The sequence below is a fragment of the Manis javanica genome, chromosome 16, assembly GCF_040802235.1.
Source record: "Manis javanica isolate MJ-LG chromosome 16, MJ_LKY, whole genome shotgun sequence".
In the NCBI taxonomy this organism is placed as follows: Eukaryota; Metazoa; Chordata; class Mammalia; order Pholidota; family Manidae; genus Manis; species Manis javanica.
In genome coordinates, this window is record NC_133171.1 from 7,571,842 (window position 1) to 7,643,930 (window position 72,089).

The 72,089-nt window shown below is 43.2% G+C and overlaps 2 long non-coding RNA genes across 3 annotated transcripts; one reads left to right on the top strand and one right to left on the bottom strand.

Moving 5' to 3' along the window:
• Positions 1–17,206: 17,206 nt before the first annotated feature.
• Positions 17,207–52,282, top strand: LOC140846699 (uncharacterized). 2 transcript variants are annotated; one of them, XR_012126088.1, is made up of 4 exons: positions 17,207–18,567; positions 34,963–35,067; positions 43,533–43,615; positions 44,402–52,282. It is a non-coding gene; the product is annotated as an uncharacterized lncRNA (long non-coding RNA). The 2 variants fall into 2 exon arrangements; XR_012126087.1 differs by lacking the exon at positions 44,402–52,282 and having other exon boundaries at positions 17,212–18,567; positions 43,533–44,112.
• Positions 19,983–26,775, bottom strand: LOC140846700 (uncharacterized). Its single transcript, XR_012126089.1, has 2 exons — positions 26,684–26,775; positions 19,983–25,856 (listed from the first exon to the last, which is right to left on the bottom strand). It is a non-coding gene; the product is annotated as an uncharacterized lncRNA (long non-coding RNA).
• Positions 52,283–72,089: the final 19,807 nt, after the last annotated feature.

Below are 72,089 nucleotides of genomic sequence, written 5' to 3' on the forward strand. Positions count from 1 at the left end.
GGCATTCAGGCTGGGGTGAGGCTGCAGCATCGAGTATGGGTCCAAGAAGTTCACATATAAAATAAGATTATAATGGCATAGGAGCCTAGCAGCAGGGAGTTTGGTGGGGGCTGCAGGGAGGTGGGCTGGAAAGATTAGGGGAGTGCAATTGACTGCAAGGTCAAGGTCAAGGTGAAACCTTGAGAAGCAATCACAAGGCCCTTGAGTTTGTTTCACAAGGCTAATTACATCATATCGAGGCTCTGAGGCAGGAAGGACAGCAGCAGTGTTGTGTTGGAACGTGTCTACTCTTCCATCCAACGAACTATCACTGAGCATTTGCCATTAGCCAGGCTCTGGTATATGCTGAGGTTTCAAGAGAAGCTAAAAGCAACAGAATTTAGTCAATTATTTAGGTATTCATTGTCTTTTGTGACTTAAGAATCTCTCTCCTCCCTATATATCTTTGTGTATCCCTTCCTCATTAGCAGAGGGGACCTTCTGCGTAGAATGCTTCTCATGCATCATCTCATGCTAATCTCTCACCCACCATCTGAGGTAGGAATCATTATTTTTGCTTTACAGCTGAGAAAACTGAGGCTCAAAGAGGTAACAAGACTTACCTAGGGTCCTGCTGTTTGTTGCATTTTTCATCCCCCTTATGCCTGCCTTTTTTTTTTTTCAACTGTGGGTAAAATTGTTACATTTCCAGAATATCTCTAGCGGCTTTAGTCATTTGCATATCCTCAGGGGTGGAGAGAAGTTCACCTCCCTGTCAGTGGGTAATTACCTGGGCAACCGAGGGCGTGTCTGAACCTGAGAGGTTAAGGGGAGGGGCTGGCGGAGCACGGGAGAGACAGACGGCCCTGGACTGCAGTTTGTAAGCAATAAACGGGTTATAAACTTTATTTCTCCCTTTGACTGATTTCGGTTTTTAGAGGTATTTTGCCCTGGGATTTCCTCTCCCAGGACTTACACCAACATTTTACAATACTTTATTTTTATTTCTAATCAAGCAATATAGACAAATATATTTTAAAACTCTACTAGTTCTAAGCTATATCACGAAAAATACTGTTTTCTTGTACGCCTTCTTCCAACTCTTGCTGCTTCCCAGGAAACTACTTTCCAGTGTTGGCTACCAATTCTAAATAACAGGCTGAAGACACTGTTTTTTGATGTGTTAGTTTCAGGCATTATTTATTGTCTTATGGCCACGAAGTTTTAGCTGTCTGTGCTGGACGACCGTCCGTCTGTCTCTTCCAGATGTTTTCTTTTACCTGGGGATTCCCCAGGTGGACTGACCTCGGTGGATGAAGTAGACAGGCTCCTTCTCCTCTGGCTTTGGGTCTGTTTAACGGAGGCACCAGCAGGAGATTGGGTTGAAGGACATGTGAGGGGAATGGAGCATTTATTCTCCTGACTAAGTCTTCTCCTCTTTTAGCAAATAGCCTTATCCATACACTTTGCTCTCTGGGCCTCTGATAAGTGCGCCACCCCTTGCCCTTGAGCATTCAGGCCTAGAGGTGGCAATGACTCCCTGCTATTGTTAGCTCTGGGTCCTTCCCTATCTTTGTTTCCCTAAACCCTGTCCACACTTTTGTAAATAGTTGTGGTATTACAATTTGATGCCATTTACCCCTACCCCACCCCTATAAAATATATTGTCTACATCATTAGTTATTATAATGTTTGCATTATTTAACTATATGAATATTGCTGACTTCATAGCCAAATGGTGAATTATAAATTATGATTACATTTTCTTTACTGAACAATTTTTTTTTACTGCATTTAGCTGTCTACTTTAAAAAATGCCTTAGCTTTCTCTATATCTGCTTTTCTTTCTACATGCTTCACCAGATCTGTTAAAAGCCTTTAATGTTTTCCAAAGGCTCAAACACTATCAGTTCTTTGTATCTTTTTCTCAGAGGGGAGAGTATGATGAGTAAATCAGCCTCCATAATAAACAGAACTTGATGCCATGCATTTTGAAATTAAAATCGTAACTAACAAACTGACAAAGTGATGAAAACAGGACTTTAATTCCCAGATCTCTTCATTGATCTTAAAGGTTTTATTCCCCTTGGCAAATATTGTGACCACTTGTAGATCCTAACTATTTTACTAAACAAATATTATGGCCTCTTTCAGATGTATCTTATCATCTCATGCCTTTCAAAAGCTCATTTTAACTTCTAACATGTAGTTACAGAGTCTGCCTTCTCCTGGAGCTGAGGATCACAGGGTTCATCTTTGCTGCCCAGTCATCTTAAGACTAGCTAACCTCAAGGCAATTCTTAGATGTGCTTTTCCATAAAAGAAAGTAAGGGAATTTTATTTGTAAAAGAATTGGTATATAACAGGCCCCAGCACATTCTTCTTGCAATGTAGTTCTTATAAAGATAAGATCTGTATTTTAAAATTCTGAAACTGTGGTTCTACCTTTTACAACCTATTCCTAGAGACCCTTTCCTGGAGCCCTCTGTTGGCTGGCCAGATGCTGGGACTTCCCTTTAGCATCGTCTGGTGCGTCCCTTTGCCCCCCTCACTGTGCTGGATTCCCAGTTTCCTGGAGTTTGTATCTTCCCATTTCTCAATTTACGCCCTTATTTTGTTGGAGCATATCCTTCAGCAGCTTCATAAGAAAGAATACATGGAAGGTAAATTTTCTTGTGTTCTTACATGTCTTAAAATGTATTTATCACACTTGTAACTTAATTTGTAGTTGGATAAATATAAAATTTCAGGTTACAAATTTTTTTCCTTTGGATTCAAGATGGTGGTATAGAAAGATCCTGAAGTCCCCTGGACACAACAAACCCCAAACTACATATAGAACAATACCCTCTGAAGAAGGGCTGAAAACTACCTGAACTGCAAGAGATAAAAGGGCCACACTCAGATGGGGTATCACAGAAAACCCTATCCTAAGTGCAGTGACATACAACCAGAAGGGAACTCACAAATGTGAACCTTCTCCCTGAGGAATGAGGAGTTTGTGCCCTACATCAGATACTCCAACACCTGGGACTTGCCCCAGAGAGATGACCTCCCACTCCAAACATCTGGTTTTAAGAATAAATGAGGCTTGTGTCTAGGAGAACCATGAGGCTCTAGGGAATGGAGATTCTACTCTTCAAGGGCTCATGGGCAGGCTTACTCGACCCAGCACCCAGTGTTAAAGCAACATTTTGAAAAGTGCCTAGACCATACATGAAGGAGATTCATTTGCTAGTTTAAAGTGTCTTCCAGAGGGAAAGGAGTCTGTGGGGACTCTCTCCAGGGACAGAAGCCCAGGAGGGCATCATTTTTACATTCTCCCTCTACTTGCTAGTGCCAGCATTGACAGGTGACATTTTTGCACTTCTCCTGTAAACTTCTAGTGTTGGTGGGCCCTCCTGGGGCCCTGCCAGAGCTGCTGGGTGTGCACAGTCCATATGAGGAACACCCCTTGTGCACCTGGCTCTGGTGTCCAGAGGGGATGGTGTTTTATGGCCCCAAACATCTGAAACAATTAAAGAAATAGTTCAGGGCACTGCATTAACAGCAGACTGAAACACAATCCCAACTTTCCAGTGAAAAGGTCTATTTACTTGTCCTGAAGCTTCAGCCTGAGGGTAGGCTTCAGGTTTACCACACATTTAGAAGTTCCAGAAGTGATCTTGCAGAATGTAGGGTAGGGGACGCCACCTTTGCAGTCTCCCTTGGCCTTAAACAGCTAGCCAGTACTTACCAGAAAGGAGCTCATATGCTGGTCTGGAATCCTAATCTATGCAACTTTCACCAAGTGGACACCTCCAAATTGCCTGATCTGGTGGCAGCAGAGATTAGGATTGCAGTCCAACAGGGCCACACATATTTGCATACTTAGAAACTGCTGCCTGGACTAGCTTCCAGTCAGCTTGAAACTAGGGGCTGAATGAGATACCTCTCTCTGGAACACTCACAGTACTTGGCATTCCCTCTACAAATGGGAACTATTAAGAACAAATAAGAATGAATCAGGCTGCTTAAACAATCACAAAGGTTCAAGAGACAACCAAGAGCTGGGGCAAGTTTCAAAGATAAGATTCAATTCCTATAAAGGCCACTCCTTCAAGACTGTATTAGCTATTTTGCCTAACACATAGAAACAAACAGAGAGTCAAGAAAAATGAGGAAAGAGAGGAATATGTTCCAAATGGAAGGACAAGATTAAAGTCCAGAAAAAAAGCCTTAATAAAATAAAGATAAGTCATTTACCTGATAGAGTTCAAAGTAATAGTCATAAAGATGCTCATTGAACTTGGAAGATGGGTGAACACAGGGAAAATTTCAACAAAGAGAAAGGAAATTTAAGAAAGAAGTCACAGAGCTGAAGAATACATTAATTGAACTGAAACATACACTATAGGGTTCCAACAACAGAAGAGACGAAGCAAAAGAAAGAATCAGTGGTCTCAAAGACAGGGCAGTAGAATTCACCCAAATAGAGTGGCAAAAAGCAAAAAGAATGTAAAAAGTGAAGACAGCCTAAGGGACCCCTAGGACAACATAAGTGGAATAACATTGACATTACAGGGGTCTCAGAAGGAGAAAAGAGAGAAAGGGGCAAAAACATATTTAAAGAAATAATGGCTGAAAACTTCCCTAATCTGGGGAAGGAAGATTCCTTCCCCAGGTCCAGGAATCCCTGAGACTTCTAAACAAGATGAATCCAAAGAGACCCACAGTGATACACAGTATAATTAAAATGTCAGAGTTAAAGATAAAGAGAGAATTTTTAAAGTAGCAAGACAAAAACAACTTGTTATATAAAGGGAATCCCCATAAAGCTATCAGCAGATTTCTCAACAGAAACTTTATAGGCTAGAGGGGAGAGACATGATGATAGATTCAAAGTGCTGAAAGGAAAAAATCTTCCAACCAACAATACTCTACCTGGCAAGGTTATCATTCAAAACTGAAGGAGAGACAAAGAGTTTCCTAGATAAGTAAAAGCTAAAGGAGTTCATCACTACTAAGTTGTCTTACAAGGAATGTTAAAAGGACTTCTTTAAGCTGAAAAGAAAGGGGAGTGATTAGTAAAAAGGAACATATAAGAGTAAAAATCTCACTGGCAAAGGTAAATATATAGTAAAGGTAGTGTGCTAATCACTTATAAGGCTAGTATGGAGGTTAAAAGACTAAAGTAATAAAAATAACTACAATGAGAATAATTAGTGAAAGGATACATGAAATAGATGTAAAGTGTGATATCAAAAACAAAATATGGGAGGGGAATAAAATACAGGTTTAGAATGAATTCAAACCTAATGTGCTAACAACTTAAAATAGACTACTAAGTGCATACAATGTTATATGTGAGCCTCATGGTAACCAAGTGCAAAAACCAATAGTAGATACACAAAATAGAATGATAAAGAAATCTAAGCATAACTCTACTAAAAGTCATCAAAACAAAAGTGAAGAAAGGAACAGAGGAAAAACAGCCAGAAAACAGCTAACAAAATGGCAATTATTTCATATGTATCAATAATTACTTTATTGTAAATGGACTAAATTTTCTAATCAAAAGACATAGAGTGGCTAAATGTATTTAAAGAAAAAAAAAAGATCCATTTATGTGCTGCTTACAAGAGATTCACTTCAGATGTAAAGCTGCACACAGACTGAAGGTTACGGGATGAAAAAAGATGTTTCATGCAAATGGAAACCAGAAAATCAAACAAACAAAACAAAACAAAAACAGGTAGCTATTCTTAGACAAAATAGATGTTAAAATGAGGGCTGCAATAAAAGACAAAGATGAATATTACATAATAATAAGGGAGGCAATCCAACAAGAAGATGTAATATTTGTAAATATTTATGAACCCAACACAGGAGCACCTAAATATGTAAAACAAATATTAACAAATCTAAAGAGAGAAAGTGACAACAATACAATAATAGTAGGGATTTGATACCTCACTTACATCAATGAAAGAATCATCCAGAGAGAAAATCAATAAGGAAACATCAGCCTTAAGTTTCACTTTAGGCCAGATAAGACTTAAAAGATATATGCTGAACATTTCACCCAAAAGCAGCAGAACACATATTTTTCTCAACTGCACTTGGAACATTTTCCAGGATAGAACAGGTTAGGCCACACAAGAAGTAAGTTTAAGAAGACTGAAATCATATTAAAAGTCTTTTTCAACTATAATGGTATGAAACTAGAAATCAAGAAGAAAACTGGAAAAATCCTCAATATGATTAAACAAATGCTACTGAACAACTAATGGGTCAATGAAGAAATCACGTGAGAAATAAAAAAAAATATTGAGACTGAATCACGAAGAAATAGAAAACCTGAATAGACTGATTACTAGGAAAGAGAATGAATCAAAATCTAAAACCTCCGAACAACAACAAAAAGATAAGGACCAGATGGCTTCACCAGTGAATTCTACTGAACATCCAAATATTTAATACCTATTCTTTTCAGATTCTTCCAAAATATGGGAGGAGGGAATACATCTAAACTCATTTTATGAGACGAGCATTTCACTGATTCCAAAACTAGACAAAGAAACCACACACACAAAAAAAAGGAGGAAGGAATGGAGGGAGGGAGGGAAGGAGGAAGGAAAGAAGGAAAGAAAGAAGAAAATACTACAGGCCAATATTCCTGATGAACATAGATGCAAAAATCCTCAACAAAATACTAAAAAACCAAATTCAATAATATGTTAAAAGGATTATACACCATGATCAAGTGGGATTTATTCCAGGGATGCAAGGATGGTTCAACATCTGTAAGTCAATGTGACATACCACATTAAAAAATGAAGGATAAAAATTATATGAATGTCTCAATAGATGAAGTTTATAATTAAATTAAAACAAAATTAAATATCTGTTTATGAGAAAAACTCTTAATAAAGTGGTCACAGATGAAATGTATACCCCAAAATAATAAAGGCCACATATGACAAGCCCATAGCTAACTGCATACTCAATGGTGAAAAACTGAAAGCCTTTCTGTTAAGATCAGGAACAAGAAAAGGATGACCACTCTTTCCATTTTTATTCAACATAGACTGGAAGTCCTAGATAGAGCAATTAGGCAGGAAAGAGAAATGAAAGACAAAATTTGGAAAAGAAGAAATGAAACTGTTATTATCTGAAGTTGACATAATGGTTGTATATAGAAAAACCTTAAAATTCTACCAATAAAACTGTTAGAATAAACAAATTCAATAAAGTTGCAGTGTACAAAATTAATATGCAGAAATCTGTTGTGTTGCCATAAATTAATAATGAACTATCAGAAAGGTGAATCAAGAAAACTGCTCCATTTAAAATCACATAAAAAGAATAAAACACCTGGGAGTAAATTTAATCAAAGAGGTGAAAGACCTGTATATCAAAAACTGTAAGGCATAGATGAAGGAAACTGAAGAAGCCATATAAATGGAAAGATATTCTGTGCTCATAGATTGGAGGAATTAATATTGTTATAATGACTGTACTACTGTGCAATATAGAGATTCAGTGCAATCCACTTAAAAATTCCACAGACTTTTTTCATAGAAATAGAAGAAATAATTCTAAAATTTGTAGGTAACCCCAAATATTCCATATAGCCAAAACAATCTTGAGAAAGAAGAACAAAGTTGGAGGTATCATATTCCCTGATTTCAAGCTACACTACAGAGCTATAGTAATCAAAACAGTGTGATATTGGCATTAAAAATAGACACATTGATCAATGAAACAGAATAGAGAGACCAGAAATATACACCCACACATATATGGTCAACTAATCTGTGATAAAAGAGGCAAGGATGTAAAATGTGGAAAGGACAGTCTTTTCAGTAAATGGTATTTGAGAAACTGGACAGCTACATGCAAAAGAATGAGACCAGACCACCTTACACCATACACAAAAGTTAACAGAAAATGGATTTAAGACTTGATTATAAGACTTGAAACCATAAACATTTTTGAAGTAAACATAGGCAGTAAATGATTTAATATTGGTCTTATCAATGATCTTTTGGACCTGACTTCAGAGGCAAGGGCAACAAAAGCAAAAATAAACAATTGGGAGGAGGACTGGCCATTTCTCATACCCTTTTACCCCTCATACCCTGTGCCTGCTGCTTTCTGGCAGCTTACCACTAAATCTTTGCCATTTTTCTGTCTGCTTTCCATCGTCCAAAAAAATGTTAAAACCTTTCATCTGCTGAGGTCTCTCTTCTGATGTCTTTTAACTCTTTCCCTATCATTTTCATGGTGCCCTTGGAGGCCAGAGATTTAAAGTCCCATAGGTTACACTTTGGACCATCAAGTAGTCCTGTTTTCTGAGAGATTACCTCAGTATCTGCTTTGAGGTTATTTTCCTCCAGTAGTAATAACAATATGATCTCCAGCCTTCTGTTGACCACAGCTGGTAACAATGACTTTCCTTGACCTCACTTTAGTCAGGCTCCTTTGAGCCTTCTTCTTAACTAGGTCTTGACCTTGGACTGCCCAACCAAGTCTTAGCAAGAATCCTGAGAAGTCAATTTAATAAGAAGCCTCAACCCTTGAGGTTTGATTAAGTTCCTCATCCCCCAACCCTTAATGCATATGTCCTTGGCCTGCCTTCTGCAAGAATCCTGTTAGGTCAGGTTAGCAAGAATCCCCCTATCCTTGATGCGACTTTGAGTGACTTTCCATCCAGTGATCCCTCACTCTGCTCCTTGGCTATAAATCCCCACTCATTCTTGTTGTATTCAGAGTTGACCTCCATCTTTCTTCTCTATTGCAATACTCTTGAATAAAGTTTTCCTTACCATTTTAACAAGTGCTATAGTAACTGTGTTTCTTTAATACTGACTATTGGGAAACAGTGCTCAATCAGTGATGGAGCCTCAGTCCTTTCTATCAACTGAATTTAATTTGGATTCCAAAGAAATCATGTGATAATTTTATTTTTTTGTTCTTCTGCATGTTTAAAATGGAAAGTAAGTCACTCTAAAAAACTAACTGCAGGGGAAACTTTCATCAAAGAGATGACTGGAAAGAGAAAACTGGCCTTTGCCTCGTGAACACTGCTTGACCTATGCAGTCCAGGAGCATGGTTTTTCAAATTGCAAGCCCCAAACCATTAGCATAATGGAATCATTTATTAAATCACAATCAACATTTAAAAAAATGAGATTAACTAGAGTTAGAGAATACCATTGTGCATTGCCTGTATGTGAGAGAAGTGTGGACACATGAAACTTTTGTTTTAGTTAATGTGTTTGTGTGCCACGTGAAGGTATAAATATATTTCTTACTCTGGAAACTAGTGAGATCTGAGAGCCACTGGCCTAGGAAGTGGACTTGGACCTTTTGCTTTGTTTTTCTAAGAAAAGCTCTACTAGTCAGACTGACACTATCGTCTCTATTTTAGAGGGGATGGATTTGGTTAGGTAAGTTCTCAGCCACTGAGTGCTAATACATCAATTTCTCAGTCTCTGTTTTACCATAAACCCTTTCAGCATTCTCCTTTGCTTAAAGCATTTTCTTAACTTAGTCTTGTTTAAGAAAGCCAGGCTACAAGAAAGGAACTTTGTGAAGCTGATGAGTAGGTGATGAGGAGGCATACGCATCAGTAAGAAGGACCAAAGAACAGATAAAACCAGCACCCAAACTGACCCCACATTTCTGTTGGGGGTAAGACTAAGCCTTCTTGGGTAATTTATATTTTAAGTTATTAGCTGTTGGGAACCCAAAGAAGGAATAGCTGATTCAGTGTTTTTTTATTAGCTCTTCATGGGTGGTAGGAATTGCGCCGCAAAGAATTAGTGGCAAGATTTAAAGCTTAGAGTCACAATAAAAATAAGATTAATTCTATAGGCAACTCTACAGAAGAGTGATAAGAATTCAGTAGCCATGGGAAGCTCTGTGATGGACATGTCTGCCCATTTCTGCTGTGCCTTGGGTAGTTCTGATTTAACCTGGTTCATCCTTCAGCCCCTTCACAGTTTTGTTCTGTGTAGAAAGAGAGTTCTACCACTGAACCTGCTGGAGCTTCAGGATGTGAACATGGACATGAGAGACCTGCTGGAGCTTCAGGATGTGAACATGGACATGAGAGACAGGGCAACCAAAGCTCAGGTGAGCCCATTCTGGAAAGCCAGCAAAGCTAGGAGAACTTCTGGGAAACCTGAGACAGGGCTTTATGTTTGGTGAAGAAATGAGGATCCGCACCCAACTTGGTTCTCTACGAACTGTCCAAAGTATTGATTTCGTTGTTGAATAAAAGAGTTTATTTTGGGGGAATTTGCTTAACTTTGTCCTTCCGTTTAATGCTAACTGGTCATTTGTTAACTTACAGAGATAAACTCAGGTATTGAAGCACATCTGCTTCATCCATTGTTAAAAAAGCACATAACACCTGCAAATATAACCTAAAATACTTTGCGTAAACAAACACACACCTGAACAAACAAATAAAAAAATCCATGGAACAAATTTAAGTGCAAATGGGAACCAGTGGACTTATTTTTAGTAAAAGAATATTAAGCTATTGGCTTCTAACTAGCCATCAAGTGCCTCAGTCCTTTCTATCAACTAAATTTAATTTGGATTCCAAAGAAATCATGTGATAATTTTATTTTTTTGTTCTTCTGCGTGTTTAAAATGGAAAGTAAGTCACTCTAAAAAACTAACTGCGGGGGAAACTTTCATCAATTAGAAAAAGGCAGTCTTGCTCCGTTTGTGTAAACGTCTACATTCTGTTTTTTTACATTGTTATTTAATTATTTATTTTTTAGTATTTGTTTTGCAGCCAAAGCTTCCTGGAGGAGGAAATTCCTTTCCTACAGAGCTTTCCAGGAGAAGCAGAGGAAGACCTAACCAATCAGAGATTAGCTAGGATTGCTCAGGAGGCATGTGGTGATGGTCATAATAGCAATAACAATAGCATGCAGTGATCATGTGCTCAGACCCAGCGCCAAACACTTCATCTGGATTGTTTAATTTAACCTACACAAAAACCACGTGAGATGGGTGCTTAATTGCTCCCATTTTACGGTTGAAACTGAGGTCCAGTGCATTCAAACCCCTCACCTAGGTTAGCACCAGCACTGAATCCTGGCAGCCTGACCTGGGGCTCGGCTCCGACCCCCCGTGCCATGTTGCGTCCTCCTGGAAGTTCTCACTGACCAGCTAGAAACTGGCACTCGGCAGTTTCTATATGCCAAAGGTGTAAGCAGAAAAAATGCAGATAGTCTTTCTTTTAATCTCCGAAATAAGCAGAAAAATTAGAAGCAGAAAAAAATTGATGCAGCAGTGATTGTTCAATAATTCGAGCGGAAACACGTATGAGGTTGTATTTCTTTAAATCTTGCTTTAAATGACTTGCAGTTTCTCTCCTTTAATAGACTTCCTCTGCTTTTATATCATTTATGCTAATATTTATAATTCTTGTAGTGGTTGTACAGTGGACCCACTTGCCCTCTTTCTTCTGTCAGAATATTTTGCTAGGCTGACTTGCACAGCCCTACACAGGCCCGTGCTCCTCCTGATGACAAGGAGGGTGTGAGGGGTAATAGTGACTGACAGCCATCGAGCAGCAGCCCACATCGCTGCCTTCGGTCTGGCCCCACTCCCAGGCTGTTCTCCTCCTAATCATGTTTATTATATGTCTGTCGTGGCAGCACCTTCATTTGATGCTCCTGTGTTTGGTGGCCCCTGTTGTATGCAGAGGCAGAGAAAGGAAATGACCTTCTTTATGGCGAGAGTGTCTCAGGGCAAGCTGGAAGGAGATCCATTTGTCAGACTGCTTGGTGTCATGGACTCTAAACCTCCCGAGAATGAAAGGGCAGTCAGAATGAAGAAGCATGTCTATTTCAGTAGCCGAGATAGGACAACTATGTCCCATTGTTCATTAGTCACATGCCATGTATGATAAGAGAGGATGCAGGTTTGTCTATTAATGAAAGGGGTGAGTAAAAGAGAACATGGCTGAAGGGACAGGAATACAGCCTTCAAGCAGAATTTCCCATCCCAATGTAAGAGAAGAATTTGTAGACCTAAACTTTTTAAAAGAGAGAATGTTGCCATTTTCCTTCATTATCAGAAATAATATTATTAGGTATGTCTGTTAGAAAAAACTGCACAATTTTAACATGCTCAGAAACATTGGGCTGCTATTTTCCCCCTGACTTTTATTTTTAAAGTAAGAATTTGCTTCTGACACCCAAAGTCTACCACTGATGACAGGGATACTGAGATTGTGTAATTGGCAATACATTTCTTACATGACGATTTTCTGGCCAGCTCCCCTGGGAATAGTCAGAATGTTACGTTTAATTGGGTTTTTCGGAGCCACTGCAAAGTTGGTCTCTGGCAAATTTTCAGTCACTTCTGAAGGAGGGCAATGTAAGGTTTGTGCAAAATTAATTTGTGAGTAACAGATAGGATACAAGACATGATGCAAAAGATGGTAGGGACCCAGAAGGCTGGAAGGCAGGGGTGGGGTGAAATTACTGAGAAGAGACACTATAGCCCTTTATAAAAAAGCATCTGAAGAATTTGTCTATTCATCATTTATCCAGCATCTGCTGTCTGGAGCAGTGATTCCAAATTCCCAACCCATTAGGAGCTGGAGCACCCCGTTGCTGTTTGCTGGAAAATGTAATTCCTTTCTCTCCCTCTATTCAAAAAATCATGCATATGTTAAAATAAAACTAAAGTGAATTTAAATTTGCAGAGTTTTAAAATACATTTTTTTAAACTATAGGGTTTAAAAAAAATTTCCCCTTGAATTAATTATAGGCCTCTCCAGGGAACCATGAAACCATAACTTGTCTAGAGCAGCATGCATTTAGACTTTTATAATTACCTGGTGACTAAGCTCTGGCTGACTTCCCAGGAGTCAGTTCTTACCATGGGGAATAATTTTCCATTCCTGAGGGAGTCCCCCTGGAGACACCTTCTCTGATGCCTCAAGTCAGATTCCGCAAGCGATCTGCACTGCCGCCTCCCTCACAGACATTTGCCTATTTCCTACTGCATCTCATGCTCTACTGTGGATTATAGAATTTCTATATGACTTACCTCTCCTATTAGATTTTAAACTCTTTGTCAAAGGCTTTATGCTTCCTCAGATTTATTGAAGTAAACTTTAATTTCTGTTTTGGGGGTTAATGTTCTTGCTTGTCATAACTAGAATTAGAATATCCCAGAATCAGAACACAGGTTTCAATATTGAAAAAAGACATTTTGAGAGAACGTGAAGTGATTTAAATATATGAGTGGATATGAAATATATTCTGTGATGCAGCCATTCACCAAAACTCTTCATAGACAGAGACATGATCTCCTAAAATCTGAAAGAAAGCTGTATAGACAATGTGTACATTCAACAGGTCAGCAAAGTGGCTGCTTATTTCCTTCAAAGAAACCTTTTATGGACAGTGCAGAAAGTACTCCTTAGAAAGAAGTGAAGATTTGGAACTCAGAGTTCTGGATAAATGGCTACTGTTGTGTTCTGTAACCCAGCCCTGTCTGAAGAGGTCCAGGGTAAGCTGAGCTGTCAGTACTTCTTTCCAGTTGTATGGAAATCTGTGTTCCAAAATCCTGATTTGGGAGTGTGGCTGCATGCTTCCTCCTGACTTATTAGCTCTTCCATGGCTGAGGTGGAGGATGAAGTTAAGAACAAAATGTAGATGCCTAGACTCACTGAAATGCATTCACTTCTTCCTAAAGTGACAGCATCTTCCATAGGGCTGTCTTTGCTCATTGCTTCAGGCTGTTATGTCCTTGAAGGACTTATGACTCTGGAAACCATCTAATGTATATTGGGAAAGGCCTTGACCAAGATCTTTTGGAATTGTTACATTTCCAGCTTTCTACTCTCCATTTACCTTGTTCTCTATTTCTTCCTCAATTGTCCTTTCTCTACTGATCATCTTTGAGGAATTTTGTACTTGATATTCTGTTAGTGTAATAACTGTTATTATCTAGGACCATAAATAGATGCCACACTGTTGGGTGGAGGGTTTTAGGGGGACAGGATATTCACACGTGCCAGTACATCACTCCAGAGTTACCTGCTAATTGTGTGCAGGGAAGGCACCTTAGTGTGGAGAGATCTGATGGCTACCACTTCACTCAAGTGATGAATCTTGACTGAGTACTTACAGTGAGGCAACCTCATGAACTATACACCACCACCTACAATGTGTTCTTGCCCAAAATGGTTGAACTAGAATCTGGTGAACCTCTAGAGCTATCCTTCAGGTGACAGGAAATATAGGAAGGGATGAGGGACAAGTTAAACAGAGGTATGACAAGATACTCAGCCAAAACAATATGGGAAACTTTACAAACCTGTCCAGGACTCTTGAAAAAAAAAAATCAATATCATGAATAAAAAGTAGGGGGACTGTTCTAAATTAAAGAGACATAACAGTAAAATGTGATGTGTTTACCTTGATCAGATCTGGTTCAAAACAACCACAAAATCAAAGAAGAATTTGATGATGAAGAACAGGAAAAACCCCAGCTAAGAGGCGTTTTGGGTACAACTGGAGAAATTAGAATATGGACTGGGCATTAGGTGATAATAGGGAATTATTGTAAATTTTCTTAGATGTGATGCCTACATTGTGGGTTTTTAGATGAACCTCTTTATTCTTAGGAGATAACAACACATTGATGCACTTTGGGATGAAAGATGTCTCGCCTGTGGTTTTCAACCCTGGGCAAGTTCACTATGGATTCAGTGGGACTGAGAAAGGACAATGGGGCGTTCTTGGGGTAAAAGGGTTTGTTATCTGGCTTGTTCTCCCAGCAATAGGTGGAGCACTAGAATTACGTGGACATCCAAAGGTCTGCAGGTCTATAATACTCTTTCATCTCTGTCTCTGCTCAGAGCATTGGTTAGAACTCTTTATATAGTGACCCAGTCAATAACAGCTTATTGCCTACGGGTGTGGGAGCAGTGGCCTAGCAGCAGGCCAGTGACATCATCAAGTACTTTAGGGTCAGGTGAGGATCCTGGCCATAGCAACTTCAGTTTTCCCCACAAAGATCATGATGCCTGAACAATTAAAAGGGTTCAAGGGAACCTGTTGATGTGACAGAATCCTCAGAGTTGTTGCATCTAGGTATGAGTAGTTACTGGACCATCCTTCTAACTTTTATGGTTGTTTAAATTTTTTTAAAAGTTGAGGAAAATAAAAAGAAAATGCTGGGCTGCTTGATGGGGCTGGGGGAGATGTTGTTCTAACCTGCATAAATTAAGGCTAGCCCTGAAAAAAAAGAATGGATTAATTACGTTTAGAACCTGGGGCAGTGGGAAGAGGGAAGGGATTTCCCCCAGGGGCCACCTTCTGCTTCCTGAGTTCATTGTTCTTTCTCCTCTCTGGTGTTTACTGGCTCTTTCCATTCCCTTCTCCTCACTCAGAGCAGTCATCCTGAACTAGCTGTCAGGCATTTGACTCGTTTCATGTCCTGGACTCTTTGCCTAGCTGGGGTCACTTGGCCCACTTGGTTGTGAGCATCACATTCTCCCAGCATTCTTTTCATTTTTGGTTCACCCCAGACCATGTCCTTCACCTGATTCGTGGGAGCCATGGTTCTCTTTCTTCCCAGTCACCTCTTCTTACTCTTTTGGAAAGTATCTTCACAGACATTTGCATTTTGATTAAACCTACCTGAGAGGGTTTTCTGTCTGCAAGAGAAGAGGCACTGGGTGGGTCATGAACAATGGCAGGCGTGTGTGTGTTTGGTGATGATGGCCGCTGTGATTGAGAAGGTCCATTTATCACCTTGTGTCCTACTTTGTATCAAAGGATCTTTGCATCTAAATTAAATGTCTGTTGAGGGAATGAATCTGTGTTAGGTATCAATTGCTCCGTCTTGCAGTTGGGGTCCACGAACCATTTTACCCATAGCTACAGTCCTGGATGCCCAATACTATTCTAGCAGGACTGTGATTTGAGTTTAGTAGCAAAATGACTGGACCCTGGGATCAAAGTAATCTAGTCTCACCCATTAGTTTATTGTATGACGTTTAGGATTGCAGAATTATTTAGTTCCAAGAATGAAGTAACAAACACATAACTGGCAACTCCAATGTGTAAGAGACAGAACCTCACCAATGTACTTGATTCCCGCCCCGTCCGAGAGAAACCAACCTGCAGGCAGCTGGGCAGACCCTGAGGAATCTTGTGGAACAGGTCAAGGGGTTGCCTCTGTCTTCTGTGAAGGGGGAGCAAGCAAAAGTAAGGGGAAGTCAGCCAGCCCAAAGCATTACATCATGAGATTTGGTGTCTGGTTCACTTTGTTTTCATTCTCTGTTGTGATAGTGTGGCATTTATCTCATGTGAGTGACTCTAGCTCTTCTGTTCTTATCCCAGTAGCCTTTTTAATGCTCACCTTGGGCAACTTCTAACTTGCTCTGTTTTGGGGGTTTAGAAATATGTGATTGGAATTCAGGGATAAGGTGGCAGAGTGAACCACACATTTATAATTCCTTCCCCACATTTACTAAATGAAAATAGAACATTGACCTATCAGAACGAATCAAAGAGAGAAAGAGAGAGAGAGAGAAAGCTAAAAACAGGTCACATAAAAAAAACAATAAAATGCTTTTCAATACTATCATTGGAAGCTAGGGGACAAGGAAACAATACCTTTAAATATCTGAAGGAAAACTAATTCCATCCAAGAATTCTATGCTTGAATGTGTGAGAGAATAATAAAGATCTTTTCTAGACATGGAAAGCTCAAAACATTTACCCCTTAGTGTTACTCAAGAAGCTACTGGAGGATTAGTGTCTCCAAAACAAGAAAAGAGACATAAAATGTTGGAAAAAGGGGAACAAATACATGAAAAAGGTGGAAGTGACTTTCATGATGATGGTGAAAGAGATCATGGGAAGATAGCCATACACTAAGCATAGATGACAATCAATCTTAATTTGTGGTCAGAAACCTCCAGAAGAGTTCAAGGTGAGATTAACATAATACCTGGGTAATCTGAAAGTACTCAGAGCTTTAGCTAGTTGGTTGAGAGTCTGGGAATGAATTAGTGATAGGTACCTCTGAAACTAAGCAAAAGAGGGTGGTTATTAACTTCAGGAAAAACAGTTGTGTAGGAAAGGAAATGTCATCACAGAATACGGCTCAGCTGTGAATGGAATTGTCACCTGGCCCTAATCTCTTCCTGCCATCCCACCCAACCCTTACCCCTGCCACTGGTATTTTGATGACCTGCCTGGCCTCTGTAGGCACTGCCTCATAGGTATCAAAATATTATTTTTCCTCTTCAACTTTTAAAAGCACTCTTTTTTTTTCTATCCTCCCACCCCATTCGTGTCCTATTACTTCTTAAGATGGATATTATGTAATCTGTTAGAAATAACATAGCAGAGGTTAATCACGGCACTGAGAAACAACCAATTATGAGTCCAGATTCCACTGTGTTCTGTGACCTTGGACAATCCATTTCTCTGTACCTAGTTTCCCGGTTAGTAATATGGGTTATAGAATTGTTATTACAAGGGAAAAACCTGATAATTCACATGGAACTGAATGTCCACCACATTATTAAAAGTAATCACTTAAAGAGTGTCTGAAAGCAGATGTAGATGTTTACAAAATGCTTTTCATCTGCATGAGACAAAGCAATCCTTATGATCTCTCTTGGCATATTGCTGTTCGGTGCTGTGATTTGATATAGTCTAATTGTTTAAATGAAATTTATTATTGGGGAAAAGAGAATACTGAAGGATAAGATTTTGAACCTAGAAGTGCATGGGTTCATTAATTAATTATTTTCTACTAACTTATTGAGAGCCTATAAGTGTCTATGGTTCACACACTTTGATGGGCTCCAATAAGATAAAATTTTTTTTTTCCCCCTAAGAGGAACTCAGGGTTTAATGAAAAATGATTCTTTATAAAGAGACACACAGGCTGATTGTGGCAGGAGGAACTGAGAACAGAGGAAGACTTATGAACAGCGCGTTTCTGTAAGTTCTAGAATGTGCTCCTGGAAACTGTCAAAATTTGTTTCCAGAAGTTCTTCCTCAGAATAGGATCTACAGTTTTCTATTCATAAAGGAGTAGAAGAATGCTGTATGTGGTGCTGTACTTCCTTCACAGAATTTTAGAGTTGGAATATTTAGAACTATAACAGGGAAAGTGCTAGGCAAACAGCAGGTACTCAACAAATTCGTAGAATAAGTAAGTAGAAACAGGAGTTGGGAGTTCATTACATTTCCAAATAAGGAGGGAGAGCCCCTGAGAGGCCAGGTGACCAGTATGTACCAGGAAGGAGAGAAAAATCCTTCATATTTACCTTGGAAAGAGGGGCTAAAACAGTCATCCATTGTCTCTCCTATAGAGCTGGCTGGTGGGGAGAAACACTGAGTATTACTTAAGTATTTAACCTGAGACATGTGAATCCTTTCATTCATTAGCAAATATATATGGAGTGCCTACAGTGTGGCAGGCACGGTTTTTCCCCGGTAAAGCAGATAAAGAATCCTGCTCCCCTGTAGCTTCAGTCCAGCGGGAGTCATGGTGGAGGCAGCCAGGACAGTCAGTAAACAATGGATGCAAGAAGTAAGTATATTCCAGTACATTCTACAGTATGGTAGGAGGTGATGGGCACCATGGGAAAAAGGAAAAACAGCTGGCACAGTGGGTGCTCTGCCCAGGCCCCTCTTCAGAGCCAAGGCATACCCATCCCCCACTGCTGAGTTGTTTTTTTTTTTGGCTGCTAATGGCCCAGAGTTGTATTCCTCATCAGGAATTGCCTTCAGCCTCTGGGAACAGCTCGCCCAGGGTTATGTCTTTCCCAGAGTGCAGCTCAGGAGAAATGTCTGGCTGACCTGGGGATGCAAAGGCTCAGCCCCTTCCTGCATTTGAGACCCTCTGAGGGCCTCAGCTTAGAGCTCCCTAAAGGCTGGCTGACGTACTGGGGGCCAGTTTCCCTCTGCTCAGTCCCACCTTCCCACTTGCTTACCGGTGTGTGTTCCCTGAGCACTCTCCAGGAACCTGCTGCGTGCCACTCTCAGAGTCCTATTCCGGGAAACACAGTCTAAGACGGCAGGGCCAGAGGACAGGAGTGGGAGGTGGAAGGGTTGCAATCTTAAACAGCATAGTCGCTGCAAATGTCGCTGGGAAGGTCCCATTAGAGCAAAGCTTTAAGTCGTGAGAACATTTTTCAATTAATGCAAATGTTAATTGAAAATACAGTTAGACTTCTTTGTGTTCCCCCTGGGGAAGGACTTGAGGCCTCCAGGGAGAGAAGGCACAGGGCAATGGCACCTAAGGGGGTGAGAGGACCCCAGCAACCTGGTAAGAGGCCTGGATCTAGTGAGAGGCAGTCAGCAATGGCCTGTAGGAACAAGAGGTCTGACAGCCAGTGTGGGGTTCTCCTGCACTCTTGGGCATTGGAGGTATGAATCCTCCCTGAGATCTTAAATATTGGTAGGGTGCTGTTCTTTGTGAAGTTAATAAGGTGGTCATTGGCGTGTATCTATTTGACTAGTAAACAAAGAGCATTTGGTTTACAAAAAAAAAAGTATATTTAGAAATGTTACAGATTTAGAGACTTCTGTACATTTCCAGCAGTGGTAAAGTGTAAAATACAAGTATTTTAAAGTAATGCCAATGACAAGGAATAAGACTTTTAAGTGGACTTTTAGATTGTACATTGAAAAATACTGTAGAACTTTCCAACCTTTCATTTCACTGTTCACGGTTATTCTGATGAAAGCTCTTTATTAACGAAAATTTTAGTGCATGTGAGTTGAATTTTACTCTGTATATCTCAAACAAAACGCCTTTCATCACACCTGCTAGTTGGGCAATGCCCTCCTTGGGGGAGGAGGAAGCTCTGTCCTGAGTGGTGCCAAAGACGTCAGCACAGGCCTGGGGCAGAGCTGAGCTCCTTGTGCCTGCACTCACAGGGACAGAAGTTTGAGGAAGAGGATTATTGGTTTAAGGAACAAAATGCACTGATGCTGTTCAGATTCCAACTCAACTGTGATTTTATTTGGCTGGTATTCAACGCCCAGAGAAGAAAACAGAAGAAGGTCCTGTACCTTCTGTAAGTGGTCTCTTCTTATCTGAGTTCTGGTCTTTAAAAGTAAGCTTAAAAAAAAAAATCCCTTATCATAAAAATATATATGGGTAGGTGGAAAGGGATTTTTGCAGGATAGCCCCCCTGCCCCCACAATGCTTCCATCCCTAATGCGTTTACTTTTTCATTGTGTTAAAAATATATAACACAAAATTTACCATTTCAACCACTCTCAAGGTTACACTTCAGTGGCGTTAAGTACATTCACATTATTGTGCAATCATTACCATGGACTGTCTCCAGGAATTTGTCATCTTCCCAAACTGAAGCCCTGTCATCATCAAACCCTAGCTCCCTCTCCCTCTCCCCCAGCCCTGGCAACCGCCATCCTACTTCCTGTCTCTATGACTCTGACTACTTTAGGGATCTCCTGTCAGTGGAATTATACAGTGTTTGTTCTTCTGTGTCAGAATTTCCTTCCTTTTTAGGGCTGAGTGATATTCCATTATATGTAGACCTCACAGTTTGTTTATCCATCCATCTGTTGATGGACACTTGGGCTGCTTCCATCTTTGGGCTATTGTGAATAATGCTGCTGTGAATATGGGCGTGCAAATCTCTAGTATGGTTTTGTTTTCTCTTTCCCAGGCAAACTTAGAACTTGATAGAATTTGTGCAATGGCTTATTTCCTTTCTTAAGACTAGATAGATTTACGTTTATATATATATATTTAAAACTGGCTTTCTTTGACTACATATCATAGAAAGTAATTTTGTTTCTGGCACATGTGCATTGCTTCTCTGAATAAATAACTGATATGTCTTCAAAACTTTAATGATGTGAAAAATGGAGCTCTGGCACTGAGAGAACAAGTCATGAGAAAATGGATGGTATCATCACCATGATTCAGTTTTCCATGTTATGGACCAACATCAAGAAATCAAGCAGAATAAGCTGTTATTCGGCTGTGAATACATAAAAACACACCCAAGTAAGGGGCTCTTTAGAAGTCAGGTAAAGCCCATAATTCCAGCTACATTTTCTGAAGTACCTTTGGGCTCAGGATTTATTCATTTTATTTTTATTTTTTTATTGAAATGTAGTTGCCATAGAGTATTAAAGTGTAGTTGCCATGCAACATTATAATAGCTTCAGGTGTGCAACATTGTGAATCAATATTTATATACATTGCAAAGTGATTACCATGATAAAAGTAGCAACCATGGTCACCATATAGTTATTACATATTATTAACTATATTCCCTATGTTCTACATTGCATCCCAGTGACTTAATTATTTTATAACTGAAAGTTTGTACCTTTTAATCACCTTCCTCTATTTTGCTCATCCTGTCACCCCTTCCCCACGACAACCACTAGATTGTCCTTTGTATCTATTATTCTATTTCTGTTTTGTTTTGTGTTTTGGAGTCCACATGTAAGTGAAATCATTTGGTGTCTGTCTTTCCCTGTCTGGCTTATTTCACTAAGCTAATACCCTTCAGGTCCATCCATGTTGTTGCAAATGGCAAGATCTATTTTTTTTTAATGGCTCAGTAATAAATATTCCTTGTATATGTGCCACATCTTTATCCATTCATTCATTGATGGATAATTAGGTTGCTTCCATGTCTTGGCTATTGCAAATAATGCTGCAGTGAACACGGGGGGTATGTATATGAATTAGTGTTTTTGTTTTCTTTGGATAAATACCCAGAGATGGAATTTGCTGGATCATATGGAAGTTCTATTTTTAATTTTTTGAGGACCTTCCATACTGTTTTCCACACTGGCTGCTCCATTTTGCATTCCTACCAACAGTGCACAAGGATTCCCTTTTTTCTGCTTCCTTGCCAACTCTTGTTATTTCTTGTCTTTTTGATACTAGGTATTCCGACAGGTGTGAGGTGATACCCCACTGTGGTTGTGATTTCCATTTCCCTGATGATTAGTGATGCTGAGCATCTTTTTGTGTGTCTGTTGGCCATCTGTGTATCTTCTTTGGAGAAATGTCTATTCAGGTCCTCACCCATTTTTAAAATAGGATTGTTTGCTTTTTTGATATGGAATTGTATGTGTTCTTTATATATTTTGATTATCCTCTTATTGATTATATCATTTGTAAACATCATCTCTCATTCAGTAGGTTGCCTTTTCATTTTGTTGATGGTTTCCTTCATGGTGCAAAAGCTTTTTAGTTTGATGGAGTCCCATTTGTTTATTTTTGCTTGCCTTTGAGTAGATAGATCCAGAAAAATATTACTAAGATTGATGTCCAAGAGCTTATTGCCTATGTTTTCTCCTAAGAATTTTTTTGGTTTCTGGTCTCAAATATAAGTCTTTAGTCCATTTTGAGTTCATTTTTGTGTATGGTGTAAGAAGGTGGTCCAATTTCACTTTTTTTGTGTGGGATAGCTGTCCAGTTTTCCTGGCACCATTTATTGAAGAGACTGTCTTTTCTTGGGGTTCAGACTTTTAACTCATGAAACAATATGAATGAATTGGGAATAAGTATCTGAAGGGTTAACTGTGATCTCCCATCATGTTGCATAATAATACATCTCAGATGGTTCATGACAAGGCTTCACATGGATCAGATCATGTTGCAGAGAATATTCCCCTTCATAGCACATACTGCTGCACTGACTCAACTAGTAGTGTCACTGGCCAAAGGAGAGGACACTCAGCTGCTGTGAAAGCTTAGGGTCTCAGAAACTCAGGAACCAATATCAGGACCTGGACTGGTTTTGCCCCTGGGCCAGCTATTTTTCCACCTATCTCTTGCAAGCTACATGGCCCTGTATCTTCTGCTTTTCCTTACACATCTGCTCTCATTTTTCTTTCCACCTGATCCCTTTACTCACTGTGACTATGGCTCAATAATGCCACCAAAGATTGACTTTCCAACCTTATTTCTACCAGCCATAGAGTTCATCATCATCTGCCAGTTGTATTGGTATCTCTCAGATCAACATTTTGAGGGAGACTCTAATTGGCAAGCTTTTGAACTCATTGTCCAACCCAAGGCATCCAGTACCCTCAGGGGTGATGGGGATAAGGCAGAAAAGGTGAGGAGGATGGTGGTGGGAATCCTATGGTATACAGGGCTGCCCTTTTTAGAGACTGTGGTGTTCAGCCAATATTACAGGCCTAGAGCACTGGTTGAGAGCAAGTTGGATGAAAGAACAAATAGGTTGAAAATGAAGAGAGAAACATCCTTCCCCTCAGCTCATAATCCTTGCCCTATTTAGCTTCTATTCCTCCTTGTGCAATAATGTAGCCCTCCAGACATGACTCATTCATTGGACAGACTGTAAAACTTCTGCAGAAATAAAGCATTGTGATTTTGCTGTTGTATTCTGGACCGTCATTGGTTCTATTTACTTATTAGCCAATTAATTAACTCATCACCCTCCAAATGTTTACTGAATGCTGTCCGAGTGCCCAGGATTCTGCTCTGTCTCTCCCCTCAGTGTTCAGAGGGTATTAGCCTCTGGTCTACATTTAGCTTAGTAAATAATAACTTACTAAGATAAGAGTCTGAACATTTGGTGAGTTTTCCAATCTCCCAGGCACTGTCTAGGAGCTTTTCATATAGTATCTCCTTTAATCCCCATGCAACTTGGAGTGTTACGTATTCTAACCTCCCTGTGGTGAGGATTAAAACAAGGCTCAGAAAGGTAAGGAGTTGGCCCAAGTCACACAACTGCTCAGTGGAGTGACCAGGAATGACACCCTAGTTGGTCTTTTACAAACTTGTGCTTTTAGCACTACTTCCAACTGCCTTGTACAGAAGCATAAATTCTTCCTGGTCTTAATTCCTATATGGGTCAGGACTCCACACCCCTTGGTGAAGCCATGAATATAGGAAGGCAAGCAGGGTGTACTTGACTGAAGTACATACCCTGTGTAGGTAGGTCTCTAACTCCAGATGCTTCAATCTTAAAGTGAATTAAAAAAATATGGTGCCATTCTAATGATTAAGACATCTTTGAAAGATTTGATTTTGCTTATATAAACCATTAGTGACTAGAAAGAAAGTAAAACATGGAAATGTGTCTGAAAAAATGTGAACAATATTCTCTTTAAAAAACTTAGAGTTTACAATGGTTTAAAAAAACCAGATAATTAATTTTAAACATTCTTTTAAAATTCTTCAAACTGCTCATCGATGGACATATGCTAAATTCATTTTGGTTTTAGAATTAAATTTACCCTCCTTATCAACTCCTTTATTCTTAAAGGAAGTTACATTATCCATGATTTTCTTTCCCTGAACTTTTTTTTTTGTCCTAGTTTCCATCCATTTATTTAAAACTATGTTTATATTCTCTCTCACATATGACAATACACAGGACTTAGAAATAATTTAAATGGATTTAAAAAAAACGTAAGGGTAAATTAGCATATTCAAAAAATTGTCATCACTGCAGTATTATCAATTTAGTAATATATACACCCATTAATGTTGCTTAATCCAAAATAGTTATAACTGTCTTGAAATTTCAGTCTAAGGACTGGAATGGACTTCACATCCTGAAGATATCCAAGCTCTAAAGTCATGCCTCAAACAGCTTTCCCTTGGTCCAGCCGCACAACTGCAGCTCCGCCCTGTCTCTGCTCCCCTTCCTGGGAAACGCAAGTGTCTGTGGTCCCTGGCGGTCACCATCCTTCCCCCTCTCATCCATCCACTCAATTCGATCTTGTGATGGTCGCCTTGTTGCCAAAACAGAGGTGACTTTACTAATTCTTAGGCTTTCGGCAATATTAGATACAGGTATAATTTCCTCCTTTTTAAGACAATTCTTTTTCTCGTGATCTTGGCACACCTCCCTCGCCTGGACTTCCCTCCCACTCAGTGGCCGTGGTTTCTCTGGCTCCTCCTCCCCAGCCCGGTCTCTAGCTCTCAGTCGTGGGATGTCTCCCCTTTGCACATGGTCTCTGGTTTACTCCATCGTGTCCCGTGGCTTTAAATGCCATCGACATACAAGTAACTCCCACACGGATAGCTCTGCCCTGACCCCTCCCTGAGAGCTGCTCCCGGGCGACTTACTTCCCATTGCCACTGGGATATTTCAACCATATAATGACCGAAATGCAACTCTTCATTTTCTACCACAAGCCTGTTTCTTTGCTAGTTTTTCTCAGCTCAGTAGGTGGTCTCATAGTTGATTTAGTTGTTGAAGCCAAAAATCTAAAATTCACATGAGATTCTTCTCTTTTCATTTAACATCTCTGTACCCGCCCCCATCCACTGCCTGCCCCCAATCTGGTTTATCAGCAATTTATACCGGCTCTACCTTCAAAATACTCCCTGAATCCCTTCACCCTTTACCATCTCCGTGGTTGCCCCCCGGGGCCATGCCCCCACTGGGCCCTGCAGTAACTACTAACTGGTCTCTCTCAGTTTCCACCCCTGCACCTTCCTGTCCCTCCAAACTCACCGTCTACCACGCTCTCCCTTGCTCACTGCACTCTGTCTTGCTGCCATTCCAGTCTTGGGACTTTCACTGGAGCTCATTGAGTTTCCTCTGCTGTCTCCTCCCTCATAATCCAAATTACTGCAGACCCCGGGGTCCCTCCACCCAGTAACTCTTTGAAAATTTTCTTAGGACATCATTCTCTGAATGTGTTTGCTTGTTGATTCCTTGAATCATTTCTTGACTTGAACATTTATCTTTCTCCTCCAGAATGAAGCTCAGCAAAAACAGGAACTTGTGTATGCTTAGCTCCTAGGATGTCCATGCTCTGAGTCCTCTCACAGTGATTGATTTTAGTTCCAAGACTATCATAGTCTTCATCTTTTTCTGTGCAATTTTCCCCCTGTAATTGTAATCATAATTGCATACTACTATTTTCACTCAATAAAAATAGGCAAACTTTTTTCTTACAGGTCATTTAACCATATTCATAAGCATCCTTTTAATGATCATATAGTACTACATTTCAAGGTTGTTTACTTTGGCTTATTTCACTGTAATTTGGCATTTAAGTTGTTTCTAATTTTTCACTGTTGTAAACAACATGTTCATTCACTTGTGTGTGTTGCCCTATTTCATCTGTGCCTCTGGAAGTAAATAGATGGAGGTCTTTGATTACTGTAGCATCCTTTCATAGTGCTAGGCGCCTGGGCAGGCTTGAGTGGGAGAATAAGCCAGAGTCTAGAGTACAATTAGCATTTGAATTAGTGACAGGAGGATAAACAGGTGATTATCCCTTTTAACAGCTGTTGAACAGTGTTAAAGAGACACTGTCTGACAGCTTGAGCTTCAAACATAGGGTTTATTAACAAATGATTAAGGAAAAAAGTAAAGAGCAATTGGTTTTTAAATTACTGAAAATAGGATTTCAAAAATTAAATCCTTTCTAAGTGCTTTAAATAAAACTAAACTAATTTGATTACAACTCCTAAATCAAGTTGCCTGTTTCAAAAGTGAATAGCACAAATAATCACATTTCATAACTTCCTGCCTTTTGTCTGAGTAGCTCAGAGTGATTTATAGATATTCTCACAATACCCCTTCAGTTAGGCAAGGAGCACTTAATAATGATCCAGTATCTGCATTTTGCCTGTGGGGAAACTAAGTCATAGACTGCCCAGACTTTCTAGGGTCATATTCAGAAGTAGAAAAGACAAAATAAGAACTCACCTTCAGAACTATTTGAAAGCCCTGAGCCCGGTCTCTAGCTCTCAGTCGTGGGATGTCTCCCCTTTGCACATGGTCTCTGGTTTACTCCATCCTGTCCCGTGGCTTTAAATGCCATCGACATGCAAGTAACTCCCACATGGATAGCTCTGCCCTGACCCCTCCCTGAGAGCTGCTCCCGGATGACTGACTTCCCATCTGAGTCCTGTGAGAGGACTCAGAGCATGGACATCCTAGGAGCTAAGCATACACAAGTTCCTGTTTTCTCTGACCTTACATTCTGGAGGAGAAAGATAAATGTTCAAGTCAAGAAATGATTCAAGGAATCAACAAGCAAACACATTCAGAGAATGATGTCCTAAGAAAATTTTCAGAGAGTTACAAGAACTTCAGACTTGAAGCATCTGTTTCTAAAATAAGACCTTTTTTTTTTCTATTTTGGTGAAAACTTGGATATTTTTAGAGTTAGTAACAGGTGAAACATTTTTATTGTACACCATGTTTATCTTGACAGTGTTACTTTATTCACCTGTTTCAGATTAGAGCTGTGGGATCTTTTGAAGTTTGAGCTGGCAGGGGCCTTACCTATTGCTAGTGTGCTTTATTTTTGTGGAAGCTGCTGCTTCTCTTCTTGACTTACCTGCCCTACATTTTGGGTTTGTGGGTTTAGGGTCAAACAGACATAAAGGTACCACAGGTTACAGCATCAGTTCTACAAAACTCAGCGCAACTTTCATTGAGTCAGGCTCCCCTTGGTAATGAAGCGGTAAAGCCTTCTTAGAAGAAGGCATGCTGGGAAGAGTGCAAGTTTGATAAATGCAGACGTCATTTTCTCCCTATGCACAAGTGTGCACAGGCGCCAAAACCACAGAGACCCAAACGAGCGTAGACAGTATACTGGCTCCACTGGGCTCTCTTTCCACTCCAACTTTCCCCACATGACACTCGAGAACTAAATAAAATTAAGTATTTTCATTTTTAATAAAGTAAATATAAATTAAAAATCATTATTCTTTAGAAAGCTGACTTTTCCTGTCAGTGAAAAAGTAGAAGGAGATACCTTACAAAGCCCAGTCCTGAATTCTTTTTCTCTTCAGCCATCAGGTCACTTAGGCTGGTGTTTGGATTTGAGGGAAGATCAGTAAACTCACCTGCCTATTGGTAGATTTGTTGAGTTGCCTGTGGTTGACTATTTGCACATATGTAAATAATCCCCTTTCATTTTTTTCATGATCAGCAAGATAGTCCAAGGGTCAGATCAGCCGCAAATGGTAATCTGGCATTTGATTTGCTTTTGAGAGAGAACTCATCTGTTACACTCTTTATTGAATGTAGTGGTAATAAAGAGGGTGAGGATAAGGTTGGTTAAGTTAGACTTGCTGTATGTGTGTCCCAAATACCGTGTGGGATAGAGGTATACAAAAATCCATTCACTGTTTATCTGAAAATTGCATTTAACTGGGCATCTTGTACTTTTTATTTGCTAAATCAGATTAGCTCACCAGTTTAGAGCTGGGAAGTCTTTTCCCCACAGGCATCCCAGGAGATTCCCAGCACGTTCCATATAGGTGAGGGTTCCCTCTTGTTTGGCTTGGACCTTGAGATAACCATTCAGTCCCAGTGGCATGCCCCCTTCCTCCCCATGAAAAGATGGGAGTAATAACAGTATCTAAAGATCTTTCTGATCTCATTAATACATTCTGTTAATGAAACTTATCACTTTAAGTGAACCCTGGTAGCTTCCCTTTCTATCTTCACTACTAAGGACTGCCTGAGGCAACGCAAAGGGGGTGAGGCAGGGAGAGGGAAACCTGGTGGTGCGTAGGACCTGCGCTCTGCTGTCAGCTGCACTTAGAACTGCTCTTCCAGCAAGGAAGAAACGTGCCATTGCCGAGTGAAGCTTTGTGCTCAGAATGATGCTTCTGCTCATAGGAAACTTTTCAATGTGTTTCCTCCATGGGTGTCTGGGTCTTTTGTTTTCGGCTGTTGCTCTGCACAGGAGCTGGAAAACTAACTAACTCCCCAAAAGTGACTTCCTCTCCTTCTATAAACTGACCCCTGGTGGTTGCTATAGCAACTGCAAAGGGTGCATAATGAGCTGCGTAAACAAGCCTGATTTCCAGTGCTGGGGCAGGGCAGGCCCCCAGAAGAGAGAAGGGGAAGGAATTTGATGTGCTTGAAAAGTGGTTCTTGGGGAGAGTGGAAAATGCTGCAAAACACCCACACCCTTCCCCTGCCCTCCCCTCCCTTCTCTCCTCTCGCCTCTTGACTTCCCACCAGGCCAGAGGAGGAGACAAAGGATGTAGGAGGACAGCATGCAGAGGCCTGCCTTTGACGCTGAAGAGATGAACGCCCGTAGAATGAAAACAAAATCTAAACATTTACCCAAAGCCCTAGGCTAGAACTGTGCCACCTGACCCTGAATAACAAAGCCCCTCTGTGGCTGCCACACCTGCTCCGGCGGTCGAGCAGCAAGGGGTGCAGGCGCTGGCCAGCGGCTCTGTGGCCTCAGCTCCTGTTCGGTTTAATAACTCAGCAGAACTGCAGACAGAAGCCCAACCATTTCTGAGACCTGAACTGCTTGCGTTGATGCTTTTTCCTTCTTTGGAAGGATGGAGAAAGGGACACAGTATTTTTATGATTTTTATGATTATGGAGCTAAACACACACACACACACACACACACACACACACACACACACACACACACACACATATTCTCTCTCTCTCTCTGTCTCTCTCTCTGTCTCTCTCTTTTCCTCTCCAGGAACTTGGCTGCTACATATGACAGCAGAAGTCACAGTATTACCTTTAGTTTTCTTTGTTAACTCTATCCTACCCTCATTCAACTTAAAGAAAAGTTTGTGTACATTAATTATGAACTTAATGATGTATATTATACTGCAACTTCCCTAAAGCCCCCTAAAAGGATGGTCCACATTGGTAGGTTGGGTGAGGAATTCTGTATTTTGTCTTCAACATGGCCAGTATGGGTTTTCACTTCTTTCTATGGAACACCAATGTTTCTCAGTCCCTGATAGGAAGTCCAATATAGTGAACTATATTTATTTTTATAATTATTATTTTTATGGTGCTGTTAACTTTTTAAAGTGTTCACACATCTATTATTTTATTAGATCCTTAAATAACCACCAAAATCATATAGGGAAATACCTCTAATTAATTCTTCAGATGAGGAAACTGGCATGTGAAAGACTAGATGAGCACATTAAGGGATATTAATATTAGGGTTTAAAACTTTGGGTATAAAAGGAGTTATCAAAGTATGCATTGCCATTATTACCAAGATATCAAATCTTGCTGTATATATATAATTAACCAAGAAAATTTATATGGACTACATTTTATACATATACATAAACTAAAAAGCCTTACATGATACAGGGTTTCTGTCCAATAAGTTCACACATCCTCTACCTGGTATTCTTTGGATCATCTTTCCGTAATAGGCCAGCAGGTCCTATTGTTTTGAGTCCTAATTCTTGCCTGGTCTCCATTTTGTTATCTGGCATTAAAATATATCCATCATTTTCCTTTAAAGCCATACTAACAGCTATTGCCCCAGCCTGACATACTTTCAGCTTATTTCTTAGTTAGATGGAAGAAATAATAGGCTCACCACAGGTCTTGCTTTTTCCACAAACTTTCTCCTCTTCTTCCTCCTTCTTCTTTCTTCTTTTTCTCCATCTCCTTCTTCTTCCTTTTAAATTAAGCCATAAGCCACGGCATTTGTGGGCTCAACCTCTGGTGGGTGAGATTTTTGGTAAAAGAGAAGGAAGGAAATCTGGATTAGCAATGCTGTTTCCTCAGGGAAAATAGGTAAATTTATGAGAAGTAGCAGTATTTTGGAGCCCACCCTTTTCTTATTATTGCTCAATGGTGGGAAGAGATGACTGTGTTCTATTAGACACAATTTATGATTCCCAGGGATCTGCTGGGAGCAGCCTATGTGGGTGGGATGGCTTGGAAAATCAAGGAATGCCTTCATTCCAGCAGAACAAACTTGCAGTCTCCACGCCTAAGACCAGGGACCCGCTTCCGACGGCATCCAGTCCCTCTCCCTACCCCCTAGACATTCTTTCCTCAGATGGTGCAAACGTTTGCCAGCAGAAGTTTCTGATGTGGACCCTCCTGCCCTGGGTCTGGGACGTCAGTCAGCCTTGGAGCTGAGACCCCCCAATCACAGTGGCCGCCCACTGAACAGAAGTGAGGGCCCCCTGAGCCTGGATCTTCCAGCTGTACGTATGGGCCCCCTCTCCATACGGGGAGTGACTCCTGCTATCTCCTTTGACGTACATTTCCTGGAGCTGAGGAAAAAAGCATAGAATGTTATCACTGAAAAGCAACCCAGAGGTCATTACATTACTTGGAATAACCACATTTTAAGTGTCAGGGCTCCTTTCACTGTCAAAACATTCCAGTCTGATGGTCGTTATGCCTTTATTCACTCTATGCTAGAGCTGTCTAGTAGAAATAAAATGTGAGCTACATTTGTAACTTTAAATTTTACATTAAAAAAAGGGAAAAGGAAACAGGGTGATTCTCCATAGAAGATATACAAATGGCTGATAAACCCATGAAATGACACTCAATATCACTAATCAGGGAAATGCAAATCAAAACCACAATAAGATACCACCTCACAACCATTAAGATGGCAACTATCAACACAAAGAAAGGAAAGTAAGAGAGAAAGAAAGGGAAGGAAGGAAGGAAGGAAGGAAGGAAGGGAGGGAGGGAGGGAGGAAGGGAGGGAGGGAGGGAGAACATAACAAGTGTTGGCGAGGATGTGGAGAAATTGGAACCCTGATGCATTGCTGGTGGGAATGTAAAATGGCGCAGCTGATATGGAAAACAGTTTGGCAGTTCTCCAAAAAATTAAAAATAGAATTAACATATGACCCCCAAATTCCACTTCTGGGAATTTAAAGCAAGATCTTGAAGAGATATTTGTGCAGCATGCTCATAGCAACACTATTCACAGTAGTCAAAAGTTGAAAACAACCCAAGTGTCCAACTATAAATGAATGGACAAATAAAACATGGTATATACATACAGTGGAATATGACTCAGCCTTAAAAAGGAAGGAAATTCTGACACATGCTACAATGTGAATGAACTATGAGGACATTATGCTAAGTGAAATAAGCCAGTCACAAAGGACAAATGCTGTGTGATCCCACTTAGGGCCCCAGCGTAGTCAGATTCATAGAGATGGAAAGGAGAATGAGGGTCACCAGGGGCTGGAGGGGAATGGGGAGTTAGTGTTCAATAGGACAGTGTGTCAGTTTGGGAAGATAAAAAACTTCTGGAAATGGATGGTGGTGATGGTTGCACATCAATGTGCCCGTACTGAACATCCCTGACCTGCACACTTAAAAATGGTTAAGATGATAATCTTTTGTTATGTATATTTTGCCACAATAAAAAAGAACACGTGAGAATAATTTTAATAAATACATCACATTTTACCCAATGGAACCAGAATAATATCAATTCACATGTGATCAATACTAAAAAACTATTAATGAGGTAGTTTACATTCTTTTTCAAACTATGTCTTTCAAATCTAATTTATTTTACGCTTCCATCATATTGCAATGGCCACATGTTAAGTGCTTAATAGTCACGTGCGGCTAGTGGCTACCATTCTGGATGTGCTGCTTTAGACAATATTTGGTGGGGATATGGCTTCAAGGACCCCCTTACAGTTCCCCAGGGCCCTGGAGCCACGGGTCAGGACTCTCATGATGGTCACACACCAGGCATCTTTCTCCTCCACAGGCTGGGAGAAACACAGCCAGGTGCTCAGCCTGGACTGGTCTGGCTCCCACAGGTATGGTTTAGTGACTAAGGTAAGATTCAGAACACACCCTGCGAGGTGTACTGATGTCTGCGCACAATAAATAAGTAAATAGGTAGGTAGGTAGATAGACGACAGACAGATAGATAGATAGATAGATAGATAGATAGATAGATAGATAGATAGATAGATAGGTAGATAGGTAGAGTCCTTAAGAATTGGCAGTATAGAAGGCAAAGGATTTGATCTGGGGATGAGTGGGCTTGAAGGGAAAAGTCCTAATCACCCTTAAGGAAAAGATGTCCTTGGATAGCTTAGTTATAATGAATGCATTTCTTCTTTCTTTCCTTCCCTGCCTGCTTCATCTTTTCCTTCCTCCCTTTTGAGTAGAGTTCTCTGTAAGGTCACTGACTCTCTGGAAGTTAGAGAAGAGCTGTTCCCCTGCCTTCCCCAGCCCCTTCTGTCTGTTCCATGGGCTGGGTCGGCAGAGGGCACTGCCAATGCCCTCCTGGCAAACCAAAACCTAGGGCTGACAGCCACGCTGCTGCTGTGGGAAGCTGGCAGTTTCTGGAAGAGTGCCTAAGAGGAATGCTGAGACTCCTCCCAGACCTTCTGGCTTCCCTGCTGGGGGTGTAGAGGGTCTGCGCTGCAGCCAAATCCACTACCGTGAATTCCTGTACTTCCAGAGACTGCTCTCTCTCACCTGCATGGATTTCCCTCTTGTCAGCTGCCCAGAGAACACAGAAGGGAGCGGTGCCCCATTGCCCAGCTAGGGAGACTCCTGTTACACATGGCTGCCAACTCTTTGGATGGCAAGCGCTCGATTTGATTAAAAGTAGGTTTCTCAAGCACAACCCTGCCTACTAGCTGGCCAAACTGCGTATGAGTAACACACATGCCAAAGGAATGTTGCTAGTAGGGGGTGAGTGGGGTTTTGTCTAACCATGCTCTGAAGGGTGAATCGTGTGTGTGTGTGTGTGTGTGTGTGTGTGTGTGTGTGTGTGTGTGTGTGCACGCTTGTAAATAAACTGGGTGTTAGCAGAGGGAGAAACGGTCCATTTTCAGTTCCTATCAGAGTTTTACAACCTCAGAGTCAATTTCCTCCTCCGGAAAATCAAGGGAACAGCTGTCCCCAGCCAGGCACAGCTTTGTTGCCACTGAGTGAGGGCCAGTGAAGGGCGTTCGGTAGGCAGGCACAGATGCAAGGCTCGTGTTTCTCATGCCTGAGAAGGAACAAATTGCTAGGAGGGGAAGGGGAGTGGCTGAGTGCATGTGGGGCTGTCCCTCCTGAAGTCCTGCCTGCCTCTACCCAACAGCTCTGGGAGGCCCTTGGGATTGCAAGATGTATGGTTGTTGGTTAGTCCTGGGGCTCCGGCATACTCACACCCCTGCAAAGGGAGAAGTGCCAGCTGGTGGTATTCTTATTTTCAAAAACAGTTTTGTTCGGCTGCATGGGCTTCAAAGAGAACCATGCGGTATTTTAACACCATAATTAGGGAAAATCAGTTACCTAGTACTTCAGAAAAGTAGCTGAAGGAGCACCATGGCTCCTGCTCTGTTGCAGGGCAAAGTGTACCCCCCCAGGCCCAGTTCCGGGGACCTGGCTTTGTGCTGTGGCCAGCTGCTGGGCGGGGATTTGGAATCAGAGGCAGCGCACAGCCAGGCCTTCCTCCTCGCTTATCACCATGGACCCCAGGGACGGGATCTCTTGTCTCTGCCCACCCATCCCTGGCCTCATCTGAGCAGGTTCTTAACACCCAAGCTGCAAGGAGCCTTTAAGGCAGGTGATCCAAGGCAAACAAGGAAAATGGCATCGAGGCTGCTTTGATTTCTCCCTGGGATTAAAGTCACATGAATAAACAGTCCACAAAGCCTATATTCATAGAAATGCTTAGGATGTGAAATTGGAACCAAACGGTACCTGTGGACAGCCTGGGACTGTGGGACATGGAGGGGTGGGTGGGGCTCAGGAGGGGAGGCGAAGCTAGGAGGCTGCCTGCTCAGGGTTTTGCAAGTAGCTGCATTTGCAAAGTGGCAAGTCAGCCTTGGTAGGCAGGACTTGAGACAGAGCACGGAACTCATGCGTGGTCAGTCACAGCAGCTGAGACTGAGGTTACCAGCCACACACAGCACAAGGGACTGGAAAAAAATGAACCACACTCACAGATGAGCTGTCTTGCGGGGCTGGCGCTGGGTGCATTGGATGCTGCGTCTACTCCAGTACTTGTGGCCGCAGAGACCCCTTCAGCGAGCTGCCTTGTGCTAGGTTGAGTGATTACATTTTTTCTGTAAAGACAAAGCTCTGAAGCAAATATGGCAAAATGTTAAAGCTTACTGGGGGCTACCTAGGACTTGGCTATATTATTTATCTACTTTTCTACATATTTTAATTATTTTGTAATTAAGAAAAATACATTTAAAATGAAGGAACTGGGTGTTCTGTATTTTATCCTGCAGGAGCTGTTTTAGTCCAACCTGGACTCTCCCTTCTCACCTCCTATGTTAAAATTGTGAACATGGCCAAGATATGGAAACATCAGTAGATGAATGGAGAAAGATGTGGTATGTATATACAGTAGAATATTACATACCCATAAAAACAATGAAATCTTGCCATTTGCAATGTGGGTGTACATAGAGGGTATTACGTAAAGTGAAATAAATCAAAGAAAGACAAATGCTGTATGATTTCACTTATATGTGGAATCTAAAAACAAATGAACAAAACAGACATAGATTCATGAACACACAGAAGAGACTGGTGGTTGCCACAGGGGAAGGGGTTGGCAGATGGGGGAAATGATGAAGGGGATAAAGAGGAACACACTTCTAATTATAAAATAAATTATTCCCATGAATGGAAGTACAACATAGGGAATATGGTCAGTAATATTGTAATATCTTTGTATAATGACAGATGGTAAGTACTTATGGTATTTCGTAATGTATATAATCATCAAATCACTCTGCTGTACACCTGAAACCATTGTGATATTGTATATCAACTATACTTCAATTAAAAAAAAAGATTCTGGGCAGGGCCAGGAATGCTGGATGCAGCCTCCCTCATCTCCCCTGCACCTTGGCAGAGCAATAGTGCCGTCCGGATTCAGCACACCAGGGGATCCTGGCCCGGGTCACTGCAGCCTCATGGCTCAGCTGATTCCAAGGTGAATGGTGAGCAGAGCAGAGGGAGGCACCATGCAGGCTCCGGTTGCCTCTGAGGCTGGCTGGGAACAGCCAGGATAAATCACGGAGAAGTCAATAGTCATCAACCCTGTTTTGCAAAGAGCGGGGAACGGCAGTACCACAGAGGGAAGATAAATAACCAGGAGGAAAAACCAGAGCTGAAAAGCTCCAGTTGAGATTTAAGGCCTGAGGCTCATGAGCTGTTCTGGGAAGGGCTTGGCTCTCCTCGTGAAGAGCCTGTATGATAGTGTTTGTGGGGGTCTCTGTGGAGCTGTGGCCATTTAGTGGCTTCTCTGGGTGGGGTGGCTTACCTCTGAGCAGGCCTGCAGAAAGGCCTGCAGCACCCATCCTTGCCAATTCCCCACAGGGGCACCTACTTCAGATACTTGGAGGAGGTAGCTGGCAGCTCAGGAACTGGTAAGACTGGTTTCCAGTGCTCACAGCTGTGAGGAGATGCCAGACCTCAGTTAGGAGGAGCATTTGAGGTGGGCAGAAAACAGAGCTGCTGCTACCAATTTATAAGAAACTAGAAAAATTCTGGAATCTTCAACTCCATTTCTGGCTGTTTCCCCTGGACATTTTACATCCGGGATATGATCCTGTAATGTGGTGACTTCTTTGCTGAACTGTCTGGGAATAAATTGTTGCAACTAAAGTCCAAGTATCCAGCATGCTCTCAGAGAAGTCCCATGGGTCTGATTTTACTCTAAAACCACTTGCAATAAGTCTCAGTAAAAGTTAAGACAAAACATCTTCAAACTGGTATGTCTTGGATTAAAAAAAAGAAGAGTTCTTTTTATAGATGGATTTTATTTTTGTTGTTGAGGTATTTATTTTTTAAGAGAAGACTTGGAGTATAGTCACTACAGCATCAGACACAAGATGTTTTCTTTGAGTTTGGCTGTTTCAGTCCCTTGAAAACCAATGTCATCATTTAGGGTGTCATGGCTTTTAACAGTTGGATCTTCTGTTCTGTCAGGGCACTTGTGAGTTGGTTCTATTTGCTGCTCCAGAATAACAACCTTCCCATATTTTGGAGGAGAGGCAAGTATTCATTAGTCTGGACTATTTATCAGTGGTTTTTGAAGACAAGGAAATGTTTATTTTATAAGAACATTTGTCCCACCTTAATTTGCAAGAAATAAAAAATGTAGCTGCTGTGAAACATGATAGAAAAGTATTCGGTTCTTGTGAAACACATTAATGTTTGTGATAGAATTTCTTCTACATAAAGACATTTAGGCATATTGTCCAAGTGTCCCATCTTTCCTGTGGTCTCCATAGCATGTTTCTTCAAAGCCCACCAAGGGGAGATGCTGCAGACATGGAGGGGTCCCACACTCACGTGCCCCTCCTCTTAGAGTGCAGATGCTCTGCTAGGCTGCTGCGCTATTCCCTCCTTCCTTACCCAGAGGAAAGTCCCCATGGCCCATTTTCTGGGCAGTGCTTTTCCACTCTTTCCTAATCTGTTATTGTGACCTTGAGATGCAGAGAGAAGGCTGTAGCAGGGCGTGCTTCACATGCAGCCAGCACTGCTGGCATCCATGCCCTGGTACCGCACGCCCGTGGCTGTGGCTGCCCGGGTTTCCAAGAGCGCATGTCTGGGCCTGTCATCCTGCATCCAGACCCTTGAGTCAGGGGCTGCAGGGCTCTGGAGATCAGAAGGACTCCTGTCAGGCTCCGCAAGAGGTGTTGTGTTCCTGGGGGGCTGGGCCAGCAAAGAACATGCTTGAGGAAGAAGGTCTGTGTGTGTGCACTTTAGAGAAAGGCACAGAGTGAGACAGGGACTGAGGGACAGAGCTAAGGAGGAGATCAAATAGAAGCTGCTTTAGAAGTAGATTACAAGTGTTTTTTCCCTGGGAGTGTACCTGATAGATTTGACAAAAGATTCAGTTATGAAAATGTAGACTCTACACAAGACATTTTATCTTTCAATGAAGACATCGATGCTGGAGAGACATGCTGGGAAACAGAAGAAAGCCCCTGGCATGTCAGAGAGGAGGTGGGAGGTGTGGGAGGAGATACACAGATGGGGGTGATGCTGGGGGAGGCAGGGCTGTGGGGGAGTTCCGGGCCAGGAGCACCGGGCTCCACACCCTGGGTCCCCAGCTCTCCACCCTGTTCTCCGCCTTGTCCTTCTCTGCCTCTTTACCCTGTCTGCTCTGGCAGATTCTCCAGCCAGTTTCCTTCATCAAATGAAATGAAGGGGAAATCTGATTTGCAACTAATTGGACTTACTGTAGGCCATTAGGGTTAAGCTGACTTGAGGCAACTATCAGACTGGGATTTTCAGTTATTTTCATATACTCCTGGGAAGTTCTTCCAGAATTCAAGTGATTATAAATCATGATACTAACTTTTAAATTTTAAATAATTTTAACAGTGCATGCACTACTGTTATATATACACTACCATATCCTACATATGTATATGGCATACATAAAGTGTGTGGTATGTATATAGACTTATAGATATGGTATACATAGTATATGCTAAATATAATACATAGAATAAATATAGTACATGGTATATATTTATAGCATATAGTATGTGTGTATATATTCTCTATAGGTAGTACATGGTATAAATATATAGGGTATGTATGTATATTCTCTATATAAAGTATATCGTATGTGTGTATACAAGTATATATACACACAGTATATATAGTACATAGTATGTATATATAGCATATGGTATATATATTCTCTCTTTATAGAGTATATATAAAATACATGGTATATATATGAATATAGCATATAGTGTGTGTATATACATATACACACACATTATATATAGTATATAGTATATATATAACATATGGTATATGTATATATAGTCTCTATATAGTATATATAGAGCATATGTATATATATTCTCTATACAGTACATGTGTGTGTGTGTATATACAACACACATATATAACATATGGTATATATATTCTTTATATAGCATATACATAGTACATGGTATATATATATATGTATATAGCATACTGTGTGTGTATATATATGTATATTATAGTGTATGGTGTATGTATACATATATACTCTGTATAATATATGGTGTGTGTGTAATATATACATATATAGTATATGATGTATGTGTGTGTATATATATATATATACACTTAATAATATGTACACAGGATGTTTTCCTTTTTATTTTCTAAATTACCTAATTTTACTTCCTGTCTGTACTCTTTTGTGTTTCCTTTGACTGCTTTTGTGAGTAGTTGATTTTATTTTTTGTCTTTAGTTAGTATTTTGTTGGTCTGCTTTCTTGTGATTTTATTTTCTCTGTTGATATCTATTTAGCCTTAGGAGTGCTTCCATCTAGAGCAGTGCCTTTAAAATATCCTGTCGAGGTGGTTTGTGGGAGGCAAATTCCCTCAACTTTTGCTTGTCTGGGAATTGTTTAATCCCTCCTTCATATTTGAATGATAATCATGCTGGATACAGTATTTTTGGTTCAAAGCCCTTCTGTTTCATTGCATTAAATATATCATGCCATTCTCTTCTGGCCTGTAAGGTTTCTGATGAGAAGTCTGATGATAGCCTGATGGGTTTTCCTTTGTTGGTGACCTCTCATCTCTCTCTGGCTGCCTTTAATACTCTGTCCTTGTCTTTGATCTCTGCCATTTTAATTATTATATGTCTTGGTATTATCCTCTTTGGGTCCCTTGTGTTGGGAGATCTGTGGGCCTCCATGGTCTGAGAGACTATTTCCTCCCCGAGTTTGGGGAAGTTTTCAGCAGTTATTTCTTCAAAGACACTTTCTATCCCTTTTTCTCTCTCTTCTTCTTCTGGTACCCCTATAATGCAAATATTGTTCCATTTGGATTGGTCACACAGTTCTCTTAATATTCTTTCATTTCTGGAGATCCCTTTATCACTCTCTGCATCAGCTTCTCTGTGTTCCTGTTCTCTCCTTTCTATTCCATTAACGGCCTCTTGTACCTCATCCAGTCTGCTCTGAAGTCCTTCCAGAAATTGTTTTATTTCTGTAGTCTCCCTCCCAACTTGATCCTTTAGCTCTTGCATATTTCTCTGCAGGTCCATCAGCATGGTTATGACCTTTATTTTGAATTCTTTTTTAGGAAGATGGGTTAAATCTATCTCCCCAGGCCCTCTCTCGGGGGTTGTCTGGGTAATTCTGGACTGGACCAAATTCTTCTGCCCTTTTGTGGAGATAGAATTCTTCATACCTTTTCAGGCAGGTGATGCGTGTGTCAGCTGGGAAAACAAAGTCCTCTCCTGCTTGCTGGTTGCCTTGCCCTTCTCTGCTGCCTGTGTCGGTTACCCGCACTCCTGGAGCAGCCTCCGGATTCATCCCCTAAGCTGCCATGGGTGGGGTCACCATCAGGGTAGCCCAGAGCCCTGTGGGGAGTGGGAGTGGCAGGCACACTGGGTGTGCTCTCCTGCGAGAATGGTGCCCCTTTGCACCTTGCTCTGGTTTCCTCTGCCTGCACCAGGCAGCTGTGCACCAGCACCGGCCTCTGGGTCTGGCCCAGGTGGCTGTGTGCCGGGAGGAGATTCTGGGTGGTTGCTGTGGGCGCAGCCGCTCTCCAGCTTTCTGCCTATGTGGGTGGGCATGGCTGCTCACCGGCTGCTCCGCCACTGCGGGTGTGCATGGCCAATCTCTGGCCATGCTCGGCCACTGTGTCAGGGCTGCACCAGCTGGGGGAATGGCTGGCAGGCTGCCTATCACCATGAGGGGCTTCAGGGGTGTGTTGCCACCTGAGGGGCTTGGGCACCTGAAGTTCATCAGAATTCCCAGCCTGCTGGATTGAGTAGCTGGGACACTTCCGTCCAGCTGTGAGGCCCCTGTCCCTTTAAGACTTTCAAAAAGCACTCGCTTTTCTTTTGTCCCAGGGGAGCCCACTGCGGGGACCTGCTCACAGATATTACTTTTCCATTTCCCTAATATCCAGCACACCATGCAGTGTGTGTCTGCGCTCCAGGTGCGGATTACTGAAGCTGGTTGTTTACCAGTCCTGGGCTTTCACTCCCTCCCCTCTCTGACTCCTGTCCTGCTGGGGAGCTGGGGTGGGGGGAGCACTCGGGTCCTGATGGGCCGCGGCTTGTATCTCACCCCCTTCGTGAGGTGCTGAGTTCTCATAGATATAGATGTAGCCTGGCTGTTGTACTGTATCCACTGGTCTCTCTTTTAGTAATAGTTGTATTTGTTGTATTTTCAAAAATATACATGGTTTTGGGAGGAGATTTCCGCTACCCTACTCACGCCACCATCTTGAATGAAGGGCTGTACTTCCTGTCTATAATCAAACGTTCACAGATGAAGAGGGCTGAAACATGTTTCTGGGCATTCTGATTCCTTCCTCAAAAGGGATTTTCCATCTGCATTAAACTCCCAAGTGTTTTCAACCATCCCTCTTCAACACTTGTAGTGCAGCTTCTGCTGCACCACTTTCCAAATCCTAGACCTCATACTCAAAAGCAGATGTGTTTATTTCACTGACCTATCCATCCTCATTAAACCTTCATTAAATGAATTAAATCATTATTGAACAGACATAGATTGATAGCTGGCTTCCTGGAAAGCCCTGCAAATATGGTGCATGTGTGTGTCTGTCACTCAGGAGTTTACCATTCACAAGGTGACACAAGGTGACACAAACATGCACACACATCCCATTTAAGTGCTTACTTTGACTTTGCAGTTCTTGGGCCACATAAATAATTCCTGACACAATTTCCCATCAGGTCAGAGCCAGCCACCTGCTTTCATTACAGCAACTGCCATTTATGTTTCCATTTCTGGTGCCCAGTGGCCCTGAAGAGAGCTGCTAGGAGAAGCGAATGCAGATGCATTGTCCTCATCTGCTCGCAGTGCTCTGCAGAAGCACGGAGAGGGGTTTCTCCAAAGAAGGTGGCCTGCAATGAGGAGAACAGTGCTGTGGGGCCTGGAAGTAGCTCAGGACACAGCATCCCCTAACTTTTCTCCTGAAAAATGCAGTCTCCTCTGCTCTCCCTGAAGCCTTCTGGACACTTCAAGTGGAATGCACATCTTTAGCAAATCATTGTCTATATTAGTTTGCTCCACCTGTGGCCTGGGCTGAGATCTGCTGTACTGCATGTTCAGGGCTGCATCTTATTCTGTGGGCTGAGGTCAGATGACTGCTCCCATCACCACTCCCAGGCCCATGTGCAGACCCTCTTAAAGTGGGGCACATGGTGATGAGGGATCATGGGGACTGTGTTTGAGAGAGCAGCAACCAGAAGCCAGAGAGCCAAGTCTTGTCTGTGATTGTATCACATTTCTGGATCCCAGTCTCTTCCTCTGACATGGGGGGCTTGGAGTAGAGCAGGTCCAGGGCCTCGTACTTCTGACCCTTAAGTGGAACATTGTCTTTCTTCTACTCAGGGAAAGTGAGTCTTTCTCCAGGCCCCAGGCCACCACATGTGAACATCCTCAGTGGGCCATCGGGGACAAAGGCTTGTCTGCCTAGATAATCTGTGCAAAAATGTCCTCAGTTCTCAGGGCCCTTGTTTACAACTTCCCAGGAGGATTGTGGTGAAGAAATGCTCTTCACTGAAAAACCAGAAATACTTCCTGTGCCCCTGCTGGGGACAGGCCACACTGTGGGGGACACAGGACACATGGGGCTGGCCCTGTGCTCCAGAGGCCTGCAGCCTAATCCAGATGCTCCTGTCTCATTGCTTCCATCATTCGAAAGTGAGGGAGCAGATCCCCCAGCTTTGCCTACGCTGATGTCCTGGTTCTCAGGGAAGCACGAGGCCAACAAGAGGTGCTTCTGGGCTTTCCGGTCGTTAGCCGCTCTTGTGATAGACTTCCTGTATTAGTGCGGTCATGGGCCATCAGTCCACGTGAAAGACACCCTTCCTTCTCTTCCTCATTGAGCTCCAATGGTGTCTGCAAGGCTCACCATCAAAGAGGCCTTACTTGGTCTTTCGTTTGCAACTTGCACAGTAGCTCTGCGTACACTTTCCCTTTAACAACACACAACTTTTTGCAGCCTGCCTCCCACCTGTGGCCATTCATCTGCCATGCCCAAGTTTATGGGTGTTGAGCAATATCTCTACTCATTTTTACCAGACTATATATATATATATATATATACGATTTTTTCCCCTTTCTTACCCAGTGCTAGGAACCCAACCGGAGGAAACAACTTATATACGTGTGAGGAAAGGGATCACAGATTACAAACCTTGATAGAGCAAATGCACTGCTCAGCTAACTCAGGTGCTCATGGTGAATTTTTTCCCCTGTAGATGGATATGATTTGAGAGAAAAGGTATTGTCTACAAGACAGACAAAGTTTATGAAGGTCACCAACTAGCTCCATGGGAGATCTGATAGATTTACAGTCTTATCTTGGAGATAGCTAAGCCAATTGCCACTCCACCATTCCCTTTTTCTGCTGAGCCCTGACCATCTCCCTGGTTTTCCAGGACTCCTAATGCTACAAAAGCGTGTCCCAAGCACTGCGCCATTGGTCAACCTAGGCTGCAAATCTACTGTCAGTGTCCATTTCTGCCTCATCTATTTTACCCAAATATCTATGTCCTGCTACTACATTGCATTGATCCTGATACACATCTCTTATTTTAACATTTCTGAGATTGGAATACACTTAGGATCTGCAATGTATCACAACTTGGTAGGGTTTCTTTCTTCTTTAACAATGCATCAAATAATGGTAGGACTGACGGTATTTTAGATTTGCTGAAATAGTGCTAGTGGGAGACTTGAGAGATCCTGAACCAGTGATAGTGGTTTTATTAACCTTCCCAACTAGGGGGAGGACACAGGCTTCCTAGTAAAACAAGGTTCGTCTTCTATCGTTTCAGGAATCTCCAGTGCTGTCTACACTACACCAAACCTACCTGACTGTGCTGGCGGCTGTGGCTTCAGCCCTTTTGCTGCCTACTTGGTATCCTTTTCCTTCCTGGGTTTACACTCCACTAGGGCTGTCTGTCCCGTGAATCCTGGCTTCACTCTAAGGCTCCATCCTCCTCTGTCTCTTGGCTGTGTGCCCTGCAATCTGTGGATACCCTCATGCTCACACCCAGCTGAGCCTCCGGACCCCAGCTGAGCAGGGACTGAGCCTGCCCCCTGCTAGGGAGAGGAATTCTGAAGGAGAACTCAGACTGTGCTCTTACTTTTTGCACATTTATGGGCACACAGTAGGGGCTTCATTAATGTTTCTGCAATAAGTCCACAAAACAGATTCACTGTTTCTATCTACGTGTGGCATAGAAGTGCAGCACATCTATTTCTTGCGTATTTTTCCCTTTTTTCCATGATAAGAAGCAGCTGTGCACCAGAGCCATTCCCTAGCAGGGCTAGGGCAACTGGGCTCCATAGCTGTTTGCTTTTCATTTAGATGTGGTAGTTTTATCTTTTTTTTTTCCTTCCTCTTTGGCTGTGATGGGATAAGGTTAGCTTCGTTGGGGTGGGGCGGGGTGAGGTGGGGCATGCATGTCTTATCTCTCTCCTTCTGCATAGTCTCGTACCTGGCCTAGCCTTGAAATTTCCTGTTTTTCTGGGGCAGATCCAAGTTTGTGGCTGGGGCCAGGTAGGGCTCCGCAGGCATTTGCTTCCCAGCTCAGTCTAGATGTCTGTATCTATCAAATGTGGGGGCTTCAGTCCTGGGGCCTGATCTGGTTTGACCTAACTCTTGTAAAGGTGTGACTCTTAACCTGCTGAACTCACTAAGGGCAGTAGATGTCTTAGGATAACTGAGCTTCCCTGTGCACTGACTTCTTTCTTGCCACACTGGAGCAAAGGATCATTAAGGACACAAGGTACCCGTCATTAGGAAACTTCTCCCTCCTGACTCCCTAACAGGCCAAGAAGCAGGACAGCCCACGCGGTCCACTCTCATATAAGGGACTGTTTTGTTCACAGTGATTATGGATTTTGGTGTACTAGTTCCGATTTCTTCTAGAAAGCAGGTCTAGTGTACTTGCTGCTGATGGGTTTGTTTTCTCTAGTTATGGGCCATGGTGGGAGCTCAGAAGGTAACGTCCCTAAGACGGTCACCATGGGGATCTGTTCTTCAGCTGCATGCTCTGTGGATTCAGGCGAGCTGATTTTTAAACATTCAGAAATTTTGCTAGATGGTCTGCCATACATAGTAGAAGTATTTTTACCAGAGAAATCAGCAAATGGACATCAGGGCCTTTCCCCCATCCCTTGCTGAACCAGTTAACCAGCACACCACTGATGCTAACTGAATGGAGCAGCCTGGGATGTTATGGGTGATAATTTCACTTTTTTTTTTAAGCTGTGAATTTTGTCAAGGAACAGGTATTCACAGTGCGACAAGGAGAAAGGCGTATAGTTAGAGTATAAAATAGTCCAATAATAATAAGTGCTGAAAACCACAGCAGCCGTGGCCCTGAGCGATAAATGCCCAGGCACTGTAGGGTGATCTCCGTACAGGGCTCACACTCCCCTTCCACATGTGCCCACCCCCTCTGCTATGAGCCATCAGCTAAGAACCTGTCCTTTGATCTCCTGCAGCCATTTGCTCTTGGCTGCAGGAGGCCTGCCTGGTCACTCCTTTCCCCCACAAGGCACAAAAATCACCTGCTTGCCTCAAGTTGTGTAGTTGGAAGCTGCTAATGTTTAAGCCAATAGCATCCTTCAATTTTTCCTAATTAAAGGGCCATGAGGCAAATACTTGAGTATAAAATAAAACCATTAATATGGCAGTGAAACCAGAGATTATGGATTCTCTTCTTTCACTTTCCTTTGTGGAGCAAACCCTGAAAGCACTCATTTCAGAAAAGTTTCTCAAAGCCCAAAGGAGGAATCCTCACACACAAGCCCACCCCACCGCTCCTACTCAGTGCCCAGTGGACAAAGGAGTCGGGATAAAGAAACGAGAGCTCCTCACACCTTCTTAACTGTTATTAGCAGCAGCCCTTTACCTAGTTTAAATATCTTGCTCCGGCCTGACTCAGAGTGAGCGGCTCCCTGGGGAAGATCATGTAGCACGTAAGCCCCTGAGGAGATGACGTCAACTCAGGACTGAAGAGCTGGAGACCCAGACATGCAAAGCCTTCGAGGAGACGCCAGGTTCCCCCATCATGCAGAGGCCCAGGGGAGGTAAGGGGGCAGGTGGGTTATAGTGGAGGAACTGGAGCATCTGGTCTCTCATGCAGCTCTGTGGACCCTTGTCAGGGTGAGGAGTTCAGATTTTTTCTAAGGCTAAAAACCCCGTCCATCTAAGTGACCCTCTGGAGGACCTCCAGACATCCTGACTCACAATTTTTTTTCATAAGAGTGACTAAAATTGGTGTTTCCTAACTTATATGAAAAATGGATCAAACAGCACAAAACCCCGCTTGCTTTTCCTCCCCTGTAAACTGCATATGTATCTAAATGATTTCAAGGTTTGTGCATGTTGTAACAACCCAGTAAATCATTGTGCTGAAGCAAATATGACAAGATTGACTTCTTTCAGACCCACTCATCCTTGCCTTTCACAGGCACACCCCTGAAACTGACAGTGAACCTGAAATCTCAGCATTCAAAGTTCACACAGGTGTCAGGTCTATCTGAAGCCCTGGTTGTCAAGGCCATGGGGGAGCAAAGAGCATCCCACCATCACATGGGGCTGTTCTTCCCACTGGCCAAAAGGAAAATGGGAAACAGTCGGTTTTGTTTATTTCCAAGGCTCCCAGTTTCCAGAAATGGATTTAGAGTCTCCAAAAAGGGTTGGCTTTTATCTAGATGAGCTGATAGGAGAATGTCTGATGGAACTGTACTCTTTGATTCAGTGAGTGATTGCTATTCAAGTCAGTTTTAGATAATTTTTTTCCTATTCATTTTATCTTCTTTTCCATCAAAATTGCTTATCAAATGCCTCCCACATGCTCAGTCTGTTTTTTTTGAAGGGGAGACAGATGTGAAACAACCTTTCCTAGGGCCGAGCACGTTTGGAATGGTGAATGTTAATTAGTGTGTTGGTAAAGGTAACTGCAGCTCCTAGGAGTGCCATCTCATGCTTCAGGGGGGATTTCGGATGGAGGGGCATCAGATGTGAGACCATTCTGGCTTGCCAGAGCAGAGTCCTTATGAGAGCTCAAGGGAGTGGAGGCTTCAGAGACTAGGTCCCGAAGAAGCTTGGATATCGTTTACATGAGTTTCACTGTAGTTTGGAAGTTCTGAGAGCCGTGAAAAAATTCTCCATAAGAGAATGACACAACACACTTACACTTGGAAAATACGGCTCTGGCAGTGGTCAGAGGAAAGGGATGAAGGTTCGCTTGCCATTGCTGCAATAAATTATGCCAAAACACAGTGGCTTAGAACAACAGCACACTTTCCTTTGGGTCAGGATTTCAGGGGCTGCTTAGAGGGGTTCTGGCCCGGGGTCTCCTATGAGGTTGCTGTTGAGATACCGGCTGAGGCTATAAGGACTGAAGGCCAAGGTGGGTAACTTTCATGGCTTCCCAGTTGGCCCTTGTCATTGACAGGTCACCACTTTCTCTTCATGTCAAGTTTGCCACAGGCTACTTGGGTGTCCTTGTGACATGGCTCCTGTTTGTCCCAGAATAGGTGATCCAGGGGAGTGAGGTGAAAGTGGCTGTTTTTGAAAAATAGGGGCATATGTAAAAATATGCACTATTATGCAAAAGTACATATTTTATCCCTCCCACCCCTGCCCCTGCAATTGTGTTGAAACCTTAACTCCCAATGTTATGGTATTTGGAGATGGGAACTCTGGAAAGTAATTAAGGTTAAATGAGGTCATGAGGGAGGGTCCTGATCTGGCAGGGTTGTTGCCTTTATTAAAAAAAGGAAGAGACCGCAGCCCTTACTCTCCCTGCTGAGGGAGGATGCAGTGGGAAGGCAGCTGTCTCCAAGACAAGGAGAGCTTTCACCATACACCACATCTGCTGCCATTGCCTTGATCTTGGATTTTCCAGCCTCCAGAGCTCTGAGAAATGAATGGTTGTTGTTTAAACCACCCAGTGGTTTTTTGCTATGCCCGGGCTGATGAAGATGGTGGCAGTACCATCGTGGCCTGACCTCACACCATCACTTCAGCCACATTCTGTTTGCCAGGAGAAAGTCACTAAGTCCAGCCCACATTCAAAGGTAAAGGAATTAGATTCCACCTTTTAAAGGAAGGCAGGTCAAAGAACTTGTGGACCTAATTTTATATCCCCTTGTGATGGTTTTAAAATAAGAGGTTATTTTGTGACCCAGGTGAGAAAGGAAAGAGGGCATAGGTTGAGAGGTATTAAGTTAGCAGAGTCAACAGGATTTGGAAACTGATTGCAATTAGGCTGAGCTGGGACAATCAAAAGAGGAGGAGAAATAGTCAGGACATGCTAAGTATGAGATGCCTTTGGGATTCTGAAATGGATGTCTCAAATAGGCAATTGCACACATGGGTCTGTGTTGTTAATCTAGGGTTTGTAAGCATGAAAACTATGGGCATAGATGAGGTCACCTAGGCATAGGGCATAAAATAAGGGGAGTAAGTGGCCAGCGCAGAGCTCTGGGGAACTCCTTCATTTGGGATTTGTATAAAGGAGGATGATCTGACAAAAGAGCCTGGGAATGGGCCAGTCAGAAAGGGGGAGAAAATCCAAAACTGTGGCCTTCAGGGAGCCAAGAGGAGAGAGTAGGTTCCTGTATGGAGCATAACGGGAAGTCTGCTGAGATGGCTGGATCTGGTGATAGGGAGGCAAGGAGGACCTTGGCCAAAATGTTTTAATGGAGTAAGCAAAAGTCAGATTGGATTGCGTTGAGGAGTAACTATGTGGAAGGAAAGAAAGTTGACATAAACTGTGTTGTCAGCTCTTCCAAGAAGGTTGGCTGTAGTAGAAGATGGCAGTAAAGGGAGGTTTTAAAACTTGTTCAATACTTTGGGGAGGGCTGCAGAGGAGAGGGAGGATTGAGGAGGGAGAAAGAGGAGCACACGAACTGAGTGAGTAAGATCCCCAAGCAGGCGCCTGCCTTGGCCCTTTGGTGGGGTACATTCTCCTTTCTCATAGAAAAGAAGAAGATGGGATTGGATGCCCATGATGGGCATCTGTAGATTTTGAGGATTCCCTTGGAAGCCTTCTGTCTTCCTTATGAAGTGTAAGTCTAGGCTAGTGCTACTCAACTTCAGTCACATATTAGAATCACCTGGGGAAGATCCCTCTTTTACACCCAGGTTCACCTCTCAGACTCATTACATCACCATCTATGGTTTGGAACCTGGGCAGCAGTATCTTTTAAAGTCCCCCACATGAGACCAGAGTACAGCCCAGAGGAGGAGGGTCACTGCTGTTGAACTGGGAGGAGATGGGAGTAGAGGGGAGTGGTCATGGGATTAAACTGGGGGAGATGCCACTTACCAGTGCTGCCAGCCAGCCTGAGGTCCTTTTGAGGTGGGTGATCATGTGTGTGGATAACATGAGAGTTCCTGTGGCCAGGATTCTCACCTGGCCCTGGTTGACTAGCTTACTGCACACCTGTGGGCAATACATGGCTGTTGACTCTATATAAAGAGCTCAGCCCAGTGCTCTGGGCACAACATGGTGGCAGGGCTGCAAGGCTGCAGGAGAGCAGAGCAGAGGCTGGAGTGGTGGCAGTGCCGGAGGACGGCTGTGCAGGATGACTGTGCAGAGAGGCCCAAGGATGGCTGTGCAGACAGAGGTGCCCAGAGGCAGAGACCAGCTTGCTGCATACAGACTTGCCCTAAGTGAATGGGATTCTAGTGACTGACCTGTCACCTGGAAATAAAGTTGGGTATAACCCTTTCACCCCAAGAACGTTTTGCTGTCATTTTCTTTGGTCACATTGAATCCATAAGGAACTTGCCTGGGGCTGAAACCCATTGGCAAGACAGTGTGCTTCCCGTGGTGACTGTCCACTTAGCTATGTGGTTATCTCCCGCCCAGCTAGCTGGTTGGCCTTGGGCTTGAGGACAGCAGGTAGTATAAAACCTCAACTTCTGTGCCTCCATTTCATCATCTGAAAAATGGACATAATAGTACCTGCTTTATAGGACTGATAGAGGATTAAATGAGCTAATGGGCATACATGTCTAGAACACCTCATAGTACATAGTGAGTGTTCAAAGAAGGATAACTATTAGCATTAGCAAATAACCAGCTTGACTAGAATTTAGGATGTGAGTGGGAGAGTAGTGAGAGCTCTAAAAGCATTCAGGCATGCCTCATTTTATTGCACCCTACAGATATTGTGTTTTTTACAAATTGAAAAATTTGTGGCAACCATGCATCGGCTAGTCTATGGGCACCATTTTTCCAATAGCATTTGCTCACTTTGTGTCTCTGTCTCATATTTTGGTAATTCTCAGAGCATTTCAAACTTTTTCATTATTATTATATTTTTTGTGGGGACCCGTGATCAGTGATCTTTGATGTTACTATTGTCATTGTTTTGGGGCCCAATGAACTTAATCAATAAATGTGTGTGTTCTGATGGCTCCACCAACTGGTCATCCCTCTGTCTCTCTCACTTTCCTTGGGCCTCCCTATTCCCTGTTACAGCAATACTGAAACTAAGCCCAGTTAATAACCCAAATAGCCCCTAAGTGTTCAAGTGGAAGGAAGAGTCCTAAGTCTCTTGCTTTAAATCAAAAGCTAGACATAATCAAGCTTAGTGCGGAAGGCGTGTTGAAAGTTGAGAAAGGTTGAAAGCTAGTCTTCTGCACCAGGCAGTTAGCCAAGCTGTGAATGCAAACGTAGAGCTCTTGAAGGAAATTAGAAGTACCGCTCCAGCGAACACCTGAATTTGATAAGGAAGTGAAACAGCCTTGTTGATGATATGGAGAAAGTTTAAGTGGTCTGGATAGAAGATCAAATTCCCTTAACATTCCCGCAACATTCCCTTCGGCCAAAGCCCAATCCAGGACAAGGCCCTAGCCTTTCAATTCTGTTAAGGTAGGGAGAGGTGAGGAAGCTGCAGAAGAGAAGTTTGAAACTAGCAGAGATTGGTTCATGAGGTTTAAGGAAGAAGCCATCCCCATGACAGCAAAGTCCAAGGTAAAGTGGCAAGTGCTGATGTAGAAGCTGTAGCAAGTTATCCAGAAGATCTAGCAATTCATTCATGAAGGTGGCTGCACTAAACAACAGGTTTGCAATGTAAATGAAACAGCCTTATACTGGAAAAATATGCCATCTAGGACTTTTCATAGCTAGAGAGGCAAAATCAATGCCTGGCTTCAAAGCTTCAACAGATAGGCTGACTCTCTTACTAGAGGCTAATGCAGCTGGTGATTTTAAGTTGAAGCCAATGCTCATTTACCATTCTGAAAATCCTAGGGCCTCCAAGAATTATGCTAAATCTATTCTGCCTGTGCTCTGTAAATGGGATGAATAAGCCTGGATCACAGCACATCTGTTTACAACATGGTTTACTGAATATTTTAAGCCCACTGTTAAGACCTTCTCAGAAAAAACATTATTTTCAAAATATTACTGCTCATTGGCAATGTATCTGCTCGCCCAAGAGCTCTGATGAGGATTAATATTTTCATGCCTGCTATCAGAACATCCATTCTGCAGCCCATAGATCAAGGAGTAGCTTCAACTTTTAAGTCTTATTATTGAAGAAATATATTTCATAAGGTTATAGCTGCCATAGATAGTGATTTCTCGGATGGCCTGGGCAAAGTCAACTGAACACCTTTTGGAAATGATTCACCATTCTAGACGCCACTAAGAACGTTCATGTTTCATGGGGACAAGTCCAAATATTAACACTAATAGGAGTTTGGAAGAAGTTGATTCCAGCCCTCATGGATGACTTTGAAGAGCTCAAGAATTCAGTGGAAGAACTAACAGAAGACGGGGCAGAAAGAAAAACCAAACTAGAATTAGAAGTGGAGCCTGAAGATATGACTAAATTGCTTCAATCTTGTGATCAAACTAACAGATGAGGACTAGCTTTTTATGGAAGAGCAAAGAGAGTGTTTTCTTGAGATGCGATCTACTCCTGGTGAAAATGCTGTAAAGACTGTTGAAATGGCAACAAAGAATTGAGAAGATTGACTCCGATTTTGGAAGAAATTCTGCTGTGGGCAAAATGCTATCAAAGAACATCATATGCTACAGGGAAATCACTCGTTAAAGGAAGAGTGAATAGATACAAATTTCATTGACTTCTTTTAAGAAATTGCCACAGACACAGCAACCTTCAGCAATTGCCGCCCTGGTCAGGCAGCCTCCGTCAGCTTCGAGGAAAGACCCTCTTCCAGCAAAAAGATTGCAACTTGCTGAAAGCTCAGATGATGGTTAGCATTTTTTAGCAATAAAGTATTTTTTAATTTAGGTATCTACATTGTTTTTTTTTTTTAGATATCACTTAATAGGCGGCAGTGTAAACATAACTTTCATATGCACTGGGAAACCAAAAAATTCATTTGTCTCACTTTATTGCAAATATGCTTTATTGTGGTGGTCTGGAGCAAAAGCCAGAATATCTTTGAGGTATGCCTGCATTTGTAGAGAGGAGCTTGTTTAATCAGCCATGAAGACTGGAGAGATTTTGAGCAGGGGTGCCTTAAAGTTTGCTTTTGGAATCCTGGAGAGAGTGGCTTGGGGACTTGTGGGCAGACCTGACTGCTTTGGTTACCTCTCAGGGCCATGGTGTGGTGCTCTGCTTAGACTTTGTTTTGCTGTCTTTCTTTCTTGGTACATTTGGGTCAGTACATGTTTGGGGAGCAGGTGATGAAGGTTTATGGTTCCTGTTACTGAGCTGTACATGGAGACACCCAACATTCTGCCCACTGCAGGGGGGATCCTACTTTCTATTGTTTTGACCATCCCTGCTGGCATGAGATGGGCTGCTGATTGCAAAGGCAAGGAGGGGCACATCTGTCCTAAGTGGCTGCAGTGTGGTGGGCTCCATCAGATGAAAAGAGAGTCTCCTGTCATTGGCAGAGGCTGTATGTGACATATTGAACATGAGGTAAGTCATGCCTAGAAAGATGCACCTATGAGAGCACCTTCTTATGTTTGGTATGCATCATCCCAGTGTGACCTTTAGTCACCATGGCACCATTACTTTGGTAAGCCCTGTCCAAGGCTATGGGAATTTGTGGTAAGTAGCTCATGTGTCCTGCCTGAGGTCTGGCCACCACTCCCATCCATGACTATCTTGCTCACAAAGACTACAAGTCCCAGCATTCACTGCACACAGAGCCTGGCCCCAGTCCCTGTCAGTAGAGAGGCCCTGAGGCTCTCCCTCACCTCCTGCAGAAATGTCCCTCCTTATCTTCCAGCAATCTGGCAGGGTGCCACCTGGGCTTGACTCAGGCAAAATGCTTCATGTCAATGTGGCGGTGGTGATCTTTTCATTCCTGGTGGTTTCTCTACACCATGATGACACAGGAAAAGCAAGATCTCTAGCAGAGCGTGGCCTCGCTGCTCATTCAGCCAGCCAGCAACCAGAACCCTGGCAAGATCAAGGGTTCTGTCAGATGGGAGCTGTGGTAGTGAATAAAAAAAGTGAAACCAGATGTTATTCCCTCCCGTTGCTTCGTATCCATGCAGGGTCTTGGAGGAGGAGGCTGTAAAAATGTCACAGCCCTTGATTCCTGAGGCCCAGATTTACGCACCATGTAACCTTGCACCATAAATCCACCGCCCTCGCTGGAGCGTCAGCTTCCGCAGGGGCAGAGCCCAGCTGCGGCGATGACCAGAGGCATCGCGGTGCAGGAGGGACGCGGGTGGGGACAGGGAGCCTGGCTGGGGACCAGCAATTGCTTTTCAAGAATTTTAAAGAGGACAAAAGATTTTACAGGACTGGCTTGGAGTCTGCCCTTCTTAGGAGATAAGCCAAACTCTATTTTGCATTTTAGTCTGAAAGGATCTGGTTTTTTCTTTGGAAAGTATGGGCAGATAGAAGAGAACTCAGTGGGAATGAAACTCACTTTAAGCAGAGTTTTCACTGCCGCTTCAAGTGCTTGCAGGAGAAAGGAGAGGTAGGCAGGGGCCAGACCCCACCAGCTTGCAGAGGCCACCCTCCGGAAGCTGGAAACTCATCCTGAGTGCCATGGGAAGCCATCCAATTTTGGCTTTAAAGTGATGATTCTATCTGCCCTGTGGAGAATAAATTACGAGGGTAGGAGCAAGAATGGAATCAAGGAGACATTTAGGAGCTTACAGAAGTTCAGGCAAGTGATGACGGTGGCTTGGACAAGGTGGAAGCCGTGAGCATGGAGAAGGGCCAGAGGGCTTAGAGTTGGGGGGTGAGACAGTAGGAAGAATCAGGAGGCCTCCCAGGTTTGCAGTGTGAGCAGCTGACTGGGCAATGGTGATGCCGTTGAAACAGGGAAGCCTAGAGGAGGAGGAGATAAAGTCTTTGAATTTGATCACATTTATAGACATTATGTGGAGGTTTTTAAAGAGACAGTTAAATATATGGGTCTGGAGATATGAAGAGAGGTCAGGGCTGGGATATAAACTTGGGAGTCATTTTATAGACAATCATTAAGAAGATAGAAATGGAGCTGCTGTCCAGGCCACAGCTGCCTCGCGCTACTGGCACTATCGCAGTGGTCACCGTCTGAGCTCTGCATTGATGCCCCTTCATGCCGGGGGCCTTCGGTCATGCAGACACACGCATGCATCACTGTCCCTCCTCTTCTTGCCTGTGGCTGGCGTCTGTCCTTCATTTTCAGCTGAGCCTGCGAGCGGCTTCAGTTTCCCCATGGGGCTCCTCGGTAGCTGCCCGCAGTTGACGGGAGTTCCCACGGACCATGGAAATTCCTTGCCATCTTGACCTCAGACCAGTAATGCTCTTCCCAAGTTCTCCATTTGTCATTGTGCATCATCTGGCTCAAATTTTCTGCTCTTTTAACATTTTTTGCAGCTTACTGACATTTTTACAGTGGGTATAACTTTATTATTTTATTATTAGTCACTAAACAGGAATGATCTGTTTTTTTCACTTGATCCATGTTGTTTAGTGTGTTACATTAGTTTCTGGTTTATTCTAAGTGACTAGGTTCTGATAGCCGACTTTAAATAGTGCTTCCAGGTATGCGTCACTCCGCCACGTCTGTGCGCAAGGATGCGGTTCACAGGAGACTGTTCTGTTCATGTTTACTATGTTTCATTCAGTTTCTATTCTGCATGGCAACTGTGGTTTTTGTTTTTTCTAATTAATAGTAACCACGCTCATTTCAGTGGGTTCTTCATATAAAATCACTCAAGCAGGCTCCCCCCACTCCTGGCCCCCAAATAAGGCAGAAAACAGATGCATGCTTATACGGTTGAGTTTAATGCTGCATTTGTGTGCCCAGAGCTGGAACATATGCACAGGAACAGCTGAGGGTGTTTATAGTGGTTTCATGTGGAGCAGGGTCTGGGAAGGAAGGCCCAGGGCGATTTGATTTGCTGTCCCGGAGAGCCTGAATTGAGCCCTCTGAGCCCAGGGCGGGACTGAATGGTGAGGCCCACAAGTCTCCTGAGAGACACAAAGGCGGCCTACAGCTCCAGGCGCGCTGCCCCTCTCCGTCTCCTTTAGTTGTTTGGCCTTTGCTGGTTCCCCGCTCACTGCCTTTGCTCTCATCCCCTTTGGGGAGCTTCACTGCAGATAAGCGGGATAGTGCGCAAATCTGGGAGTCATGGGGGCATGTGGGGTGTATGAAGGTGTGCAGAAGGACGTGCTCATGGGTGTGTGAGGGGCACCAAGGGAACCGGCCCGTGGCTCTGGGGAAAGCCCAGGGGTTGTGGGCAGTGGGCAGGAGATGTGCCCATGAAGCCGACTGAGAAGGCAAGGTCATGGCTGGCAGGGGGCAAAAACCGAGGGAAGGGGCCATGGAAGTCAGGGGCAAGCCAAGTTCAAGCAGGGAGAGGGGTGAGCCAGCAGCTCAGACAGTTATTTCAAGGAGAGAGAAAGTGCCCGTTAGATTTGGAAATGCAGCACTAACTGCTGACTTTAATGAGGGCAGGTTAGTGGGGTGTGAGGGGACCTGCAGCCAGCCTACTGGGGCTAGAAAGAGGAGCAAGGACTTGAGGTGAAGCAAGCTACTTTTGGAGAATTTGGCCAAGAAAAGAGAGGCAGGCCGAGGCGAGGCTGCGTGCAGGGTGGGGAGGACTGTGACCCGCTGGTTTCCCTTTGCTCAGTTCTACTGGAGGCCAGGGCGGGCTTTGTCAAGGGACTCCCTTCCAGAAGGGGCCTGGCTTCCCCCGAGGCGTGGCTGGAGGAGGGCGAGGTGTGCGGGACAAGGGTAGGGTGGTGACAGACCCAGAGAGCCCCGCTGTCCCATCCATCCTGCAGGGGTTCCACCTGCAGCCCCTACTGGAACTGTCTGGTGCGATTCCTGCTATTGTCAGGAGAACATTTTTGTTGTTTGTTTGTATTAGCCTTTTGGTTTAACTGGAGATAGTCTTGATGAGACAAAGTGAGAGGTAGAGGATGAGAAAACAGGGAATGGAGTTGGCACAGGTGAGAGGCCAGCGTGGGTCAGAAGGGTCAAAGGGGGCAGGGGAGCTTTGGGGAAGGGGGAAACCTGGGCCAGGAAGTTTGGGGAATCTGTGCCTGAGGTGCCCTACTTTCCCTGGTCCTGGGCAGCAAGGCCACCCACTGTGAGGGAAGACAAGGACGTGATGGGGCCTGATGTAAAAATTCAAGGTTTACAGGACTGAGAGGGGACTGAGCAGGGTCCAGGAGAGGATTTCCTCCTCAGTGGTTGCCTGGTCCAAGTTTACGGTGCATTCATGGTGTCCCTGGAATGAATGGTCTGGCGTTTCCTCCATTGGAGCCAGCAGGATGTGGGGAGCAAAGAGGGGTGTGGGGATTAGAGGAGGGGGCAAAATGTTAGGGGGCAGGGTAAAGGGCTAGGGACCAAGGGAGCAGAGGGTATGGCGTGAGCCACTAGGATTCCTTGTCTCCGTCCTTCCCCACCTGCCCCAGCCTCTCCACTGAAAAATTTATTTCACTCCCTCTGTTTTACCAGAGGCCTTTATAGTCTGTACTCCTGGCAATCTGCACGCTGAAACAAGGGGCTTGAGGGGATTATGATATGTCACTGAAGGTTCATTACGCATGCACCACTCGGGGCACAGTGCTGGTGGCCATGAGCATGGGGCGGGGGGACGCAGGGACAAGACTCTACTCTGAGGAAGAGCCAGGACCAGGGGTGAGCCCGGCGGGCTGGGAGTTGAAGGGGGCAGAGTAGAACTATGATAATAGACCACACCAGGATACTGCTATTTTTCCTAATCAGTTTTATTTGTTAGAGCAGTCTTAGGGTCACAGCAAAACTGAGCAGAAAGTACAGAGAGTTCCCCTATTCCTTCTGCACTCCACCCCTGCACAACATAACTTCCCCCACTGTCAAGATTCCCACTAGAGTGAGACATGTTATCATCAATGAAATGAAAACCAACCACCCGAAGTCCATAGTTTACGTTAGGGTTCCCTCTTGAGGTTGTACGTTCTGTAAGTTTTGGCCAATCAGTGACATGAATCCATCATTATAGTGTCATACAGAGTAATTTCACTGCCATAAAAGTCCTCTGTGCTCCACCTAGTCATCCCTTCTTCCTTCTTCCCCACAACTCCTGGCAACCACTGCTTTTTTTACTGTCTCCTTTTCCAGTTTTGTCTTTTCCAGTGTGTCATATAGTTGGAATAGTTTTAAATTGAGCAAAGTTTTGCAATTTTTTAAATAGCAAAAAAAGAGCCAGAAAAAACAAAAAGGCAAAATTCTTTACCTGAAAACTTTTCAGAAAAATGAATCACCTTTTCCTGTGTTATATAGTTGGAGTCATACAATATATAGCATTTACAGACTGGCTTCCTTCACCTTAGTGATATGCATTTAAAGTTCCTCAATGTTTTTTCGTGGCTTGATAGCTTATTTCTTTTTATCACTGTATAATATTTATCACCTACTGAAGGCATCTTGGTTGCTTTCCAAGTTTTAGCAATTATAAATAATGCTGCTGTAAAATCTGTGTGCAGGATTTTGTGTGGACGTAAGTTTTTAACTCATATGAGTAAATACCAATGAATGCAATTGCTGGATCAAATGGTAAGAGTATATTTAGGTTTGTAAAAAACCACTGAACTGTCTTCCAAAGTGGCTGTACCTTTTTGCATTCCCAAAGGCAATGAATGAGAGTTCCTACTGCCCATCTTCACCAGCATTTCTGTGGTCAGTGTTTTGAATTTTGGCCATTTTAGTAGGTGTGAAGTGCTACCTCATTATCATTTTAATTTTCATTTCCCTAATGACACAGTATGTTGTGTCTTTTCATATGCTTATTTTACATGTGCTACCTTCTTTGATGAGTTGTTTGTTCATATCTTTTGTACATTTTTAAATTGGGTTGCTTTCCTCTTGTTGAATTTTTAGTTTTTTGTATGGTTTGGATAATAGTCCTTTATCAGAAATATCTTCTGCAAATACTTTCTCCTGCTCTGTGGTTTGTGTTCTCTTTCTCTTGAAACTGTCTTGAGCAGAGTAGAAGTTCTTAATTTTAATTAAGTCCAACTTAACAATTATTTCTTTTATGGATAGACAATGTCTATGATGATGTATCTGAAGTCATTCCCAAACCCAAAGCCATCTAGGTTCTTTCCTGTGTTCTAAGAGTTTCATAGTTTTGTATTTTACATTTAGATCTATGGTTCATTTTGAGTCACTTTTTGTGAAGGATGTAAGACCTCTGTCTTGGTTCATTTTTTTTGCATGAGGATGTCTAGTTATTTTAGCAGTTGTTGCAGGTGTTAAGAAGGCTAAACTTATTTCCTTCGTCAAAACCTAGTTGGCTATATTTGTATGAATCTACTTCTGGGCTCTCTATTCTGTTCCATTGATCTATTTGTTTATTCTTTTGCCAGTACCACACTGCTTTGATTATAGGGATATTTTTGATTTATTAATTATAGGTAATGTCTGTTGACTTCCTAGTAACTGTTGACTGGGAAGTTAGCACTCTTAAGCTCTCCAATTCATCTCTCCCCCTTCACCTCCTATAGCTACATCACTGTTTTTGATTAAATCAATAGTCACTGGTTATAATACCACAACTGTCAACATAGTTTATAGCAAATCTGAGTGCTGTGCTGTGATTATATTTTTTTCTATAGCTTTTTGTCTTCTGTTAAGTTACTTGCATCATTTATTACTTACATGCTGTATTTATATATCTGTGGCCATTTAAGACTATGTCCAAAAATTCTTTGCTTCTTTTCTCTTTGAAATGTAGAGCCCTATTTCCCCTGCCTTGTGTGTGGGCTGTCCTTAGTGAGTTGCTTCTAACAAATAGAGTATGACAGAAGTGATGATGTGTGACTTCTGGGGCTAGGTCCTAAAAGGTGCTGTGACCTCCTCCTTGATCATTCTCCTGGATTGCTGGCTCTGAGAAAAACTAGTTGCCATGTTGAGAGGCCACTTAGTCCTATAGACATGTCCATGTGGAAAGAAACCGAGACTTGCCAACAGCTACTCGAGTAAGCCTTGCCGGGAGCTGAGCTGATGTTCTAGTTATGCTTTTGGCTGACTGGAGTCCCAGCCACCATCTTGACTGCAACCCCAGAGAGAATCTGAGTCCAAATCTCTCAGTTAAGCTGCTCTCAGATTTATGACCCTCAGAAATGAGATGATCAATATTTATTGTTTTAAGTCGATAAATTCTGGGGTAATTTGTTATGCAGCAATAGATAATTAATGTAATGTCATTAATTTCCTCCTGATTCTCTTTACTACTAGATCTGACACATCATGTACTCTGACGAGCTTAATTGTTTTTTCCTGGATTTCTCTACCTTTCTGCTCCCACTGGGCTGGTTATTCTCGAGGCCTGAGCATAGCTGTCATCTTTCCCCCCCCTGCTGATGGGGCTCTCTGCTTCCTACACCCCTTAGCCTTTCTTATCCTTCCTTTTCAACATGGTTAATGTTTTTCTTTCCCTGAGATCCATCAACTACCTGTCTTAGGCAAAGGGGCATGGGAGATAAATTTTTTAAATTCTTGCCTGTCTAAAAATGCCTTTTTTACCTGCTTTTATTCTTGATTGGTAGTTCGGTTGATTATAGAATTCAAGGTAGAAAGTCGTTTTCTCTTAGAAACCTGAAGCCCCTGATTATTCCTCTAGTATCCAGTGCTATGCTTGTTGTCCAATACCCTCGTCACTCTTGTGCCTTTGTGTCACCAGCTTCCCCTTCCTTGGTAGTTTTAGGATCCTGAACTGGTCCCTAGTGCTGTGGAATGTTATGATGATGTGATTTGGTTTATTAGGTAGGATGCTTTGCTGAAACTAAAGGAAGCTCAACTAAAAGTTGCTCATACTGTAAGTGGATTTATTATTTTGCATAGTAAGAAGTCCTGAGACAAGGCGGCTCTGGGATTGATTAACTTAATGGCCAAATTACATCATTGGAGACCCAGGACTTAAAGACCCATTTGTTTTGCCAGAGTGCATTGGGTAACTCCATTCGTGGACAAAGTAGGGCAGGAGTGTTTATATTCCAGGAACAGAAATCGGAACTATCTCTTCCTCTGACTCTTCGAAACTGTGGACTATTTCTCAGAAATCAATCCCATCCTTGGTAGACTTTCCTTCATGGCCTCATGTCCAAAATTAGGTGTTACATCCCTTCCTAAACAAACCACTAGAAAAGAAAAATAAAATAAATATGATTTCTTTAGACTAATCAAGATTTACTCCCTGGAAGTGAAGAACAGGGTTGGTCTTCCCTGACAACATGACTTTGCAGTAGAACGTGGAGATTTTAAATATAATCCGAATCCTATTATAAGGAAGAATAGGCAAGTGCTACTGGTCAGCAACCAAAATTGTCTCCTGTAACAGTGTGGGTTTTTCTGCATTGTGATGGGACCCCGGGGAACTGTCTTCTAAAAACTTGTTGAAGTCTCCTATCCTGTACTCTTTGTCCTTGTGAGTTTATTTTGTTCTTTTATTATCATTTTAATAGGATCTCTGAAGGAAGAGGTGATAAGTGTGTGGGTTTGATCTATCATCTCAATTTGCAAGCCCCGTAGCCAAAGCTTTTCAAACTGTGAGTTGTCACCTGTTAGTAAGCTATGTCCAGAACTTTAAAAAATGAAGCAGAATAGAAAATACCAGGTTGTCTGTATTGCATATAATAAGATTAAATATTATTTCAGGAAATGTTGGTTTCGGTAGAGTTTGCGTATATGTGTGTGTACTAGGTAGGCTTGTAAAGTATGCTTCTTGCTATAAGTTGCACACAAAGATATTTGAAAAGTATTGCTTTGAGGAAACCTCTTTTGAGCATTTTCTGCCTTATAATGCCATCTTACTTTGGTTGGCTTTACCAATATGTGAGGCTAGGAGAACAGCAAGCTTCTCAAACTTCAGTGGGTTTGAAATAACATGTGGTATATGTATAAGGAACAGCCTCACTCTTTCACAGAGCAAATCAAAATCCCATGGAAATACATATGTTACTACTATTATCCTATTCATTTCTGTTTTCTGAAGGAAAAGACTATGATCCAGAAATACGCTTATTGCCCACACGAGGCAGCAAGCAGGTGGGCCTGAGAAGCTCATTTCTGGACATTGAATGTGGTGCTCCGCTGATGGTCAGGGCTGGTTCGTAGAATGTGCACAGCTCTGCTTTCAGGTGTAGCCTTGCCCATTCAGCAAACGTCTATTCAGAAGCTGCATTCCTCACATGTTCAGAGAGCCCCAGACAAGAAGTGATGCTAGGCTTTTGCTGTGTTACATAACGTAGTCAGCTTAAGCATCTGTGTAGTTTGTGAGGCTCATTTTCCCTTGCCTGTTCCAGGCACTTGTACTCAACAAAGACAGATTTGTGTATTTCCAATGCTTGAAGATATTCAGAAGGTGAAAACAGCCTGCTGTGAAATCAGTTTTTAGATCGAAACGCACTTTGGTTGGGAAGCTCTTGCCTCCGTCTGGGTGAGGTCACCATCAGCGACCCTGGTAACGTGTGTGGAAACCTGGCCCTTGGTGTCTGGGCTGCAGGGGCAGGGCCTCGAGGGCTCCTCAGTCCTGCAACCCAGGCTACTCCAATGGCCCCATTGCCATGGTGCTTTGCCTTTTCTGCTGCCCTTCCTTGTTTTCATCTTGCCATTCTTATTACACTATGTTTTCTGCTTTCCATTTTTAAAATTCTTGTTTTTTAAAAACAGCTTTATTGAGATACCTTTGCATATATATGTTGTATATATTATACAACTTGATGTTTTGATGTAGGTATACATCATGAAAAGATCACCACAATAATTAACACATCCTCTGTTGATACATACTTACCATGTATGTGTGTGTGTATACGATGAGATTTCATTTTTGATCTGTCTGCAACTTTCAAATACACAATATAATACTGTTAACTATAGTTGCCATGCTGTGCATTAAATCTCTAGAGCTTATATCTAGAACTTATTTATCTTATATAACTGAAACCCTTTGACCAACATCATCCCATTTCCCCTTCCCTCTGCCCCTGGCAACCACCTCTACTATCTGCTTCTATGAATCTGACTATGTTAAATCCCACATGTAAATGAGAGCATAGAGTATTTCTCTTTCTATGTCTGGCTTACTTCATGCAGCCCAATGTCCTGCAGGTCCACCCATGTTGCCACAAATTGGGGGATCTCCTTCTTTTTTAAGGATGAATAATATTTGATCACTTTTATATATCACCTTTTCTTTATTCATTCATCTGTCAAAGGGCACTTCAGTTGTTTCCAGTTCTTGGCTATTGTGAACAGACCATGGAAGTACAGGTATTTATCTGTGATCCTGTTTCCATTTCCTTTGGATATATTCCCAGAAGTGGGATTGAGCTGGATCATATGGTAGCGCTATTTTTAATTTTTTGAGGAACCTCCATATTGTTTTCCATGGTGACTGTACTGAAAATTCTTTTTTTTTCTATATCTACTTCCAACATTTTCTCCCTTGTCTCCTTTTTAACTTACCCAGTTATTTATCTTAACTTGTTTTCCCTTCCTCACTGTCCCCGTTTTGTTCATTCTACTTTTTGTCCTTCTATACATTTGTGCTTCAAGTTTTCCTTCCTTCCTCCAGTACATGCTTCCACAACCCTTTACCCAAACGCTTGGACGGCCTCCTTACCACTCATTGAGATGGCCTAGAATGAGCGGAAGATGGTTTGGAGGCAGAGGGCAGTGGAGCCAGACAGCCTGGTGGAGATAACTGATGGGGAGCTTCTGAATATCAGAACTGGTCACCCCAGAAGGGAGGACTCTTCAGCTGGGTCCTGTCTGGCACTTTCATCATATGTGCCTCATATGAAGTCATAAAGGTCACTTTTTCCAAATTTGTTGGCCTCTCACAAAGACCTGAAAACACCTTGAAAGGCTTGAAGGGTAGCTGAATCTAGTAAGAAAATATGTTGTTTTTCTTTACTTGGATGAGAAAATGAATGACACAAGACCAGGATGGGGATGATGAGCTGAGCAGTGAAAAAGACTTACAAGATTTTTAGCCTAAAGTAAAGCCACTAGCCAGTATGACCACCATCCCCACAAAAGCTTATTTGAGGTTAGGCTGCATTGAAGAAGCTCAATGTCTCGAGCTGGTCAGACACCACACTTAGGAGGGAAACAGCCACCATCCCCATTTACCAAGAGCAGCCACCATGGTGGAAGGCTTGAGGTGACACTGTGCCAGAAAGGCTGAAAGGACAGAGAGGGACAGGGAGGCAAGAGAACGCTGTGGTAACCATATTCAAACATTGGGGATATTAGACTTATGGCTCCAAGGCGGACGATGTCTCAGGCCTCTGGAGTTGGGCTTCATTTTCAACATAAGAAAGTACTTTGCAATGCTCAAGGGGTCCAAAGATGACTGGACTGCTTCATGCAGAACTTACGTCCCTCTCATTGGAAAAGGTCAAGGGCTTTGTGGTATGTTTCAAAAGTTTCAGACATTGGGTATTTGGTTGAACAATATGCCAGTCATAACTTTTTATGGTTGACACTAACACCAATACCAATAGTAATAATGAGCCCTAATTGATCGGGTATATGGGGCATGACGTGTTACCTGTGTTACCTTATTCAATCTTTACAACAACTCTATGGGGTACTTATTATGATTATTACCATTTTAGAGATGAGGAAATGGGCTCAGAGAGGTGAGGAACACTCCCCGAATCACAGACAGAGAATAATAAGGCCTCGTCAGTGAGAAGCACTCAAAATATGACAGCTAATGTCGAGAGAATACCTAACGGTAGTGACACAGACATGGGAGGGCTGGAGCAGAGTGGGACGGTTTCATCCATTACGGCTACGAACCACAAGGACAGGTGGCTTCTAGGGTCTCTTGGCAGACAAGAGGGGCTGCAAGGGAGCAGACTGGAGCTGTCTTCTTCAGCTGGGTGAAATTAGTCTTAAATCAATCAATCAATCAGTCCATCAACCCTGCCAATATTAATACAATGTAATTTTTATCTTGCTTCATAGTTTTTTTTTTGCTAACTTTTGAGGAGATTTTCATGACAGCTACAAGTTCCCATTTAATTTTTTAAGTTAACAGCACCAATACATTTGTATCTGATGCTTACATGATCAGAGAGGAATGATTCACAGCCTTTCATTATTCCTAGAATCAACGGCCATTCCTTCTCAATATACAAAAATTAAAACAGAAAGACTTAGAATTATTTTATTACCTTGTCCACCTTTTAAATTGTAGTTGGTGGGAAATTTAGTCTGAATACCAAGCCCAAGGCTGTTGGAAACTGGAGGCCCTCCCAACCACGTGAAGTTCCCCATTTGGTTCCAAGCGCATTCTCTTCTAGATGGTTCGTGTCCCTTCTGTAATCAGCACGTCTCCAGTGCGGGGGCTCAGTAGTCCTTTTCACTTGAAACCACTGGACTGAATGAGGAGGGAGGAGGAAGGCGCCAAGGCAGACCCCCAGGGCTAAGCGCCCAGAATGGGACGCTCTGAGGTCCCGGGGCGTCACTCTGCCTGGCTGGGTCCGTACTTGGCTTTTAGAGGGCACAATGCGGAAATGAAGTGTGTGTGAATGATGCTTCGTAAACAGTGCTGGCACCAGCCGACTAACAAGCAGTGCAGTGTGGGGACCAGCTGAGGACCTGCCTGCTGTGTTCCAGCCAGGGTGGATCTCAGGGAGGAGAGGAAATTAAGGGGGGTGCTAGGGGTGGAGTGGGGGGAAAGGAGAGGGAACCCTGCGGCCTGAGCAATGCTGGGAGTTTGGCCACCTGTCACCTTCAACTTGACATTCGAGTCTGCCCTACTTTGGGGGCAGAAAATGTCACTCGAAGGTCTCCTAGTCCCTTGGCATCATGAATTGGGGTTGTGCCAAAGGGTTTGTGGGAAGACACGAATGGCTAAGAGTGCACAAGTCCCCTTTGTGACCTGGACGGAGGTTAGGGCCATTCCTCCGCTGCAGGTTTTTCTTCCTCAGCACGCCCAGGCTCTCCCATTGGGTGGCACGCCCGGTGAGTCAGAGAGGTGTGCTGTGGGAGGAGGGCCAGAGGCCAGTGCTTGTGGCCCGGAGCCCTTTGAAATGCAGAGCTGCTCCTGCCGGGGACGCCCAAGGGCCAGCGCGCGGCTGCTGCATGGAAAGCTGCCACTTCTTACCTCTCTGGCGAGGCCTGAGTTGTGAGCTGAGAGCGTGATGCACATCTTTTAGAGCCAAACACCAGTCTCAGAACTGGGTCACCTCATAGACAGGCAGATGATACATCCTGATTGGTGGGATCGGATTTCAGCCTTCCTCATAAAACCCAGCCATGCCCCCTGCTCTGCCAGCATCAAGGCGCTCTTTTGTCCTCTCCTTCCAGAGGCAAAGAAGGAAGTGACACAAAGGGCATGTGGCCCAAAGTCTCCCCACAGCCCTTGTGGCTCCAGGCACTCACACTGGCTTTTCTGCCCGGAAGCCAAGGAGCCCACCAGATGGGGTCTAGAGGGGCAGGGGGTGGGGGGTGGGTTTCTCTCACAAGTCTGTATTTCCATAGTTTTTGCTCCTAGCATGTGCTGGGATATGCAGCCTGTCTTTCCCAAGAGCAATGTTTCACTGGCTCAGCTTCGGGCTCAGAAAGATGTTTCTCTGTCTCCCACCCTGCCCCTCCCCTCCTGTCTTTCTAACTTGTTTTTCTGCTGACACTGGAACCCTGGTGCTTTTGCTCTTTGAGACACCCTGTAATTGAAAAAAGGCGCCTCTCCAAGTGATGAGTGAGCACATGCTGCCCTCTAATGGCTCCTGCCTTCCAAGTGTCTGGGCTCTGCTGTGAACAGGCGCTCGGGCCTTGGTAGAGGGTCCACAGCTAGCCTCCTTCCAAGTAAGCCTGCCCTTTCCTTACGGCTAGCTCAGAGAAGCAGCCCTTTCTCTTGGGGGATGGGAGGAGGGATGTCAAAATTCAGACAGCTCTGGTGTTTCACTGCGGGCGGGTAAATGACTGGGCTTTTCCAGTCCAGGGTGCTCCTTGGACTAACCTATTCTATCAGCTTAGGAAAGGACTGCTCATCCTTTCCCCTGGCTCCCTTGCAGCTTCTTACTGCGTCCAGGGAGGGAAGCATAGTGCCCGTCAGCTGTGCAGGACAGCGGCTTCCTTCTCCTGCCTGTCTGGTGGGGACAGGGCAAATGCTGCTCATCTGCCCCCCGACTTTCCAGATGGAGCCTTGAGATCAACTGAAAAGCCAGGAGAGGGAGGGAGAACACGCAAACCTCTTGAAATAACATCTGTTGAGTTAATGTTTGAAGAACCTGAAGAAATTGGTTGGACATAGTCCAGTTCTGTTTGGAGAGGAATCTGGGACTTAATCAAGGAACAAAGTTCAGAGGTGTGGGAGGAAAAACTGGGCAACATTCTGTTTTGGTAGCTGAGAAGCTTGTCTCCAGAAGTGATGGAAAGAAGCTAAAACAGAACTCGTGTTTTCCTCCAATAGGTGCAAATCTGGCAAAAGTGAGGCATCGTTCTTTATAGCTCTTGCTGCCTGGCAGGAAGCTGTGTGGAAGTTAGCGTTCTCAAGTTCAGGGTGCTTGATATAATGAAGCTTCTTGAGGGAAAAGACCTAGTGTACAGCAGAATGCAGAACTGGCCACGTTCAGCTTTTCTGAGCCTGGGGGGTGGTGTCACAGAGATTAATGCGCTATTCCTGGGGAACTGGAGCAGCTGTTTGGGGGGGTCCAACCCTTGTTCTCTTCTGCCCTGTGGAGGGGGGATGGAGAGCAGAAAGTGGAGATGGTTGAACTGAAATGTAAGTTAATGAGCCTGGTTTTCAGGTGAGATTTATGCAAGAAGACCACTTCCAATGCTGTCATTCCTTGTAGAAATGGAAAAGAAGCATTTTAGAATTTCATTGGATCTCCAGTTGCAAAAACTCAACCTGTCATTAGGAAATGGATCTTTCCCCATTTAACTTTAAAGAATGGAGGTTTTTTTCTCCTTTCTGAAAACCTGGAGCAAATTCTGAAAAACATAAAAATAAATAAGTTTCTTCTCTTTTAACAGAAGTGATCTGAAATTTTGGCCTTGCTTGTCTTGGATGCCTGACTGGGCTTAGCCCCAGATGTATGCAGTAGCTTCCCATAGGCTAGTAGCCCTGCATGCATCCCATCCAGGCTGGGGACAGAGATGGCAGGTGCTCCGGAGCTGCAGGTGCCTGGCAGGTAAAGGGTAGAGCTGGAGCTCAGCACTAGCTTCCTCTAGGAACAGAGGGGGGTCTGAAATAGCATGTATATTTTCTACCCCAGTATTTGGTTTGTTTTAGAGTCATGCTTGCCCCTCCCCCTGGCTTAAAGATGGCCCCTACGGCTCTGGGAGGCACATCCCTGTCTTGTTAAGAAGTTATTCCTTTTCCTCTTCCTTAACATTTTGCACAAGGAAAGTTCCCACTCTGGAGAGGTATGTGTTTCCCCAAAGCCAGGTCCCTGCTAGGCTGCACACATCTGCCCCCTGTTTTATTTGGGTAACATCTGAGGTAAACACAGGGCCCTGAGCATATATGTGATATTTAGAACAAAAGTGTGTGTGATCAGAGGAGCTCAAAGAGTTCTTTATGCTCTTGACATCCCACTATTCCCTGTTGATGTTCTAACAGTGCTCAGAGGCAGCCCCAGGACCCAAATGTTGACAGTGTTGGGGGGGCGGTGGTGGAAGCACTCAAGAGGACATTAACTCACCGGATGTACCTGGGACCCCCAGGACGCCTGGCAGAGCAGGAAGCATGCCAGGTCCAGGCAGCTCTGGCATCTTGCCTTTGCCATCTTGTAGGATTAGATGCGAGTTATCCCTCCAAGCCTCAGGAGACTGCCTGGAGAATAAAAATGTCGTGAGCATTATTTTAAGAGTTTAGTGCTTAGCATGTTGTAATATATCAGTATTATTATTTTTCAAGAGGCTGGATAAAAAGGGCCATCGGAAACGAAATGGAGCTCTGGCTTCTGGGAGTCCTGTGTGCCTCCTTGGGGCTTACAGTCACGTAAGAGAGGGAATTTGGGATAAAAGTACAAGTAAAACTCTGGGAGGGACATGAGGAAGCAGAGAGAGGAAATCTTTGGGAAGAGGACCCCTTCCCCCAAATCTACTTCAGTCACGATCTGAGCTGTGTGAACAGTGTTGAGTGGTGTTCAGGAAAGCAAGAGATAAAAGAGGAGAAAGCTGAGGAGTCACCTCTGTGTGGGGAATCCTGCAGAGAACAGAATCTGACAGAACCTTGAGCTTATGGTTTGATACCTACGGGGAGGTTTTGGCTAGAGTGGAACAGGGGACCTGGGGGTGCCTCCCAGACTGGGCGCCAGTCCAAACTACCAGCCTGCCAGGCCCAGGGAAGCTTGAAGCACCAGCTGGGTAAGCACCCGATTAATGTGAGAGCTGCTGGCAGACCAGGTAAGGGAGCATCTGTGATTTACCTAATCTCTACAAAGCTCACATCGTGAGGTCCCTGCACACCCTACACTTTGACTCTGCCTGCTTGACTAAGCTCTGGGTTGTGCTGAGCAGCTCTGGCACTCCTGGGAGAAAGTTTAAAAAAAAAATCTGACTTTTTTTGGCATAATTGTTCTTGTCCAGTAACAGAAGTGGCAATGGAAAAAAAAAAACAGAAGTTGCTTCATAATGGAATAAAGTATGAGCAAAAGTTAAAAGTCTATCATGTTATTGTAGACTTTGGATTATCTTTCACCCTTTGTGGCCTTTCTTATATAGTTGTTTTTTTTTTTAACTTTTAACTTAAGTATAACAGGCATTCAGAAAAATACCAAAAGCCTAAAAGTATAATTTGCTAAAAGTTCACCAATTGAAAATGCTTATATAACCAGCACTTAGATTAAGAAGCACAACATGACCAGCATCTCTGATCCCCTCACCCCACCAGCACCCTTGGTCCAGGATCAGCCCTTGTCGCAAACCATACTTTAGTTTTGCCTGTGTTTTTTCCTTTTTAAAAAATTAGTTTTTAATTGTGGTAAAATGCACAAAACCTAAAATGTATTGTCTTAATTAATCTAAGTGTGCAGTTCAGAGGCATTAAGTACACTCACACTGTTGCGCAACCATCACCCCCATCCGTTTCCAGAAGTCTTCTGTCTTCCCAAACTGAAACTCTGTGCCCATGAAACACCAATACCCACCCGCCTCCCCCAGCTCCTGGCAACCCCCATTCTCCTGTCTCAATAAGTCTGACTCCTCCAGGGACCTCATACAACTGTAATCATACAGTATTTGTCCTTTTGTGACAGGCTTATTTCACTGAACATTGTATTCAAGGCTCATCCACACTGTAGCCTGTGTCAGAATTCCCTTCCATTTTAAGGCTGAAGAGTATCGCATTGTATGCACAAATCACATTTTGTCTATCCATTCATCCGCTGATGGATGCTTGAGCTGCTTCCACCTTTTTAGCTTTTGTGAATAATGCTGCTTTGCACTCCACGTGGGTGGAGAAATATCAGTTCGAGATATTCTTTTGGAAATATACCCAGAAGTGGCATTGTGGGGTCATGTGGTAATTCTATCTTTAATTTTTTGCAGAACCTCCATACTGTTTTTCACAGTTAGTTTTGCTTGTTTTTAACTTTACACACATAAAACCATTCAGTGCACACTCTTTTGTCTGGCTTTTTTTAGTTCAACTTTGTGTTTGTGAAACTCAGAATTTGTTGATACAATTTTTAATAGGCATCCAATGGTGTAAGCAGTTACAATGTATTTGGTTTTTATTTGTGTGTGTGTATCATATTCTCCTACATCTTAACTAAGCTATGCTTTTTATAGGTAGATTCTTCCAGTTCTATTATTTAGCTGTGCAGTAGTGAGTAGAGTAGTACATTTATTCCTTAAAGTTCAACAGAAGCCTTTTCAGAACACATTTGTAGAAGTTATGTTAGGTTTTGTGATTCTGGGCCCCTGTGGGGACATTAGCAGCTGCTCTAACAGACCTCACAGCCTGAGGAGGCAGATGTCCAAGTGAAGATTCCTGCACAGTCCATGAGCTGGGCGTGCTCATATGGCAAACATCCTTTCCAATTTTAAGATTGATTCTGTAATTTATGATAGAGGACTTTGACCAGCCCTTCAAGTACCTTGGCTGATAACCACTGTGTAAGATAACAGAGACCTGCATTTCTGTACTTCCTCTAAACTGGCTTTTCTAATGAACCTTTCCATCCATGTCTACCCAATTAAAATGCTGCAATTGGAATCGTATTTGCACAACTCTGGAACCACCTATGTGTGTCACTGAATACTTTCCTTTTTAAGACCATTTCTGTAGAGAGCTGAGACAGAAAAATAGCTTGTAGATCAGATGATCTAATTAGTTACATGTTAACCTCAACTTTTAAGAAAGTCCTGTTTAAATGTTCCAGCAAGTTACAGCTTTGCTCAGGGGAACAAGGGAAGTATGTCCCTGCTTTGTCAGTTGGGGTGTGGTAGCAACATAACAGTAAGACCTTCCTAAGAGGAAGGCACTTCTAGGAACAGAGATGAGGCCTGGAGGCCCACTGCCCCTCCCTAGGGCCGCCAGCATATGATCACCAAGAGCTGACAAACCTTCTGTAATCTCTGGTAATTCTGGGATGGAGCATGTAGGAGGGAGAGCCCCCCATGATATGTTTAGGTGGTCAGGGGTCCTGGGTTTGAGTCCCTTTACTGATACTTAGCAGAAATAAGATTTTGAGCAAAAAAATGACCTAATAGAATCTTACATTCTACACACATGGAAAGAGTGTAATTATAGATTTAAATTGCATTTTGCCTGTTGTCTTTTTTTATGCCTCCATTCCCAGAAGGCTCAGTCTTTGAGCTCCTTTTCTTGCTGGGAGGTTTGTGGTGCAGAACTGAAAGCAGAGCTTGCCTGAGTCCAAATCCACCCTCTTGGATTTTGTTTTGAAAGTTCAAAGTCACTTGGGAGATAATGAGAGCTTGTGCCCAAAGGATGGGAGTGTGTGCAGCGGGCGGGTGGGGGCAGGAATGGAGGCTGGCAGTTTTTGTTATGTTTTGTTTTGTTTTTCAATGAAGGGAGAATGCTACAGAGCAGAGAGGGTGCTGTCCTGTGGCTAGGAGAGAGTCGCTGGGTGGGAGTTCTAGAAGGAGCCTTAAGAATTTGAGGCCTGTGCTGTCACAGTCCCAGCTCCGAGGAAGGTGGCCAAACCTTGAGGGGGAGTGGCTGCTCAGCTCCTTATACGCATCTTGCAGGCATTTTCCAGGTGCCAAGCCAGCTGAGGCAGTAACATGTCAGGGATAACAAGGGGGCAGAAACCAGAGGGACCATCTTGAATGTTCTCCTTTGCTTTTGATCCCTGGAACTTTGCCTTCTGAACAGCTGCAAGAGCTGGGCTGAGAAGTGATGGTGGCAAAAAGGGGCTGAGGTTGAGTTCATTTGCTTTCATAAAAATGAAGAAATTAACATTTTTTATGATTGGAGTTTTGGAACAAAATTCCTATTGGCTGCATATAAATAAAATGGAGATGCCCCATGACTACTGTGGGAATGAAGAGAGGTGATGTAGGTGGAAAGGACTCTGCAAGTCATGAATCACTCCCCTGGCTCCCTCACGCGTGGGCAGGGGTGGAAAATGTTCACAAAGAGGCAGGCTTCTGCATGGGGTGTCCAGGGTCTGTTGCATCCATCAGCCGACCAGAGCAGGATGCCCAGAGCTGGGGCTGCTTCCCTGTGTGATGCAGCAGGGTCTTGCCTGGAAATGCTGATACTGCAGATTTTACTTAGTTTATCATGCAGGAGAGAGACTTGCAGCACTCTGGGGCAAGCATCAGAGGTTACCTGACAGGCTTCTGTGTCTGTGCTTCATCACGCCTCGGATGGCTTGGTCCATCACAACTGCAGGTAGTACTGGGAAACAATTGCTCTGCTCCTGAGGTAGTAAGCCATTCACGGGGAATTCGGACTACCTGACCGGGAGCGTCTCAACCAGCAGCGTCGAGACTT